At 42.6% G+C, this 72,089-nt stretch overlaps 1 protein-coding gene across 2 annotated transcripts; it reads right to left on the bottom strand.

Moving 5' to 3' along the window:
* Positions 1-15,902: 15,902 nt before the first annotated feature.
* GATA5 (GATA binding protein 5) lies at positions 15,903-44,338 on the bottom strand. Of its 2 annotated transcripts, none has more exons than XM_036748352.1 (7): positions 44,255-44,338; positions 42,090-42,860; positions 37,183-37,358; positions 21,037-21,162; positions 18,562-18,649; positions 17,573-17,694; positions 15,903-16,706 (listed from the first exon to the last, which is right to left on the bottom strand). In XM_036748352.1, exons 2-7 carry the CDS (start codon positions 42,616-42,618, stop codon positions 16,551-16,553), a joined length of 1,197 nt encoding a protein of 398 aa, XP_036604247.1. In that variant the 5' UTR covers positions 42,619-42,860; positions 44,255-44,338; the 3' UTR covers positions 15,903-16,550. The 2 variants fall into 2 exon arrangements, with proteins under 2 accessions (XP_036604247.1, XP_036604248.1); XM_036748353.1 differs by having other exon boundaries at positions 15,903-16,703.
* Between the last annotated feature and the right edge of the window lie 27,751 nt (positions 44,339-72,089).

Here is a 72,089-nt window from a genome sequence, read left to right as displayed (position 1 = left end):
AATCCCATGATCATATAATTTTTCTACCAGACCATGAGGTTAGGGAAATTTGTGCCATAGAATACCAGGAGAAAGTCCACACAGAATCAAAAGTCCTCACTAGGGTATCCTGAAGATGCAGCCCTGTATTTGCACGTGACTAGCACAAGCCTCTGGATTTCTTCTGTAATTGTACTATTGTGCTATACTTACCCATTTCCCCATTCCTCAGGGATGTTGCTAGCTTTGCAAGGTATGGTAGGAAAAGGGTAGAACTCAGAATAAGACAAGACCCGGATTTGAATCTTGCCTCCGACACTTACTGTGTGACCTCGGACAAATAATTGAACCTCATTTAGCCTCAGTTTCATCATCTGTAAAATGGAGTTAATGACAGTTGTAGTACTCACTCTGAAGGGTTGTTGTGAGGATCAAAGGAGATGGACTGAGATAATGTATAGAGTGCCCTGGAAGCCTTCGAGCACCTACAAGTAGCAGTTCTTTATAACAATAATAATAACTATGACTCTCTTCCGTCCTCTGCCCTAGATCTCACAGGTGAGAAAGAACATTCAGGTTTCTTTGCAACATCTGCCTTTTGCTTCCACTTCTGCCCTCTAAGCCAAGCAGACATAGATTCAAATCCTAGTTCTGAAATTTGTTATCTGTGTAGCTTTTGGCTAGAGAGTTTAGGTCTCTGGGTCTCAACTTTCCCATTTGCAAAATGGGGGGATTGTACCAGATCGGTGGTATCAAACTCAAATAGAAACGGGGGGCCACTAAACGCTCTAAAAGGATCCCTGTGGGTCGCATATTTATTTAGCTTTAAAACGCATTATCTATGATCTATGGTTTCTATTATTTTGTTAAATATTGCCCAATTACACTTTAATCTGGTTTGGAATGCTGTGGGCCATAGGCAGCCCATGTCTGACACTTTTGTACTGGGGTCCATAACCCAACCCCCCCTGGGGATCTATTGATCAGGGGGTCTGTGAATTGAATGGTGAAAATTTTGCATCTTTATCTTTATTAACATCTCACTAATCTTTAGCACTTTCTGTAGTCGGGAATTTAGGCAACAAACCGTTATTCTGAGAAGAGATGCAAAGATACCACCAAACTGCCAAGAGTCCACGATGGAAAAAGGTGAAAAATCTCTGATCTAAGGTCTCCCCCACATCCAAATCCTGTTATCCTCAATATTATGCTTCCAAACAGATTTAAAGCTCGTAGGGTCATAGAAAAGTAGATGTGAAGCTTTCAGTGCAGAATGAATCCTTGTCCATTCTAGCCTGTGGTTCTTTGACTCTGCCTACAATTTCCTTGCCCCAGCAGCACTCCCATGGTCCCCTCTCTTGGCCTCCACATTTGCCAGGCCTCAGAAGAACTATTTGCTTTGGAGGCTCTGAGCTTGGGAGGTGGAAGATGAGTCTGGGAATTGTGAGAGGAGGTGGATACGTGGTGAATGGGTCGCTGGTTCATTTGCCATACTTGCTGTATTTGGCTTGACCTATTAGGTGGCAGGGGAGCAAAACTGTTATTTTAGAAAAGAACAATGGGAAAAAATGTGAAAAGAAGGAAGTCTGATTTGATTTTTTTATAACTCAGTTTTGCATTTAATATATTGGAGTCATCAGCAAGGTTCTTAGAAATGCATGAGTAGTTAATTCACCTCTTAAATAATCAATACAGAGATAGCAAGGAGAATGCTGTCAAAAGTGGAGGGGATAGGTGGGGTGGAGGGGCAGGCTAGAGGCCACAAGGCTCTCCAGCTTGGCTCTGCTTGGATTCCTATATTTATCACATAGAGGTTGATATCAAGCAATCAGTTGATGTCAAGCAATCAATGGGAGTGAGGAGAGCTAATATGATAGAGTTTAAAGCTAGAAGGGAATCTAAGAGATGATCTAGTCCCACTTCCCTAGGTAGAGGAAGTGACTAACCTAAGGTCACACAGATAGAAGCAGAGTCAGTTTTTAACCCAAGTCTTTTGCCTCTGTATCTAGAGGTACATTTAGACAGCACCTATTGGGTGCCTGGTACTGTACTAAGTGCTTCTTTTGAATGTTATCTCATTTAATCCTCACAACTTAAGAGATAGAGACTATTATTATTCCCATTTCACATTTGTGGAAACTGAGGCAGAGAATGACTTCCCCATGGTCGCATAACTACTAAGAAGCTGAGGTTGAATTTGAGTTCAGGTTCTCCTACCTCCCCCCCCCCCCCCGCCCCTGACTCCAGACTCCGTGCTTTATCTACTGCATCAGCAGCTGCCTCTCTCTTGCTATTCTACCACACAGCCAAGGCCTGGGATCCAGTGGTCAATAGGTTGCTTTTCTCTCTCCCATGCCCAGGATAGAGTCCAGAGTAGATTAGGCACAAGAATAGTCCCATTGCACTTATATGTGAATTCATTAAGAAATGGAGTGGGGATAGGGAGGGGATTTCCAGTGGCACGGTATGCATTTAAATCATGAATTCAAAGAAGGATATGAACAGTAAAACCATCTTCCAAATAATAACTAAAGGGGAGAGTCTGATATTCAAGGCTCTTCTCATTTCTACCCCTCACGACCTCTCACTTGTCTCATTCCTTATTCAGTCCCCACCCATAAGACCTTGTCTCTCCTAGTTAGAGGTATGTCTTCACTATTTGTGCACCCTCTAGGCTCATCTCTGCCTCTGATTTTGTTCATTATAGGTAGTCTTTTCTTCTCTCTTTTCTTAGTAGTCAAATACTATTTCATCCTTCAAGGCTCAGCTCAGCTCCCACCTTCTCCATGGAGCCTGCCCTGATTTCTCTAGTCTACACTGCTCTCTTCTGAACTCCCGCTACCCTTATAGTCTATAACTTCCAGTCTAGTGCTTGATTCTATCCCATCTTGCATTGCTCTCTGAAAAGGACTACTTCCATATTTTTCACAGTGTGGCACAATCAGGATAAGCAGCAGTCACTTGATTACATGTGTTGGGCAATTGATTGAGAGGGGGAAATAAAGTATTTGCTTCTCCATCAGTTCAAATATGGTTGTCTCTTCAGAATCTAAATAAACTGATTTGATAGCTAATTTGTATGTAGCACTTAATGAATATAGACTCCTTGAGATCAGGGACACTCAAATTTTTGCCTTTGTATCTCCAGCACCAATGCCTACCAACACATGGCAGGCTCTTCCTACATGTTTATTGACTTGGATTGGATGGACAGTTTACAAACCACTTTCTGTGAATTACTTGTTTGAACCTCCCAATAAGTACACGAAGTGGCTAATGCAGATATTATTAGCAAAAGTAGGAGGGTTGGATTTAGAATTAGAAAATATGTGTTCAAATCCTGGCTCCATTATTTACCAGCTGTGGGACCTTGGACAAATCACTTAGCCTCTGTGAGTCTTAATTTCTTCATTTATAAAGTGTAGAGATTAGGTTACTCCCCACATATATACATACATAATACAGAAGCATACCTACATATATGTACATATGTACATACATATACACATATACGTTAGATGACCTCTGATATCGCTTCCAACCCTAAATCTAACAGTCCATTTTATTTACACACACACACACACACACACACACACACACAGACACGCACAAATCCATTGAAATGGAGACGCACAGAGAGAGAGTTTAAGTGATTTGTCCAAGGTCACACCACGATATAAGTGTCAAAGCCAGAAACAGAACCCAGGCCCTTTGATTCCAAACACAGTATTCTTTCCACTACACAATGACAATTTCTTTGTAAGGGCACTTTTGCTAGGAGTAGCTGTTAAATCTCCAAACAGAATGATACAAAAACGAGATGAAACCAGTCTATGCCTCCTAGATTAAGCCTCTCTTCTTTCCCCTCTTCTGATAAGAACCCTTTTCATTCTTGCCAGGCCTCACCAGTCATTGTATTTATCATGTTGTTTATAATAAAAACTGGGCAGAGCATTCACTCTGACAGGCGGAAGAGGCATTACAGGAAGCTTGGTACCCTGTGGCCGCTATATTAAGGTCCTATTGCTTGACAGTTTCCTGGCCATGAATAGCCGATTCATTAGGAAGACTTTAAATTTAGCTGCAAAGTGACTGTAAAGGTAATTTCTGTAGGCCTTGCTTCGCTGCTAGGCACATTCTTCAAAACTAAAATAAGAATAGAGAAAAATGAATATTTTTGGCTATTTCCCATTTGGATCAGATGATAAAACTGGAAAACAGCATGATACACTGGAAAGAGGGCTGGATTTAGAGTCAAAAGAACTTGGTTCAAATCCTGACTCTGCCGTTTGCTATACAGGCAAAACCTTGGGCTTATCATCTGATCCCTCGGTGCCTCAGTTTCCTCATCCGTAAAAATGAAGGGGTTGGACCATGACTTCTAAGGTCTCTTCTAGCTATAAATCTATGTTAGTCTAAGCCCCTCATTTCATAGATAAGAACACTACTTTAGTCCATCTACTCTCTTCACTGCCCTGCCCACATACCTTAGGCTTTCTCCACTTTTATATGCACCAGTTATTGCAAAAGAATCTTACTCATCCTTCAAGACATTGTTGAAACTTCACTTCCTCCATGAAGTTTTCTCTGACCCTCTGGGACCTCCTATTGCACTACATTGTCTTCTACTCACACAGTACTCATCATGAGTTGCCTTTTGTATCTCCCTGGCCTTTGTTTTGTATTATGATTTAATTATGCCCATTCTAAACAAGGTGTAGTACATGGAGGTAAGGGAATATTGTAGTGTTGTAAGAAATGACAGACCTGAGGCCCACAGAGAAGTGTAGAAGGATTGAAATAAGCAGAGGCAGGAATATAATGATAACATAATGATGACAGCTATGTAAATTTTAAAAATCACATCTATAAAGTGATCAAAACTGAATGTGGTGAAATTATAATGACCAAATTTGACCCCCAAGGAGAGATGTGAGATGATACTTCTCCCTGCTTCTTTGCAGAGGTTGGACAATTGTATGAAATGTCAGACTTCTTCAGTGCTCATTGGTTTTGCTGATATTTCTCTTCTTCCTCTTTTAAAATTCCTTGTTATAAAGGATGGCTATAAGGGTAGGGAGAGGGAAACAGAGAAATGTAAAAGATGGAAAAAACAAAGGATATCCATAAAATCCATTTTTAAAAACAACAAAAAACATTTCCTCCATGAGTTTTTTCTGATACCTCAACATGGAATGGAAGTGACACATTGAGCACAAACTTGGCACAAGTCCCGTCAAATTGAAAAGGCTTCAGATATGGCTCGATTGATGGTTGTCCAAGGACCAGGCAATCTAAACTAGGAGAGACTGAAATAGAGAGTTTTGCTGCAAGACGATGATATTTTTTTTTGACTACTGAAACTCATGTCTACTCAATAGTCTGCTAAGGCAGAGAGGGTCTGTGATATGCACTGGTATTAGGGTTATCTACACCAATGAAATCATCAATTTTAAAAAAATGTACTTGTCTTTTCTCCCAAGTTGTAAGCCCCTCAAGGGCAGGACCTGTGATCTATACATATAATCCTCCTTCCCCCTCTTCCACAATGCCTAGAACAGGATTGAGCCCATAGTACATCCTCAAAAAATGTTTTCCTGTGTTTTGCTCTCTAAAATTAGGAATGTCTTATTTCTAAATCAAACTAAGGTTCAATTTGACTCCTTCTCATTGCAAGTTAAGCCCATTTCTTTTTGTATTTTTTTTAAGAGGAAATGAAGAGTAGGTACCTCACTGAAGATGTATTTACAGCTTCAAGTGTCTATTTGTCCGGTTACTCATAAAGGCAGTCAGCTTATGTTCCTTCAGACACTTCTAATTGGTAATTTCAAGAAGTTGGAACGGGCTAGCCTGACATTTATCTTTATACAAACATGTGGATTGGAACCCTGTAAGGGATACAATATACCTTGGTAAGCTTGCTTCTGAGCATAGAGGGGACTTTCCCCATTACATTTGTAAGCAAGTGGAGAGTGAGATAATAATTGTATAGGGTATGTTTAGCCTCTCCCTTCTCTGCCTGTTGAATTCCTACCCCTCCTTTAAAATCCAACTTGTATCTTAACCCAAAATACCCTATTTCCCCATGAATAAGATGCACGCTTTTCCAAAAAATTTGGGGTCTAAAAACTGGGTGCGTCTTACACAGTGGTTGTAGTTTTTTTACTGGCATTTATTTATTATTTATTGTTGTAGATTTTTTTTTATTTGCATTTCCCGCTTTTTTGCACTTGTCTTTGCGCTTGTTGTTTCGCATTTGCTACTGGTATGATAGGTTATGTTTTGCCACGTTCTGCCCAGAAATGGCTCAGAAAAGATTTTCATACAGTGCTGAATTCAAGTTAAAAGTGATCCAGTTTGCAAAAGCGAATGGAAATCATGCTGCTGAATGTAAGTTTGGTAGTCCTCCAACTGAGAAAACAGTCCAAGACTGGCTACAGGAAGAAGAAACCCTACAGAAAACACTATGGCAGAAGAAGGCCATGAGAGGCAAGTCAGCAAAATGGCCTGATTTAGAGAGGGAATTGACGATATGGATTGAAGAGCAAAGGGCAATTGGAATTCCTGTGTCCACAAAGATGGTTCAGCATGAGAGAAGAAGAATTGGTGATGAAGAAGTTACTGATTTCAAGGGAGGACACAATTGGTACTTCAGGTTCATGAAACAGAATGGACTAAGCAAGCGCACACGCACCAGACTTGCCCAAAAGATGCCTGAAAGCTATGAGCAGATGAATAAGACTTGAGTTCAATAACTTTATGTAATACTTTTTTTTTTTGAAATTTCAGGCCCCAAAATTAAGGTGCATCTTATACATGGGGAAATACGGTACTCGTAGGAAACCTTTCCTGATTCTCTTCCGACTCCCATAAATGACCTTTCTCCTCTCGGACCTGGCATACAGCATTGCTGCCACCTCTCTAATGCACTCACTTGCATATTTATGTCTAATCCAAGGTTTGATAATATTTCTAGGATGTGCACAGTGCTCACAGACAGTTGGACTTAATAAAAACATTTGCTGGATTGAATTGAATCAAATGGAATTGAACTAAGAGAGTGAACAGTTTCCATGCCCTTCAGGAGGAACCATTCACAGAGAAACAGTTGATAGCTTATTTACAAATCCTCATTAAGCAGGTTCCCAGAGGACTCTGTTATAGCCCGAGCATTGCTGTATTAGCTCAGTTTGTGTGTAGTTCTTGAAGGAAACATGACTTCATCTCTGAGAATAGTGTGCAGCTCTGACTAGTCGCCGAATTAGTCTCACCTTCCCCTAAATTAATCCAAATGAGTGAGGCCCAGTAGGAGTCATATCCATCTTTATCTTGCAGACAGGAGAAGGGAAGTACTTCCTGAGAGTCAGTGTGGGAATTCAGAAGAGAGTGTGTCTAGAAGGAAGAGTGTTGAATTTAATATCAGAGCTTCTGGGTTTAAACTTCAGCCTTTTGACTTACTAGCTTTGTTACCACCAGCAGTTTGACTCATGGGAACCTATAAAAGGTGGGGGATGGAATGGATTTGAATTCAGGGGTGGGGAACCTGCAGCCTCGAGGTCGCATGTAGCCCTCCAGGTCCTCAAGTGTGGCCCTTTGACTGAATCCAAACTTTACAGAATAAATCCCCTTAATAAAAGGATTTGTTCTGTAAAATTTGGACTCAGTCAAAAGGCTGCACCCAAGGACCTAGAAGGCCACAAGTCTCCTTGAGGGAGGCCTCACATTCCCTACTCTTGGATTAGAGATTCTCTAAAATCCCCTACTAATCCACATCTCAGATTCAGATATGATTAGGTCCCTTCCTAAACTGAATCCCTAATTCCAGTTACTTCTCTAATCAAGCCTCTCATTTTAAATGATCCACTTTTCCTTTCACCTTATTTATGAATTTCTCTCTGTGAGTCCGTTAATTCATCTTCAATCCATGGTGGCCTGGAGATGGACCATGATCTGGGCCCAAGGCTGAATGGGAAATGGAGAGTGGGCTGGATTACATTCAAGAAACATTACTGTGCTGTCAATGCTCCCAGCTCTTCTGTTTTTAACATTAATGTTGTCCCTGTGATGCTCTATGGCTGAAAATCACTCATTACCATTATCTCAGAAGAATCACAATATCAAATGACCCAAAGGGCGATGGAAAGATTTGTGGTCATAGAATCACAGGATTAGTGCTGTAATTCATTAATTTTATATACAACAAAGGTTTAAGGACTGATTGACATCTTGAGATTTATATTTCAGAGGGACGGGTATTTCCTCCTCAGCCTCTAGTGCAATGGAGAATTGTTGCTGTCTTTGAATCAGAAGGTGAAATTGAGTCACACCCTGGAGTTCTTGAAGAGACACGCAGTCTTTGAGTGGCACATTGGAGGAAGATCTCCACACCTGAGCAGCACTGGGCCAACAAGCAAAGAGAGAAAGGAAAAGTAGAGCTGAGTTTTGGTAGTGAAGAGAGAGAATGAGGAGGACCAACAGCCCCTAAAGGGTATCTTGGAGCAGACTACTGCATCAGAAGCTACTAGCTGTACTTATCTCTTCAAGGATTAAGGAAAGTTCCAAGAAAAGATCTGTTCTTCTCAAACTTTCCTTCTTGATGCCTATCCATTAAAAGACATGGTAAAATACTAAATTCATTTCTTTATCCTGGTGTTTCTGGTAAGCTGATTTTTTGCCTCAACCATAAAGAGGCCAGAGGTAGCTAAATATAAATTTAAATCAAGGCAGAGAGCCAAACATCTCTGAATTTATGTTTAGCCTCTTTAAAGTCTAAATATTAGGAATTATCCTAACTGGGGGCTCTGAGCTATGGTGATTGTACTTTAAGCATTTTGTTTAATATAAATTCCATAAAGAAACAGAGGAGGGAACCCCTTGAACCTGAGGGGCCTTTATATTATTCCTAACTTAAAGAAAAGGAGCTAATTGTTATAAGATGGTTTGGGAGACAAAGGGAGTATGGAGGCAAGATGATAAATATTTGCTGGCCGATCACACTCTCTCCATCAATATTCACAACTATCTTTGTTACAGATACATGAAGGAAGCTGAAGCCCAGAGAGATTAAGTGACTTACCCAAGGTAGCTCACACAATTAATAATTTAAATAATTTGAATTTGAACTGAGATCCTTTGACTCCAAATCCAGCAGGGTTCCTTGATTCTTCTCAATTGCACCATGTTTCTTCCCAACAATAACTTTGGCGTGCACAAGAAGTGTTATAAAGGATATGTTTTAGTATGCGCATATCAAGAAAATTAAATGGGACAGTCAAGAAGCAAGAATGAGGGATGGCAGACATACAGGGGTAGGGAGAGGAGGAAGAAAAGGGGAAGGGAGAGATAAGCACCTACTATGTGCCAGGCCATACTAAGCACTTTACAAACACCATCTCATTTCATCCTTTCAACAAGCCTTCAAGGTAGGTGCTGTTATTATTCCCACTTTATAGTTGAGGCAAACAGAAATTAAGTGATTTGCCCAGGGTCACATAGCTAGCAAGTATTTGAGGCTAAATTTGAACTCAGATTTTCCTGGTTCCAGGCCCAGTGCTCTGTCCACTCTTCCATATAGCTGCTTTGATAGTACAGGCATTGCACTGGTATCCCTGAAATATAAAGCATGACACATAGGAGGGCTTTTATGAATAAGGTGGATACTTTATACAGGATTTATAAAAATAAATGGGCAAGAATCACACAGGATGAGAAGACATGTTTGGGTTGTGCTTTGTATAAGCAGAAAGAATGAGACCATACTGAAGGGATCATGGAATCCAGTGAAATTTAGAATTTAGTATGAATGTCACATCTATGGACTGCTATGACCTTCTATGACTGTCTGTGAGTTCCTGGGATCCCCAAAGGGCTACAGGAAAAGTGCATTGACCTTTTCCATTACTTGGAGGGAGGAACACACTTTGGTTTTTCTTCATTGCTAACTCGACCATTTGAGCTTCAGCCTTCTCGAGTGTCTCTATTGAAAGGGTTTTCTATCCCCCAAAGCAAAGCAACGAAAAGGGAACTTTGCCATTTAGGCTGGTGATTACAATTTAAAGGATCAAAAATCAAAAAATCAAAATAATAAAAAAAAGTAATCCATATAACTGAGTTACCTTTTTGACCTTGTAGCAGCACCCAAAAGCAAAGGTTTAAAACAAACCAAAAACCAACACAAAGACTTCTTTTTTAAGTTGTAAACGATTACATTACCCTCAGCTGACTTGTGCCTCCTTATAGATTCCAGCCTTTCTTGTCCTTCTGCCAGGATGTCCTGGTGCCATTCCCTATTCCTGCAGATTCCCACAACCTTCATCCCATTTTTGCTTGCTGAAATTGTAGCAGACTGTCAAAGTCTAATTGAAATGTCACTTCCTCTCTGAAGCCATCCTTAATCCTCCTAGCTGGGGATTATCTTTCCCTTCTCAGACTTCACATAGCACTTTTTATTACTTCTTTTATACTTTTATCACCATCTATTTTAAAATTATAACTGTTTACATTTCAATTCCATAATCTTAAGTGCCTTGTATGTGCCAGGCAAGGGGATTTAAAGATAAAAACAAATCAGTCCCTGTCCTCAAGAAGCTTCTATTTTGGGAGGTGGGGGAGGAGAAGAGGGTGGAATATAAAACATACATGTCAGTAAAACAAGGTAATTTTTGGAGGGAGATAGCACCTACATCTAAAAGGGATCAGAAAAGCCTGCCTGTAGGAAGTAGACTATGATCCGAGCCTTGAAAGAAGTTAAGGATTCTAAGAAACAAGAGGTAGAGGTGGGGGGTACTAATGTATTTCTGTGAGACATTATGAATGGCTGTGACCCATAAGCAGATTTACTTATAGCATAGAAGGAATGCCGACTTCAGAGTTCAGGGAACAGCTAATAGTTCAATTTGTTATGGGCTGATTTGGTGGGGGCACAAATTCTGGAATGCAGAGTTTGTGAAGGAGAATATTACAAGATAAATCCAAAAAAGTAGCTAGAATTAGACTGTAGAGGACTTTAAATATCAGACTGAGGAGTTTGTATTCTATCATGGTAGCAATGGAGTGATAACATACATCTAGATTGTAAATTCCGTGAGATCAGGGCCAGTATCTTCTTTAATCTTAAATGGACCACAAACCTTGCCCTCATGGAGTTTATAGTTTAGCAGAAGGATATAACTATCCTATAAAATGATATATGATAAATGTGTAAAAGAAATATAAACAAAGCCCTTGGCACAAAGCTTAAAAATACTTGTTGAATTTTATTGAAAGCCTTTTTTATTTACACCTTAGAAGGAATTGCATTCCTGGTTACCTGTCAGCCAATAAGAAAGAGATAGGGCACTTTATGATACAGATCAGCCCCAATATTGTTTAATCAAATGACAATGATTACTGAACCTACCTCTCTATCTGGCCAAATCATGGGAAATCTTCCCTCTGGTGGTTCTTATGGGGAGAAGAGGGAAAATAAGAGTAAAACTTTCCATCCTTGCCTAAACCAACAAAGTTTTTCTTCTAACTGGGTCTGTCAGTCACAACATTTATCAAGCATTATCCTGACATTTATCAACATGTCAGGAGCTGCTAAGTTTGGGGGATACAAAGAAAGGCAAAAGACAGACCTGTACTAGAATCTAATGGGATGGGGGAGTGCGGAGAGACAATGTGCAAGCAACTATGTACAAATAAATTATATAGAGGATACACTGGAGATAAACAACAGAGGGAAGGTATTAGAATTAAGGGGGAATGGGAAAGGCTTCCTGTAGAAGGTGGCACTTTAGTTGGGCTGGAAGAACATAAGGGAAGCCAAGAGGTAGGCATAAGAAGGCAGAGCAATCCAGGCTTAGGGGCACAGCCTATGAAAATACCTGGAGTTGGGAGATTGCGGTGCTGTGTTCAAGGTCTTCCTTGAAGGAAGTCATTGTCATTGAATCCCTGAGTACATGGGGAGCAGGGGGTGAGGTATAAGAAGAAGATGAGGAATAGGGGTGGGGGGGCAGATTATTAAGGGCTTCGAATACCGAAGTGTTCTATATTTTGATTCTGGATGAGACAAGGAGACACTGGAGTTTATTGAGTGTGTGTGGAGGGGGAGGGGAGAAGAGGATATGGTCCAACCTGCACTTGAGGAAGAGAACGAGGGCTGAATTTGGGGCCAGAGGATCAAGATTCAAATCCTGGCTCTACCACTTACTAGCTATTGGACCTTGAATTAGCCTGAACTTCTTCATTAGTATAATGAAAGGTTTGGACTAGATTTCTTATGAATTCCTTCCAACTCAAACATTTTATGATCCCATAATCATACAGGAACCCCTTGCCCAGTTGGAATTAAGCTATAACAGAAAATACTCTAAGGAGCCAAAACAAATGCACAAAACTCATGCACTAATGCTCTAATCACAGAAAATCCTCCTTCTCCTTTACTTCACAGATAAACTAAGAAGTGATTTATTCTTACTTTATATGTTTTTTTTAAAGTGAAATTGGCTATCTGGTTAACCCACCCCCAGCAGATTAGAAGCAACAAATCAGAAGGGGGAAAGAAGCTGTTATGGGTAGTGACAATGAAAAATTGAAAGGGGGGACACAGAAAAAAGTATAAAAAGCAGGCAGAAGAACTAAAAAGCCAAGAAGGCAAGAAACATTTAGTGTGAGGGAAAGCAGTTCACATATATTAATAGACTCTGAGGGCATTATCACATAGTGCAATAATTTATATTTATAATGATAACCCTAATTCATCAAGAAAAGATTAAATTCTTTTTGGTGTCCTCTGGTTAAGAAGTCAAGAAAAGGTGGGTGACATCTTAGAAAAAAAATCCATCACAACTGTGCAAAGAGCTCTGGACTTGGAATCTGAAGATTTGGTTTTAGTTCTTGGCTTTACCTTTACCTTGTGACCTTTATCAAGCCACTTCCCTTCTTGAGTTCTCAGTTTTCTCATTCATGAAATGGGGATGGGAGATGAGGGGCTGGAGTAGATTATTCATGTCAAACTCATATAGAAATGGGAGCTACTAGTCCTGATATAATGTGGGCAGCATACTGACAATTTTAAAATGTAATGTTAAAATGTTATGTTTTCTTGTATTTCTATTTAATTTGTTAAATGTTGCCCAGTTACATTTTAATCTGGTTTGTGCCACACTCAGAAGTGTTGCAAGCTGCACAAGGCCCTCAGTCTGTGTGTTCCAAGGTTAAAAAAGAAAACAAAACAAAGCAAAACAAAACAACCCCCTCTTCCCCCAACACACACCATCAACTATCTATAAGTTATCTAGAAAGCTCATTGTTCAAGAATATACTGCTCCAGGGTTCCAGATCCTGGAGTTGATGATGTAATAACAAATCGTCACTTCATGGAATACTTTGTACTTTCCAAAGTACTTCCACATGTACTATCTGCTTTGATCCTTTTACTATCCCAGTGAGGAAGACAAAGTAGGTTTATTGTCCTCACGTTACAGATAGGAAAAAAAGACAAAATTCAAGTGACTTGTCCAAGGTCCCACACTGAATAAATGACAAGGACTAAACGAGAAGACACGTATCTTGGCAGCTGGCGAAGTGCTCTTATACCAGGCTGCCTCTTGGCCTCCAAACTGGACTCACTGGGAGTAATAGCAATAATTATTGTGAGACGGGGGAGTATTTCTAACATTGTATAACCTGAAATACATGGATTGGTTATCTAAACTGACAAGTCAGTCTTAAATTAGTGAGTACCATACAGTTATCTGTTGCACATCATGACTTTGCCCATCATGGTTTGGTTTTGCTATATCGCTGGTTGGCATAAGAAATTAAATAGGAAATTTTGGGGAGTTTTATAGAAGCTGCAGATAACACATGATGGCCAGCAGATGATGCAGAAAAAGTTTAGAAACTCAGAAATGCATAAAATATATAGATAGTATTGTATGATATTAACATATTTATATCTTTCAATGCCATAATAATTCAGACTTCTCTGATATGAAGGGAAGGCTAAAAAATTTTACATGGATTTTCCTTTCCTAGGGGCACTGCACCCCTAAACCCTTCGATGTGGAAGGGATAACTGTACTTATAAGGCACTAGATTCTGAGGAGCCAGGAATAGAAACAAAGATTTAGAGCTGGAAGGGACCTTGGTTTGACTGCCTCATTTTACAGAACTAGTCAATAAACACCTTAGGAATTGAGAGATGGGGAGCTCAGTGTGGCTGATAGTGGACAGGGAAGGATGCTCATAGGCAGAGCTTGAGCTGAATATTCTTGGAGGTTGGGTAGACTTTGTATAGGGTGAAGGGAAGTAGGCAGGGGTAGGCTGTAAACAAATATTACATTTTCATTGTGAATGTAGATACTCCAGAAATCAGCAAAAGCTGCAAATTAGGGCTACATTTGTTGTTTTGTTGATTGTTTAGACTTAAAATGTATTAATAATGCAGATTAAACCTTAAAATGTATCACGTGGTGACTAATATGGAAAAATGTTTTACATGATTGCACATATATTACCTATATAAAATCGCTTACCATTTTAGGGAGGGGGTGGAGAGGGGGAGAGGAAGGAGAGAGGAAGGAAGGGAGAAAAATTTGAAACTCAAAATTAAAAAAAAATGTTAAAAACTGTCTTTACGTGTAATTGGAAAAAAATAAATAAAAATAAAATACCATTAAAATGTGTCATGTGCACAATTCCCCACCCCGCCAAGGGCTAATTATTAAACATTTACCAGCACATCCCTAGAAGAAGCACAAAATGAACATATTAAACATTAGATTAACCCTCCAAATCTCCACTTAACTTACAGGCTATTAAAGCTGGAAGAATGAGAGAGAGAGAGAGAGAGAGAGAGAGAGAGAGAGAGAGAGAGAGGGAGAGGGAGAGAGAGAGGACAACTTCTTCATTGTATAGATGAATGAGTTCTAGAGAGGGGTCATTGACCTAATCAAGGCTACAAAGCTGGCAGGTAACAGAGCTGACACGAGTCTCCTGATTCCCTAGGCCAGTGCTTTTCCTTTTCTGTCTCTCAGGGCTACCTAAGGTCAGGGAATCTTTAAAAAATATTTTCTAGGTGGACTAGTAATGGGGCACTGGAGTTAGAATCAAGAACACCCGGGTTCAAATCCTGTTCCAGACACTTACTAGCTGTATGTCTCTGGCTTAACCTCAGTTTTCTTATCTGAAAAATGGGGATAATAATAGGACCTACTTCATAAGGTTGTTGTGAAGACTAAGTTAATTTGTGTAAAGTCATTTAAAAACCTTAAAGCAATAGATAAATGTTAGCTATCATTCTTGCACTCTACATTCTACAGAGTGCCCTTTATATGATTTTTAATGCTCTATAAATGTTTATTGAATTGACCTGAATTTGTTGTATTGAAGGAGATAAAATGTGCTTTGAAGACACAGGAGGAACTCATTTTGGGAATTAGCAGCCACAAAGCTTAGAGAGAGACGGGAAAAGCCGTGTGTGGCTCCAGCTCTTGTTACTTTTCCCTCCACCTTATCTTTACTCCCCACCATCGAAGTTCTGCATCTTCCAACTGCACCTGAATTCCGGCTCCACTGTTGACCTTCCAGCCACGTTCATTTTTGTTTCCTCATAAATAATAGTTTCTTCACCTAGAACACCTTGATGTTAAGAGTAACCTTGCATGGAACCAGAGAAGAATTAATCTTGTTGTTCTTTGGTCCCTTCTCAAGGAGAATCTTGGCCTGGAAAAATGCCTCTCTCCCTATCCTATGTCTATTCCTCACAACTGGACTCCATCTCATTTACACTGAAACAATGAAATCTGTTGGGGAATGATTTCTGAATGTAGAGGGTAGAATGAAAGGGAAAGATGAATGAACCTCTTTATTGTGGAAGCACCAAAGGATAGAAACTGTCCCAGAAAATTCTCATGGTTCAATGAAGCAAAGAAGACTGGATTTCAAAGTTTTTATTTCTCCAAATTCTTTAGGCGTGTTTGGCTGTGTTGCTCAACATTTTTATAAAAATTCTTTGGAAGTAGGGTAGGAAGAGCATCTCCAGTGACTTTTCAGGGTGAGCATAAACATGCTTCAGAAGCTAACACTCTAGAGATGATTGTTTTCAATATAATACAGTAAAGTTTTAAAGTAACAGGTTGTGTTTTTAGATGAACTGATGGCTATTCTGTTTACAAAAATATTAAATTAGGTCGTGCCACATAATCAGTCTTTATTGAGAAGTGGGACAAATTGCACTCCATGTAGTCAGAGGAGGAAAAAATCATCAGGAATAAACATATGATTTAGGGACTTTTGTGCCAGTATTGGGGGACAGAATGGGGTCTTCTCAAACAAACCTATCTCTCCTGCTCCCAAGAGGTATGTCCAATTTGCTCCTGCTGAGTTAAAGTTGATAGAACCAAGCAGGGTGGGTGGTGAAGGCAGAAATCAGCCAAGAATCCCCAAGGTCTCTCAGTCTCTCACTGGTCTGGCGCATAAGCAAATTGTCAGGTCATTGGCTGTCTTTCGGCCTCTCGGTCATCCATCAGAGGGACAGGTAGGAAGGTTGGTCCAAAAAGAATGTTTCCAGGGAGCCTGGGGATTTAAGCCAAGGCTAGAGCACACCATGAGTCCTGGCGGAGAGGCCCGCTGAGTCCTGACTGGGAGGTCACAGAGGAAGGGAAAGTATAATCCTCAGGCTCGAACTTGAACTCTGAGTGGCTGGAGCCCATGGGGTCTTCTGCTGGGCTAGGACCCTGCTGTGGGGATAAGAAGTGCACATGGGAGGCCAAGGTACATTTGTTCCGGAAATAGGCCTATGTTCTCTTTGACCTAGGATTCTGATTTGGTGTCACACATAAGCTCTAAAGGTTGGATCATGCATAGCCCTGGTTAGCCTCTATGACTCAGTCTTAATGGGCAGGTAGACTTCTGCCTTCCTTTGGGCCAATGGTTTCATCATACATAAATTTGCTACTACTTATGGTGAAGGTTCCAGAGTTGCTTTACAACTGGGTGAAGTAGGACAGGGCCATAGTGGGGACAAACTAAGAGTTTGAGATTTTAAACCTGTAAAGGTGAAGGAAGACTAAAGAGATAAGGGTACAGGAATCTACAAAATCATGACAGTGAATTAGCATTGGGGTCCTCTTTGAGAGGGGGTGGGTGGGAGAGAAATCTGTGGATGAGCCACATAGGGTTAATAGAGATAATGAGTTCAGAGTTGTGTCCACTTCTCACTCCATCCTCACCCTGTCTCCTACCACTCCCACACCCTTACGGGGGGGAGCATGACCTGGGCTGGGTTTGAAGCTGGAGAGGTGCAGAAGGCACTGTGCTTACTTCAAGTTTATGCCCATACCGGACAAGCCAACCTGTGGCTGAGGAGGGTTATTTGCTAATTACTTTTGCCCACTTCTAAGTAGGCATGACTCTCCTTAAAGAGCCCATGTTGGAGAGGTCCTCTCTGTGAAAGTTACCCTCACTCTTCCCCTATAACTCACTTCAGACAGAGCTCTTGGGGAGCTCCTGCCTAGATTCCCTGACCTGGCTGAACTGTGAGAGTTTTTATCCCTGTATGCTCTGCTCTAGTCTCTCTGAACCCCTTATTCCCTCCTGGTCTTACCTGAGAAACGATAGTCTGCCCTGGGTACTGAGGGGATGTCAGGGTTGGCTCAGACTTTAAAGTGGCAGTGCTGTCAGAGTTGGTGATGGAAGATGGGGAGTTTGTGGCTGAGGCTGTTGACCCTGGAGAGAGATAATTATGAATTTCCTGAAGATATGTATGCCTGGGAAAGTATTTGTATGAGGGCCAATGGATCTAAGGTCCAAACAATATTTTCTTCCTCTAGGATAAACTGGGCCATAGAGAGATTAAGTGACTTGTCCAAGATCATAGTAAATCCTGTATTTTTTCTATTAGACATTCAACTCTCATACAATCTTCTCTGAGCTCTAGATTACGGGTCCTTGCATAATGCAAAAGCCTTATCCAACTCCTCTCCACCTTGCTTCATTTCTCCTCTACCTTTTCTACTTCTACTGTTCCAGGACAGGATTGTGATGCTTTTCTCTGGGGCCCCTCCACTTCCTCCTTTGGGAACCTTTCCTGGCTTTAAACTTCTTTGTCCGAAGAGTCTGTATCTGGCTCTGGATTCTGAAAAACCTCATTTCTACTCCAGTTTTGGAGATTAAGTGGGTTACCCTTCCCAGGAGTATGTGCATTTTAAGAGAAAGACACTTGTCTCAAAAATAAACAAACAAACAAACAAATAAAATAAACAATGCAACTCTAATGATGGGACTTTGGGTAGTTCAGGCAATATTTTGGATCATGGCTCTTGATGCTACTCCCATCACTTTGGGCAGGCAGTCACATACTCTGAATAACCAGAAGTCCCTCCCTAATTGGAAAAACGTACTATCTAAAGAACTCTAATGTGGAATGGGCATAAGAGATTTGGCCTGGAGTTCAGCCTCCTTCCTGCACACTGAGCCTATTCTCACTGCTAGGTATTCCCCTCAACCCAGCCCCCACAGTGCAGGAAGTTTCCTCCCCACAGTATTGGAGATAGCCCATCCCACCTCCATTGATTCAACTCAAGCCTTGGATACCTGTGGAGCTCTTGGCTTTGGCAATGTTTTTGGGCTTCCGTTTCCGTGTCTGGATGCTCTCCTTCTTCATGGCAAGGGGACGAGGCACCTTAACAGGGACACAGAGGCATCGGTAACAGTCAGTAATGATAAGCCTTTATTGAGCACTGTGCTAAGTCCTTTGTGGATACAAGTAAAGGTAAAAAACCCCAGTTCCTCTTCTCAAGCAGCTCACGGTCTAATGGGGAAGACAGTATACAAGCAACTCTTCTCAAAAAAAGATATAGACAGGATTAATTGGGAGGGGGGATAATCTTGGAGGAAAGGCACTAAGAATAAGGAGTTCTGGGAAAGGTGTCTTGTAAAAGATGGGACCTTAGGTGAGACATGAAGGAAGCAGGGAGGTTAGGAGGCAAAGATGAGAAGGGAGATGTTTTCAGGCATCAGGGATACCCAATGAAAATGTCTAGAGTCAGGCGAAGAAGTGTTGTGTTTGAGGGACAGCAAGGAGGTCAGTGTCTCTGGATTGAAGAGTATGGGAAATAAGAGATAAGAAGACTTTGGAAAGGTATGAGGGATCCAGGCTTGGCTTTAAAAGCTAACGAGGGAAATTATATTTGATCTTAGAGGTAATAGGGAGCCATTAGAGTTTATTGAATGGAGGGTGGCAACATGGTTGAACTTGCACTTTAGGAAGATCAGTTTGACAGCTGAGTGGAGAATGGATCAAACTGGGGAGAGACTTGAAGTAGGGAGACCAATGGGCAGGCTATTTCAATAGTCTAGATGTGAAATGATGAGGACATGAATCGAGGTGGTGGGCAGTGTGGGGGGAGCATTATGAGGTGGGGGGAGCATTATGAGAAATGTTACAAAGGTAGAAATGACAAGACTTGACAACTGATAATTTATATGGGAGGGGTGAAGAAGAGTGAGGAGTTGAGGATGACTTTGAGGCTGTGAGCCTAGGTGACTGGGAGGATAGTGGTACCCTCAAAAGTAAAGGGGAGTGAGAAAGAAGAGAGGTTTTGGGAGAAGAGATCATGAGTTCTGTTTTGCTTTGAGGTCCCTAGCACTCTGTTTTTAGACCCCATGGGGGCTTCTTTGCCTCAGGTCTAGCTTTTTAGTCCTGGCCCATTGTCATCACTCCAGGCAAGGGTTGGGAGAAACCTGAGGCTTGAGCATGTCCTGCAACAGTGGTGGTTCCTCTCAATTTCTCTTTCCTCACAGGCCTCTTTTCATCATTTAAAATCAGGATTTACTCCCTCCTTCATTTCCCCAAGAAGGTTTCTCTGACCACTCCCCTTCCTCTGTTGCTACACTGTTCTCTGGTGTCACGTAATTCAGCACTCAGTCATACACACTGAGTCTTAGTATAGGCTGCTCAGTATGTGAAGCTTAAAATGTGAGATTCCCGAGGGCACACACTTGTATCTTTTTTTAATGAAAAATCATTAAATATCATGTATCAGGCCCAGTGCTAAGCACTGGGCATATAAACATAAAATCAAGTCCCTGCCCTCATCAAGCTAATACACTTTTCTAAAAGGTTTTTCTTGTTTTATCATGAAACTATGTCTTCTCTTTGACATGTTTCTCTCATAATTGGGCACCCAGTATGAGACTGGCAAATATTTGTTAATGATTCACAGATTTATGGACTAACTCTAAAGGGCAGCAACTCCTTTTTCCTATCTGGGTCTCAGTTTCCCCATTTGTTGGACTAGATTGGCAGTTCTCAAACTTTTTGGTCTCAGGAATCCTTTCCACTTTTGAAAATTATTAAGAACGCCAAAGAACTTTTTAAAAATGTAGGATATATCTATCTATATTTATCATATTATAATTATAACAGATAAATGTTAAAAATACTCATTTATTAATTCATTAAAAACACACAATAACCCTATTGCGCAATAACAGAAATAACATGTTTTTATGAAAATCTCTGTATTTTCCCAAAAAACCCAAATTTAGTGAGAAGTGGAGTTGTTTTACATATTTCATTTTCTAATATCTAGCTAAATAGAAGCTGGATTCTCACATCTGCTTATGTGTTCAGTCTGTTTCAATATATTGTTTGGTTAAAGTATGTGAAGAAAATCTGGCCTCATGTAGATATGCAGATGGAAAATGGAAGAAGATTTTAAAAGGCAATTAACATAGTGTTATAGGAAAAATAGTTTTTAGCCCAGGGAACCTCAGACTAGGCTTTGGAAAGTGCTGGAGGAGATGGTGTCTGAAGTCCTGTTCAGACCTGATAGTCTATGATTATTGAGGGACCAGAACCGTCCTTTTACCAGCTCCTTTGAAGGTTGTGATGGAGTCTTTCTGAAATGACTGGAAAGGTCTTAAAGAGGGTGTTGGTTTTGGAGAGTCATTAGATAGGAACCGAAGACTCAGCAGGGCATGGAATACTTAGTTCACCCCTCTGGCTATATGACCCCCTTTTCACAGTCGCCCATAGCCAAGTTCTGGCCCCAAGGTCCCACTTACCCCATGAAGTTTCATATAGAGCCCACAGGCATTACACACGGGCTCCCCTTCTGCATTTCTCCTCCACAGGGTGGTGTTGGTTGTGTGGCAATTAGTGCAGCAAAGTCCAGCCCGACGAGTTGAGGACTAACAGGGGAAAGAGAGATAGAGAGGGTGAGCTTGATTATAGCAAGAGGGATTTCTTTGCCCATTGGACTTCAGTGCCCCATGACTTTCTCCTAGGAGAAGAAAACGTTGGAAAGGGGTCAGGGGATAGATAAGGGGCCGATGAAAGGCATAGCCCGCATCTGAGATCACCCTCATCCCTGGAGCGCTTTCATTAAAGCTGATAAACCTGGCCAGATTCCTAATGCCTCTCTGCCTGAGAATGGATGGGCTCTGGCTGTCACATTCATATTTCATAATGGAGAGAAGAGGGGTGGGGAGGGCTCTTAAGTGCCTGGAACTGGCTGGAACCAGAGACATTCAAGTGAGTGTTAGGGTCCAAACCCCACTCCCTTTCCAAAGGTTCCTCTGTTGATTTCCTAGCAAATGTAGAAGTAGAGAACCAGGCTAGAATTTGGGCTATATTTTCTAGCAAAAATATTTTGAGACCAAGAAAGGTGTGTGTGTGTGTGTGTGTGTGTGTGTGTGTGTGTGTGTGTGTGTGTAATATCTCCTTCTCTGGGGTGGGGGGGGGATGGAGGGGAAGGATTTGAAGAGTTGACAGCTTTCTTCAAGGACAGTCTCAACAGGAAAACTTCAGTCTAGCCTGGTGACCTGGTGATGTGGCCTGATTCTAGGTGGGTTGTCTCCAGAACTGGTCAGACCTGTCTTCCATGACCAGACCACCTGATATAGTATTAGGAGCTCAGGGTACTTCAGTTCATTCTTGGGAAAAGTTTCCACACTTTGCCCCCCACCTTAGAAATACTAAAATAATAAGAAAACTAATAATAATAAGAGCTAATCTTAATATATTAGCTTTAAGGTTTGCAAAGCATTTTACATATATTATTGTATTTGATTCTCACAACAATCCTATGAGACAGGTGCTATATTATCTTCATTTTACAGAAAACAAAACGAAGGCTGAGGAAGGTTAAGTGACTTGTCCAGAGTCATACAGCTAGTAAGTAACTGAGTCAGAATTAAACACAGGCATTCTTGACCCTATGCCATCAAATCACTTAAGAGTGATATCAAAAGACAAATTAATAATTCAAGAATTTGAAATTCTTCTCCCTGCCAGTGCCTATCCTTCAGGAAGTTTTTCCTGGGTTCTACTTCCTGCTGTATCCCTCTAGTCCAGTGACATTGGGTGAGTCACTCCCTGGGCCTTGGTTTTCTGACAAGGGTGAGACTATATGATCTCTAGAAGTTCTCTCAGCTCTGACTCTTTCTGATTCTAATAAGATCAACAAAATTCTGCTTGGTCTATCCTGCTGTGAATTTCTTCTTGGAGAAGAGGCTTCCCCCCACCCCTTACTCCCCTCCCCTATTCCTGCAGTGATAGGGTTGCCAGCTCTTTCTGTAGCCTTCACCTGTCAACTCCAGCACTTGGGGTGTTTCCTATTAATGCCTGGGGACCAAAGGCATCTGAGCAATGTTAATGGGAGCCTGGAATGAGTGTCCGTGTATCTCTGAGTCACACTGCAGAGTGTGAGCTATCTTTCCACTTAGGTGTTGGAGTGATATGCTTCAGTCTCTATGAAAAAAAAATCCATAAAACCCTAAAACCCATCCCAGAATGCCTCCTCCTCTTGGGCTCCCCAGGCCTATCCCAGTGACTGGGAGAGAAATGAGACATGCTTATAAGAATTCCATCCCTGTTTACTTTTCCAGACTGACGCCACATCATCCCAGCCCCCAGGGCCAAATGATAAATGAACTGAAGGGGAAGGAAATAGGAAGGCCAGGAGCCTGGTAAAGATGAGAGTACTTTGCAAAGGCAGATAGAAGGTCTCATTCTAGTTAACTGCACCTAGGGCAATTTCAGATCTCAAAAATAACACGAAAAGGAGAGTGAGGGAAGGTTTTAATCCCTTTGAGATTTAGGTTTAAGTTTGAGAGAAGGAAGGTAGAACATATCTACTTTCCTCAGAAGAGGATTTTAATTTCATTTCTTGTCAAAAACCAAAACCAAAACAATATGCAGTAATATGCCTAGGAGAGAACATTGGGCAGATAATCAAGAGAAGTGAGGTCCAATCCCTGTTCTGTCACTTCCTGTTTCTGAACTTCAGCTTTCTGTAAAATAAGGTGGTTGGACCAGATGATGCTTTAGGAAACCCCTTCTAACTTCTTCTGGATAGTAGGCCTTTGGTTTTAATATCACCTCATTTCAATAGTTATTTTTCCTTTACAAAGCACTTTCAGTTTATTTTAGTAGAACATAAGCTCCCCGAGGGCAGAGATGATGTCTTTTTTTATTTGCAGAGATCCAGAACAGAGCTAATCTTGTATGTGGTCTGTACCTGTGATTTCATACATGAAATGTAGGAAATTCTTGGAGAGGAAACTTCCTCTATCAATGCTGATCAATTCAGGCTTTGCAATTTATAGTTTTTATAGACTTGCCTTGGGAGCACTGAGAGCTTCAGAGACATGCTTCTGGCTACCCAATCAGTCCAAGAAAGGATCAGACCCCAGGTCTTACTCACTGAAGCCTGCTCTCTAACCACTATTCCATGCTACCACGCACATTAGTACACACTTGTTGAAATAAATTAAATGTGCATTTATCCTCTACCTTTACAATAGCCTTGTGAAGTAGGTGGGTGGTACTTGCTCTCGGCAGTCATTGAATTAAATTAAGCAATGCAACAAACATTTATTAAACTATGTGCAAGATGCTGTGCTTGTGGTTGGAGACACAATGACAAAAAATGAAAATGATTCCTGCCCTCCAGGAGATTACATGCTACTGGTGGAGGGAGAGTACAATATATGAACAAATTCATAAAAAGCACATACAAAGTTGTGCGAAGTAATTTCAAGAGGAAAAGAACACATTATCATCATCAGTAGCAGCAACAGTAGTGGGCAGAGTGCTGCAGTAGTATCCCCATTTTATGGATAAAGAATGAAGTGACTTTCCTAGTGACACAGCAGAGCTAGAACTAGAAACCAGCTCTCCTGACTCCCGGTTCAGGGAGATTTCCATTTTATTTTGCTATAACAGCTATTAAAAAGACAAATAAACAAAAAACACACGGAAGGTTTCTGTGTGTGTGCATGTGAGAGAGATAGAGATAGACAGAGAGAGAGAGGGAGAGAGAGGGAGAGAGGAGAGAGGGAGAGAAAATGAGAGGGAAGGAGAGAGAGACAGAGACAGTGAGAGTGTATGTGTGTGTGTATGAGAGAGAGAGAGAGAGAGAGAGAGAGAGAGAGAGAGAGAGAGAGAGAGAGAGAGACATGAGAGGGAAGGAGAGAGACAGAGACAGTGAGAGTGTATGTGTGTGTGTATGAGAGAGAGAGAGAGAGAGAGAGAGAGAGAGAGAGAGAGAGAGAGAGAGAGAGAGAGAGAGAGAGAGAGAAACAGCTGAGGGATATGTTGCTAAATATATTTTAGATCCAAGGATAGTCACCCCAATGAGTCAGCTAGGTGGTACAGTGGATGGAATGATGGACCTGGAATTGGTAAGATGAGTTCAAACCCAGCCTCAGACAGTTCTTCTCTGTATGACCCTGGACAAGACACTTAACTTCTGTTTGCCTCAGTTGCCTCAGCTGTAAATGAATATAATAATAGCACCTATCTCACAGGGTTGTTGTTAGGATAGTAATTGTAAAAAGTGCTTAGCAAAGTACCTGGCAACACAGAAGGCATAATAAATACTTGTTCCCTTCCCTTCCCCCACAAAGAGAGTAAATTAATAAATATAATTATCCTGGCTCTCTTTCATAACATTTTACATTTTTCATCCCTTTCTTCACCTCTACCTTAGCCCCTGTGGGAGAAAAGGAAGTGACTGATGAGGAAACTGAGGTACAGGGAAGTGGAATATTTTGCGCAAAGTTCCTGGAATACAACTCCAAATCCCCTTTCCACTATACCTATAAAATGAGCATAATCATATACACTGCTAACTTATCTCACAGCGTTGTTGTGAAGACGCTGAAAATAAATATGAATGTGTTTTTCTATCACATTATGCTCCCAGTTAGGGGAAATTTTCTTTTAAAAAGAGAAATGATATTCTGTTGCTCTAAAGTAGTGTATCATTGCTTGAGATACAATGAACATTACTAAGTTAAAAATTTTTAAAAATAACAAGTCAGAATCCAAAATGGGCCTGTGTTGTATGATACCGAAGTGTATGAAATCACTAGACCGAAAAATTGAAAGTGTTCTGCGTTTCTTGGTTCTTTCTATTTGAAATAGCTGTGAATTTCTAATGGGAATCCTCTTAGTTATAAAGACTGAGTGAGAAATGTTCTTTCAACTTTGAATTCAATGAAAATCTGGGAGTCTCATTTGTCACGAAAGCTGAATTTGCAGAGTCTGAAGAAATTCAGGAGGTATCATCACCCTTGGACTAAAAGGCCTAGTTCCAACCTATTTTTGTTTTCTCTGCTGGGATTCATCATCCTGAGGGAGGCGGGAACTACTGCCAAGGCTACAATTTTGCTCACTGAAGGACAAATAGCATGATATGTTATTTTGAATTTACCAGCAGCTTTCTCCAAAGGCAGGGCCCCTGGGCCAACTTCCCCTCCTTTGGAGCCCCTCTTTCACAGGATGACCTTGTCTAAGAAGCTGTTGCCTTCAACATTGTACTCAAATGTTTATTTTTTTTTAATGTAGCTAGCAATCAGTATCCCTCCTCCTTCTCTCCCCCGCCCCTCCTCCAACACTATGTGTAACTGATAAACCACCAAAATCTCATTAAAGTTTAGCATGTGCAGTACTAAAGACAGCCTTCTGTGATACTGCCTTGAGAGGCAATGGGTCAATGCATTGGAAAACATCTGCGTGTAGCTGTTTGTGGCAGTGTTAGGTGAGGAGATTCTATCTTTGAGAGCTCTCACATCAGAGCACTGGTGAAGGAAGGGGCCTTGGTTAAGAATGACTTCACATAGCATGTCTCAATAATGCAGTTATTGTAGGAGGGTCTCTTCTTCATTCCTGGGATCTGAGGCTTTGGGATAACAAGACTCTGGAAGTAAAACTCCAGCAAGACCAGCTGTAAGGGGAGTTGGGACATCTGCTTCTCAGATCTCTCCTCCAGAGGCTCCTTCTTTGATGGGGGAAATATCATCACAACCACAAACAAGTGATAAACTAGGAGCCTTTGGAGGGAGGGACTATACATTATAGCATTTCTCTCAAACCCCAATTCCTAGTATAGGACATTGCACATTGTGAATGGCAAAGTATGATGTGAACCCAACACAATAGTGTTACTCAATTCCACAAACATGGAATTACTCTCTAAATGGCTATGTCTTCATCTGAACCTCATAACAATTCTGTGAGGTAGACAGGGCAGGTATTATTCCCATTTTAGGGTGAGGAAACTGAGGCACAGATTGGTGAAGGAATCTACCAAAGGTCTTGTAGGTAAAAGAAGAGTCAGGACTCAGATTCAAGTCCAGAGCTCTCTTTTCTATATCACCTACATGGTGAATGTCTAGGTTTCATAAATAGGTCAGAGCCTTATATAAAACTTATTGTCATTGATTTTCCGTGGGCAGTTGCCTTAGGGAAGGACTTCATTTGTTTGTTCATCCATCCATCCATCCATCCATCCATCCATCCATCCATCCATCCAGCAGCTGGTGGATCAGTGGATAGAGAACTGGGCCTGGAGTCAGGAATACCCAAGTTTGAATTGGCCTCAGGTACTTACTACATGTGTGACCCTGGGCTAGTCAATTAACCTTTGCTTACCTCACTTTCCTCAACTGTAAAATAGGGATAATAATAGCACCTACAGTTGTTATGAGGATAATAATAGCACATAGTATTGTTATGAGGATTAGATAATATTTGTAAAAAGTGCCAGCACAGTGCCTGACATATTTGCTGCTGTTCAGTTGTTTCAGTCACGCTGGACTCTTTGTGACCCCCATTGGGGTTTACTTGGCAAAGACACTGGAGTGGTTTGCCATTTCCTTCTCCAGCTCATTTTACTGATAAGGAAATTGAGGCAAACAGGTTTAAGTGACTTGTCCAGGGTCACATACCTAGTAAATGTATGAGGCCAGATTTGAATTCAGGTCTTCTTGTCTCCAGACCCTGCCTTTACTCTATCTACCATATCCACTAATTGCTATATAAATGCTTATTTTCTCCCTCCTTTCCCTTCACCTCTCCCCTACCACTTTCCTATTCATTTGATAAACATAAATTTAGCACTCACTCTGTGCAAGGCACTGGATCTCAGTGATAGGATACTGTTGGAAATTTTTAAGTAGAAGTTTTTATAAGATCTAGGTGATAGAAATGTGGTTGTGTCCATACAGGTAAGATGAGGTAGAGAATTGAAATAATTATCCATATAACTAAGGGAAAACTTATTTAAGTTGTTTATTTGTTGGGAGGTAGAAATTAGGCTAGGGGTGGAGTTGTTGGATTAATAGGATAATGCTAAATTAACCAGGTTGGATGTTATGGGATCATGGTATTTGGGTGTTTGAAGGGATATTAGAAATCCTCTTGTCCAACTTCTTCATTTTATAAATGTGGAAACTGAGGCTCAATATAATTTAGATTGATACAAAATTCCTAAGATAGTGAGTAATTCAAGCCTCCACAGCTCAGGTTAGGGGACCTTCCACAATGCAGATGCAGTAAAGAGAATCAGGAGATGTTTTCTGATGTCTAGTACCAGCCCAATTTGAGCTAGGATGGAGGCCTGTTTGAATAACTAACCATTTTGCTAACAGACTTTTGCCATGGACATTGTGATTTAGGGACTGCGGATGTTCCCTCCATCTCTGGATAAATACCTGTAACTGAGCAATTATGTGTAATAGGATACTACTATAATTCAGGCTGGCTTTCCCTGAGTTCCTGTGATTACTTAAGCACAAGTGTATTGCTGGAGAAATGAGAGGGCTCAGGCTCACTTCACTTAGCTGAGGCAAAACCATAACTAGGGTGTGGCCATGGGGACTTTGCCTATTGACACTAAAATTTAGAGGGCTCATAACATACATCTAAAAACACCTGACCTTAAGCTCTAACTAATAAAAACAAGCCATTAAAAAAAAGGAAGCTACCAGATATATCAATCAGTGAGCATTTAATTCCCCTTCTAATTCGGCTGAATGCATCTGAATTACTTCCTGTATTCTTTTCACATTATGAAAGATGATTTTAGGGCATGTCTGGTGCTATGGGGTACTGCTTGCCCCCAATGCCAGAAGTGCCCAAGGATAATGACCATAGGTCTCTCCTAAACTGGGCTTCCATGGCCTGAGCGGGTCATAAGTCCCAGTCCCAGTGTCTTCTATACCCTCTATTTTATTGGCATCAACTAGGGTGATCCTCTGTTCTTACCACGTTGCTCAGCAGTAGCACCATAAAAAGAAATATCAGCTTGTATCAGGGCCATTTCAATAGTTACCATATAGCACTATAAAGTTTGCAAAGTGTTTTACAAACATAACCTCATTTGATCCTCACAATAATACTGGGATTTAGGTGCTATTATTATCCCCATTTTACAGATGCGGACACTGAGGCAGAGAGAGGTTAAGAGATTTGCCTTGTATCACATGGTTAGTAAGTGTCTAAGCTTGGATTTGAACTCAGGTCTTCCTGACTCCAGGCCCAGTGCTCTCTTTACCGTGCCAGTAGCTGCCTCATGAATTAATGAAGAAATGAAGTCTTTCCCCAATGAAATACTCTTGGAGAACAGAAGAGAAAATGGTTTGTGTTTACAGAATGGTGAACATGCCCCCTGTGAGTCAGTGGGACAGGTCTTTGAGGACTATGACCTTTGACTGCTTTTCTTTTAACAACACTTGCAAAGATAGTAAAGAAGTCAACAGAACTTTAATTATAAGCAATGACAGAAATGAGCCTCTTTAACTTGGAGGGTGAGGAACTTGTTTATCATTTAAAAATATGACTAGTATAGTCAAAGCAGGGTAGAGAAACCTGGGGCCCTTTTCCCTCTACAAAGTGATAGTTTGATCCCAGGAACACATCTGAAGACATCCTTGTTAGGTGAGGAGATCAGTTCCATAGTCTGGGGGTTTCCGCCTCAGCACCCCAGTGAAGCAGCCCTGGTCCTTTGGACATCACAGAGCACTTGGTACTGCGCCCTCTCTATGGCACTTACCACAATAGGGTATATCATAGCTATCTGCACCAGAGCCTCCTGCTGGAGGATGAGCTTAATAAGACCAGGGACCCTGTCTTATTTAAACTTTGTCTTTTCTCCAATAATTAGCACAGGGCTCTGCATACAACAAGTAATGAATGAATGTTTGATGGGAGGAGTAAGTAAACTCATACATGCATGCATGAATGAGTGAATGAATGAGTGAGGTGTTCACACCAGGAGGTTTGCCTTTGGAGCTGCTGTTGGGTTTGTCAGGCTGCAGAAGTCGAGGACTGGAAGACTCCAATAATTGTATGAGGCAGGACAATTATTGCAGATATCCCCAGTGCTTAGAACAGTGCCCGGCACATAGTTGGAGCTTAATAAACGTTTACCGATTGACTGTTTGATGGCCACCATCATCATAGATGTGATCTAGTTTTTTCTTGACTTTAACTTGTCAGTGTGGTTGGGATGTACCTGGCTCAGAGCTATGCAATTCCAAACTAAGTCCCAAAGCTTAGAGATATTAAAAAACAATGTGGATGTCAAGAAGAAGTCTCCTAGCTTTCAATGCCATTTCTAGTAATGTCCTCTGGGTGCTTTGAGCATAACCTTGAGAGGACACTCCTTATTTGAACCAAAAGTTCCTATCCTCATATACAGAATTGAGTGATTTCTCGCCCAGAGATCCACTGAAGTGTGTTTGAGCTTAAAAATGTAACTATAACACCAACATTACCCTTTACTATTTCCCCTGCCTCCATTTACCCCAAACCTGTTTGAGAGATTGTGAGACTTGAATCATGGTGCTTGACTAGGAAATGCTAATTTTGATTGATGGTCTCTCCCTTTGCCTCTTTTATTGTGGATTTTTAAATTCTAGTATTGAGGATCATCTTACTAACTCCCTAATTGGAAGATATAACGTATTAAATGCAGCTTGTGGCTTCTCAGTCAGGAAAGTCTGGGACCTAAAGTGACAGCCTTGTAAGAATGGACATGAAAAATCAAGTTGAACTCCTGCTGTTCCACAACAGGTCAGAGGTGAGACCTCAGGGTCTTAGAAAGGAAGACTGGGAAGATGCTGAGTGAGAAAGAAGAGAGAAACATGAAGCTACCATGGTGTGGAGGAGGGGGAGTCCCTTTCCTTGTGTTCTTGAAGGGTGGCATAAGATGGGATGAGAGAGGAGGAAAAGATGCAGTATTCTCTTGCCATCCATGGAGAAGGAAGCTAGTAACAATCAGGCTACACTATACCATATTACAGTAAACACTTAAGTTCTTGGGCTCAATCATAAATAAAACAAACATTCCTTCACATTATCAGATAATATAAAACAGAAAACTATTCTACCTTAGAAGTTGTCCCTACCTCATTTGCTTCTAAGTAATACCAAAACTTTCCTCCATATTATTAAATATTGACTACTGGGTTTTTTTTCTTTTTGCTGGTCAGAAGCGTTAGGCAGAATCTCTGCATCTAGGTCAGGATCTTTAAAAGTAGGTTGTCAAGTGGAAATTTTTGTTTACCATGCAAGATGACAAATGGCCCCATCAGTCATATCCATTCTTCCAAAAGTAGTAGGTAAATCGTGGTGGTACATGTCTATAATACCTGCTACTGGGGAGCCTTGAGGCTAATGAATCATCTGAATTCAGGAGTTCTGAGCTAAAGTTGATCATGTAGGGCCAAAGTTGACTGAGTTGTCACACTAACTGTGGCACAAATACAGTGAGCCCCCTGGAGCAGAGTCCCCACCTTCCCTCCCTCCAAAAGTAGTACTACAGAAAATTCAAATGCATTGGCAATCATGATACCTAGGTTTTAGGGGATGGTTTTTTTTTGTCTTTGTGTGTATGTGTGACTTACTGTGTGACATAGGTATGTCAATTACTCTCTCTGAACTTTCTCCAGAAAATAAGGTTAGACTACTTGACCTCTTCCAAATCTGATATCTTATAGTGACATGACTAGTTCTCTAATGATTTTTTTTTTCCATCTTTAAGATCCTCATTCTGAAAATACAATTAAAAAAAAAAGCTTTTCTGCAGGACAATGACCCTTTCCCCCCACCAAAGGAAAGACTTTACTGAGGGATTTCAGTAGATTTAGATGAGTAATAGTTGATACCTATATATCTATCCATACACGTGTGTGTGTGTATATATATGCATATATACATACATATATATATATACATATATATATATACACATATACCTCAATGGACATAATTCAGATAAAGGGTTTTGTAATACACACATACATACACATTTACACACACACACACACACACACACACACACACATGACCTCTAGGTCCTCGAGCTCGGCCCTTTGACTGAATCCAAACTAGAAGTTTGAGGACCTAGAGGGCCACATGTGGCCTCGAAGCTTCAGGTTCCCCATCCCTGGCCTAGGTCTTCTTGACTCTAAGCCTAGCTAGTTATTCTCTACATCAAGCCCCCCATGCCTCCCGCCCTGGCCCAGCTCCCCAGTCAGAATTCCCCTATTCCCTGAAATTATTTTAATGGGAAAGTCTATAGAATTCCAGAACAAACACTGGATTCAGTTTTCAAAAACCAGTAACTGGGCCAAATTGGCTGGCAGATTCAGTCAAATGGCTAATCTGGAAACCCTGTATAGACACTATCTGAATGTTTCATCTGAGAGCACTTATGGTGTACCTAAATTTAACTATGCTGAGCCCCATCTAGGGCTTCCCTATTTCTAGTCCTGTTCTGAATCTTCTCACCTTATTCTTGACCCAGAACATTGGACTGGTTTATTTTTCTTCAGGGTGATGAGTGAAAATTCCCCTTAGGTGAGTTGCTCAACAGCCTTAATTTCAAGCCTGATACTACTATAGCCTTGGTGTTCAATAAAACTTCATCAAAGAATTACTAGCTTAGTGATCATGGGTAAGTCATTTAACCTCTCTGAGCTTCAGTTTCATCATCTGAAAAGTGGGAATAATAACACCTTTAGTACCCTATTCATGGAGTTTTGTGAGACTTGATGATACATGCTTTAAAAAAATTTTAAAGGTGGGGGCAGCTAGGTGGCGCAGTGAGTAGAGCACCAGCCCTGGAGTCAGGAGGACCTGAGTTCAAATCCGGCCTCAGACACTTGACACATGTACTAGCTGTGTGACCTTGGGCAAGTCACTTAACCCCAATTGCCCTGCAAAAAGAAAAAAAAAAACCACCACCACCAACAACAAAACTTTAAAGGTCTATATAAGGGAGAATATCTCTAAAGGCTTGAGACAGTTAAGTGGCACAGTTGATGGAGTACTGGACTCAGAGTCAGGAACATTTGAGTTCAAATTCAGCTTTAGATACTCCCTACCTGTGTGACTCTGGCCAAGTTACTTAACCTCTCTCTGCCTCAGTTTCCTTAACTATAAAGTGGGGATAATAATAACACCCATTTCCTAGGGTTGTTGTAAGAAAAAAAATAAGCTAATATTTGTAAAGATCTTATAGCATAGTGTCTGGCACAGAGTAGCACTTGGCAAATGCTTATTCCCTTCCCTTAGCAAAGTTTTAAGCTATTAAAGCTGAAAACAAGTAAGATTTTTGGAACACCCTGTATAAATGTCAGTTATTATTACTAAAGCAAAATTTAAAAATACAAGAAATAACAAAACATAAAAAGGCTTGGAACTAACTGGATTTTAAAATTTAATTATTTTCAAACAAAATCAGCTTGTGGAGAGATGATATTTCAAAACAGATTTTCTTTTAATCAAACCAAATTTGGTTTAATGGTATTCTCCTATAGAGTGTCCCAAAAGTCTCAGTGCAGCTTTAAGCTCTTAAAGCTTAAGTTTAATGTTTAGTATTAAACTGTCAAGGCACTAAGACTTTGGGGACACTCTAATTTAGTACATTAAGACATTAAGAATCTGTAATTTAGTCAGTGTGAGTACTCCCTCTACCAACAGAGGTTCCAATCCTTCTATAATTTAGGAGGTATAATTGAACTTTCTTTAAGGGTTGCTGCAGCCAAGTACTATTGAGTATTACTGAAGTACCATTATCACTAAAGATCATTAAATATTAGTAAATCATGATCAATACCACTATCACTACCACCAATACTAGGTAGTCAAGTAACAAACATTGGAGGTGCTATCATTACTACAAGCTTGGTTTAAAAATATACCATAAAATAATATTACTTCATTCAGCTCATGACTTGGCTTCTGACTCTGTAGACTTTGACACAATGCCTTGGTTCCCTTCTCACCTTGGAATTTCCCTTAGTCCTTATGGCCTTCTGACCCTGGAATACCCCTCTCTCCCTAGGTGAGGAAGGCCTCCATTTTGGCGAGGGGCCCAGATCTATCTTCCATCACACTCTCCTGACTCTGCTTCTGAGCACCATACCTCCAGGGTACCACCCCATCCCTGGTTTTCAGTCTTCCTCCATTAGAATTAGGCTCCTTGGGGGCCTGTACTATCTTTCCCCTTGTAACTTACACCCCAGCATTTAATACAATGCCTGACATATAGTAAGGACTTGATAATCAGTCAACAAGTATTTATTAATACTAGAAGGACCAGGACCAGGCTCATCAACTGACACAGACATTTTTATTCCAATCGTACTCTGAAATAAACATTTTTATCTTTTTGCCTTATGGATTAAAAAATGCACTGGGTCAATTGATATAGCTTGGTCCTTTTCAAGGCATTCTTGAATTCTGGTCCTTCTTGTTTAAGTGCCAACACTGTGCAAACAGCAACAACAAACAACAACAACAACAACCCAGATCTTGCCCTCAAGAAGCTCACGGTCTAATGGGGGTGAAAACAGTATGCAAAAAGAAGATATATACAGGGTAAATTGGAGATGAACATCAGCAGCAAGGGGGATTAGGAAAGGGTTCTTGTAGAACTTGATAGTTTAGTTGGGGCTTGAAGGAAGGCAGGAAAGCTAGGGGACAAAGAAGAAGATGGAGAGAATTCCAGGCCTAGGGGAAAGCCAGTGCAAATGCCAGGAGTCTGGAGATGGAGTATCTCATTTGAGAAATAGCAAGGAGACCTGTGTCACTGAATCACAGAGTATGGGAGAAATGGGCAAGGGAAGAGGGGTGTAAGGTGTAAGAAAATTAGAAAGATAGGAGAAGACCAAGTTAAGGAGGCCTTTGAATCCTAAAAGGGGGTTTTGTTTTTGATAATGGAGCTGGTAGGGAACCACCGGGGTGTGTGTGTGTGTGTGTGTGTGTGTGTGTGAGAGAGAGAGAGAGAGAGAGAGAGAGAGAGAGAGAGAGAGAAAGAGAGAGTGAGAGAGAGAGAGAAAGAGAGAGAAATGGTCAGATCTGCACTTTAGGAAGTCAATTAGGTTTGCAAAGTACTTCATATATATTTTCTCAATTGATCCTCATGATAGTGACAAAGACCAAAATAAATATTTTTAAGTTGAATATTAATTTTTATACTCCACTCCATATTTACTGTTATTATGTAAAATATGTAAATATAAATGTATTCAACTCTTCGTGTATGGGAGCAAGCATTAAACCTGGTTATTTGATCTTAGCTGAAGACTTAAGTACATTGGACTCAGCACCCTGTAAGGAAAAGTGAACACAAACCTGATTGAATTGTGGAAATGTCTAAAATCTATTCTAAAGATGAAGTAGATATATGCCTACTCCCAAACCATATAGCCAACTTACAAACTGCCACAAAAAGAGGATCTAGTCCCAAGTCCTACACAAGAGAAACTACTTCTGACTCAGCCCAGCCCAATTCCAAAGGTAACCACATCTTAGGTTGTAGAAAACTCAAAAAGTCAAACAGCTTCCTTATCCCTCTGAAGACAGTAGTCTCTGATCAATGTCAACCAACCAGAGGTTTAGGACAATTCCTATTCTCTCTCCCCAGATCTCTAAGGCTCTCCACACTCTCAGGAGGGGCTAAATGTTTCAAAACAAATGGAAAGCCCAGAGAGAAACCAACATAAATAATCCACTCCAAATTAAGAAAAGAAAATTCAACCACTTGCCCTGGAGCTTCTGTTTAAAGGCACATACTCCTAGAAAACACACTAAATGATTAGGGAAAAAAAAAGCAGAGATCCAATACCATTAAAATGGCTAATTACTAAAGAATTTAGAAAGGCACCTCATTTAGGCTTCTTCTTTGAGGGGGGGGGAGAGAGGGAGGGTTCCTTCCAGTAGCATAAACTCTGAAGGAGGAATTGGAGGATTTTTTTAGTTTGGCTGAAACATTTTAATTCTGTTTCTGTGAATATTTCCCCCCTTTCTTGGGAAGAATAATTTTACGTTTTTCTACAAGGTCCTAAACAGTAGCCTTTTGGCAGGTGTGAGTCAAACTGAGAAGTGCTCCTTGGGGAACCTTAGCTGTTACACTCAGAGAGTATAGAACTTGTCAACATGTGTCAAGAACTCCCAATTTTACTTTTTGTTTTTGCACCATACTAACTAGCTTCTTAGTTTCAGAGAAGGATGTTAATATCTTAATTAGAACATTAAATGTGATTTCTAACTCACTCTGGGGATATAGTATTTCCGGAATGTACACTTTTCTCCCGTATGGACAGCCCCAGGTTGCTCAACCTCTTTGCTCAGTGATCACGGAGGATTTGCTTTTGGAGCAAGCCTATACTGGCATGTTTAGAACCCCTCACCAAGTCACAATCCCAGCTGGGAGCCTCCTCCCAGAGCTTTATGCATTTTGTTTAAATATATTTCTTAACAGGACAAATTCTTATGGTCTGCAGCCAAAATCCAGAAAGACCAACTTCATATGGGTGGGAAAAGTCTTTTTAAAATACTTTATTTATCATTTTTTCCTTCCAAAGGGCAAAGTGGGTGAATCCTTAATCAGCCAAACCGAGAAATTCTCTAAAAAGCTATGAATTACCCATTGGCTGGGGCAGGCTCGAAGGTGCTGGCAGCTGTGAGCATCCTGTCTCAGGCTCAGCCTCTCTCTAAAAGCCCTGGACTATACTCCCTGAAAACAGCTCTATTGGTTACTTTATCCTGAACTGGTCAACTCAAAAGTGCAAGGCGTCAAATAAAAGGGGGAAGAAACCCTCTCAATTAGGCTTTAGTCTGAAAACGCAGGAGACATGAGGGAGGAGGCACTGACAGGTTAAGTCTCACGCCCATTTGCCCTAAATTGAGTGGGAAAGACTCAAGCAAAAGTTCCCTGTTTTATTCCAGAGCTCTGTAATAGGCAGGCACTCCCTCGCCCTGAGCAGAAACCAACCTTTGGGCAGCAGAAAGCGGAGTAAGGGGACCTGAGTTCAAATACCGCCTCTGATGCTTATTCTCTGTGTGACCTCGGGCAAGTTACTTAACCTCGGGAGTTGGACTCTTACATCCCATCCAGCTCTGTGGTGGTTCACTTCCCTTGAACATAGGCCTCTGTCCAGCTGCTTTACCAAGGTGGTGGTGGTGGTGGGGTGGTGGTGGGGCGGTGGGGCAGGAGAAGAGATACTCTAACACCAACTGCACAGGCCACCTCTCCCATCCCAAGAGATTGACCCTCTAGCTCACCACTTCTGCCTCTGGTTCTGTGGGGTTGGACAGAAAGCTCACCTAGCGGGCCTCGCTTTGCAGATGCAGCACCTTTCCTGTACCTCCTCTCCGCCTCCCCCCCCCACCCCCCACCTCTTCCACTCCTCTCCCTGGCGACTTCTCTTTCCGATTAAATGCTCAGGGTCTCTAAGTCAGAACAGACTCCGGAGTGAATTTTCCAGGTACTTCAAGGACATAGAAAAATGCTGCTTATGTTAGCCACTCTCGTATAATCCCTCAGCTCCTAGCCTCAGGGTGAAGAAAGACCTACTCCGTCTCCCAGGCCGCAAAACCCGGACGCGTCGCCTTCCCAAGTTCTGACTTACCAGCCTCTTCTGCGGCTTGATGAGCGGCCGGTTGATGCCATTCATTTTGTGGTAGAGGCCACAGGCGTTGCAAAGGTAGTGGCCTGTGCCGTCTCGCCTCCACAGCGGCGTGGACATAGCCCCACAATTAACGCACTCGCGGCCCTCACCCGGGAATTCTTCCAGGAATTCTGAAACTGAGCGAAGACGAAAGGGTTTCAGGATCCATCTGCGGAGAAAGGGGGAGCCCTGCCTGTGCAGAGTCGAGGAGGCTCTGCCCACCATATCAGAGTGCTGAGGGCTAGATATAACTTCTGAGACCATCTAGTTCAAGCTCATTGCTTTGCAGATGGGGAAACTGAGGACAGAACGTTAAAGTGACTCATCTAAAATTACTCAGCTTACTGCAGAGCCAGGATTCAATATTAAATCCATCTTCCGACTTAAAAAAATCCCGGGCTCTTTGCTCTCGCTCAATGTCTCCCCCTACTTCTAGGTCCCCGATCCCTGGGAAGACTGACCCTATTACCAGACTTTTGAATTTGTTAATTGGGGGGGGGTGCGGTGGGGATGTAGGTAGGGAAGAGTATAGGGGATGATGTGTTTTGGCGTTTCTCATTGGAAAAGCAGAAAGAAAAGTTGAATGTATTTTGTGTTAACAATTGCACCAAACACCTAGGATTCTAAGGGCCCGAAGCTTCGGCTTTTATAAGCCTTGGCCCCAGGTTTGTGAATTCAGGTTCAAACACAAGGAACAGGGAAGTTCGACATAGAATTCAGTGCCATCATGCCCACCTTCTTCATGGTGGAATCCCACACCAATTTCCCAAAGTACGGAATTCAGAGGAAGGAACGGAGAGATCATGTAGTGCCTTTATCTGCCCATGTATCTGCCTTTATAATCTCGGGAAGTTGAGATCTCAAGAAGGACGAGTGACTTGTCCAAGGTCTTACCACTACATTTTGGTTATCGGGGTCTAGCAGTGAGTATCAAAATGGGGATTCGAAAATAGAACTCTCAGAAACTCGGGTTCTGGGTTGTCCATAAAGTCCTGACAAATATCTCCCCTATCTGCTTTCTTCCATTCCAGAGCCGCTTAGGGAAGGAATGTCTACAGCAGCGAAGAACCACTGGGACAGATATCTTTCCTTGCTTTTTACTAGGCTAGTCTTTTTTCCCCTAATTCATATTGCTAAGCATCCTTGCCCCTCCCTCTAGGTCGAGGTTTTAGGTAATCCAGAAAGCTCCCGGGAAGCCATGCGGCCACAGGAGTGCGGGACGATGACTGGGGGGGTGTGGAGTGGAAGTTCGAACCGATCTGTTAACCAAAGCCTAGCCAGGTCTCCCTGTTTTCGTTTCTACTTAACCTTCCTGGGCCTCGAGCTAAGAAGTTTGATTTTATTCCTTACACCCACGCATCCTCTCCCTCCGGACTTTCTGTCCTTCCTCACTCTACCCCCGCTGTGCCCCCCACCCCTAGCTTGGGGTGTTAATGTAGCGGTTTTTGCCTTCTTTTCTCCCAAGGCCGGAGCCCCGGCAGTCTAAGCCCAGCCCTTGGCCTCTGCGCGTCCCACGGGCCGGCTGGGCTTTGAGGCCGGCACCGCCGACAAACTAGCCCACTGGCCGGGTTGTCTAAACAGGGCTCAGAAGCGATGTTATTGTAAGGCGATTAAAGGCGGGGGTGGGTGAGTGGGTGGGTGTGGGAGGGGCTGGGGGCCGACTCGGGGGCTTCCCTGATTTCCATCAAACCTTTGGGGGCTTTGACTGGTGGCGACGCGCAGGCTGGGCCAAGACGGATGGAATGTGTGTGGGGGCCGCGGGCTCTAGAGCTGTTGGGGGGGGGGGTAAGCAGGGGGGGAGGTGACGCAGGATCAATCACACCTCGAGTCGGGCTGCCACGGACAGACAGGGGAGCCGCGCCAGGGTGGGGGCGGGGGGTGGTGGTGGAGGCGGGACTGGACCTGGGACCAGAGACCCTAGACTTAGGACCAGGACAGAGCTGAGAATGAGGAAGCCCGAGGGTTAGCCCGCTCCATTTTGTCTTCTTGCTAGTAGCAGCTAGAGGCCACAAGCATACATTCTTGGAGCTGGATTACTTCCTTTCGAAAAATTGAAACTCTCAGCTCTCCTTGTGCCATTTAGCTCCGAAGCATCTCCAGTAAACGCCACCCAAGGAAGATGATGGATAAACCTCGAGAAACTCAAACTCGCTGCTGACCTAATTATTCAAGAGCATGGTATGCTGTAGTCTTCAATTCTGGCCATTTTGGCTACTTACTACACATGTGACCTTGAACAAGTCACTTCCCAAAGTCTGCGTCTGCTTCTCCATTTCTCCGTATGTACAACTAAGGGTTTTGACTAAGATATCATAGGTCCCTCCTTCCTTTTTTCCAGCTCTAACAGTAAATGTTCTAACGTCCCTTCCAATTCTGCCGTTCTATGTTCCTAAGCCCATTCCAGCACTTGACATTTTATATTCTAATATCCCCTCCAACTCTAGACCTTATGGCTGTGTAAAGAAAGCAGCAGGCATCCAAAGGGCATGGAGGAGTCTAGAAGTCGGCTAGTTCTTGACTGATATTCCCCCAGATAAACGGGATCGGGAATGTCCCAGGCTAATTGTTCCCTTTCCGCTGTAGCTGACTGAGAGCCTTTCCAGTTCTTGGGCAGTTCATTCCTGGAGCAGAGGAGAGGCACTGGGAATCTGTGGTGGGAAGTAACCAAATGAATGGGTGAACCATTATGGAAAGTCAGACTCAACTGGGGAAGCCAGTGCTGGTTAGTGAGTGAAAAAGGCTCCACTTTTCAGCTTCTGGATCTTAAACCAAAAGTGTCTCCACTATTATGCTCCTTCACCCCAAAACTCCCCTTTTCTTCTACCCCGAGGTGATCTTCAGAGTAGCCTACACAGCACAAACTAGAAGGGAAACTGCAAGGTATATGGGCTTTCAGGCAATCATTGTCGATTTAGATGACACTTTGGGTCTTGGAAGTGAGTTGGTGCATCTAAATTATCCATTGATTCGAGATGTGTAGAGCTGGTCTATTACTGGAGGAGAGGGGACAGAATATTTTCCCAACTTAGGTTGGGAGTCCTGCAATTGTAGGGGAGGAGGGGTAGAGAAGGCGGAGGCCTCACACCCTCTTCTCTGGGTGACTTTGTTCTCTGCAGAGATAAGCTCCCCGGAGCCCAGGCATGAAGTTGATGGGGGTGGGGAGGGGAGGGTGGCAGGGAAGGAGATAACTCTGCTGAGGGCTTGAAGTGCTTTTCAAAACAAAACATAAAGTTTGGAGGCGGGTGGAATTGGGGATTTCATATAGGAAAGGGCTGGAAGAGACAGGATGGTGGAGGGGAGGGGTGGAGAAAAAGGAGAGATGGGAGAGGACCGAAGATGAGAGGAAAGGACTGGAGAGGAGAGGAGAAAAGAGGAAAGAAGAGGAGAGAAGAGGAGAGGAGAAGAGAGGAGAGGAGAAGAGAGGAGAGGAAGGAGGAAAAGAATCAGAGGGGAGAGGAGAATGAGGAACTTGGGTGATTACAGAAAGGGTCTTGAGCACTACAGGGAAGGAAGAAGCAGCTTAGTCCTGGAAAGGGCTGCCTAGCAAAAGAGTGACAGGGGAGTATCTGTGAGTGTGTATAAGTGTGTGTGTGTGTGTGTGTGTGTGTGTGTGTGTGAGTGTGAAGAGGGGTGGCTTAAAGAATGGGATAAAATGGCCCTCAACCCAAGTGGCTTTTATTGACCACTGCCTGATTGAGTTTCACTATTTCCTTGGAAGGAGGAGAACAAGGCAACTTGGGAATTGTTTGGAAGAAGCTGAATTAGGAGACCAAAAGTCTGTTCAGATATAAACTAATTTACCTCAATAAATTACTTAAATGTTAAAGCCTTGTAAATATGTTCCTCTGGCTTAAACACTGGGCTTTCAAGTCACTGGATAGGGGTCACTGAGTCCAGGTGAGGGCAAAGAAAAAGATCCTGGAGAGGCTGGCTTTGGTTGAAGGGCTCATATGGAAAGCTTGGCGCTTACAGACTGTTTCAAAGGAGTTTTCCTCCACTGAGCTAGGGCAGAGTTCTACCTAGACTAAAAACCCCCTTCCCAGTCCTCAGACTCATGAGAGGGTATGGGATGGCCTGTAGGTTATGCCTGGCATGACTATAAAGGATTCTCAGAATAATTATGAGGATAATTCATCCCCAAATTCCTCTTACTGATGGAAAGGGAGTTTTTAGGGGGAAAGTTTTTGCTATTTTTTTTGCATGAGTTTTTTTTTTTTTTAAATTGGGGTGAGAGTGTTTCAATTGATCTAAATAACCTAATAATGAATCTTTCAATTTAACAACTCCACTCTTCCATTGTATAGGCAAGGCTAACAGCTGAGAATCTGTGCCACCCTTTCAGAAACCTGTGAGATTTCAAGATTAGAGTAGAAAGGGTAAAGTGCCTGTCCCTGAAAGAAATGATCTTTATTCTAATCCTCCCTCTCTTGTGAAGGGCAAAGATTCAAGGGAAGCCTCAATCTCAAAGACACTGGGACCTAATCCCCTAGAGACTGGGGGTGAAGGGTGGGGATGGGAACTCCTCTAGACTAATTGTGAGCTTCTGAACCTGACCTCAGGCAGTAAGACATTTCAGAAAAGGGGGGCAGGTGACCAGGACTTACCTCTTTGGAAAAATAAAAATATAATTTGCTCCAAAATAAGGATAAAGAAGAGAAGCAAGTTTTTCCCTTCTACCCGCTCAACTACTCACTCCCCACCCTCCCATTCTGCTCTTCCCATCCTCCCCACTTCAACCCAGGAGCAACGGAGACGAGTTCTGGTTGGGTCTCCAAGACGTGGATAGATAGAACGATTAGGAGTACGGACTCGAGTCACAAGAAAAATTGGTGAGGGTCACTGGCTGGCTGAAGGAGAAAAGAACTCACCAAAGGTGGACCTCCGGCCGGGAAGGCCAGCTTGGCGACTCTGTAGGCTGTGTAGAACGCTGCTTTCGAAGTGGCCTGCGGTCCAGGAGGGGGCCATGTCCGGACTTACATAGGCTGGGTAGGCGTTGGAATAGGATCCGCTGACTGAGCGCACCAAAGGGTTGGTGTACTGCTCCCTGGTGCCACTGCCAAGGATCAAGGGGCTCTGGTAGGTCCCGTCTCGTCCCCCGCCGCTGCCCCCAGGAGGGCTGTGAGAGTAGGAGAAACCAGACGAGGGGTGGGGGCTGCCGGGGTTAAAGGCTGAGGCCTCGCCGCTTGCCTGGGCCCAACTTGGGTGACTACCCAGCGGATGGCTCTGATGTGCAGCCTCACAACCCGCCAGGTAGGGCATCGTGGGTAGCATGGAGGGCACCCGAGTCGTGGGCACATATACGGGGGAACTGGCTGCCGGCGAGTGTAGGAAGCTACTGGAGTCGTGGGCATAGGGAGCCTGGCCGGGGTTCGAAGCGAGGGCCAAACTTTGGTACATCTCTAAGTAGGCCTCGTCGTTCTTGGCCCAGAAAGGGGCGGCCGGAGGTGTGATTAAAACTGGAAGCTCAGCTGGAGGGGCACAGCAGGAACCAGGTGCAGAGACCAAAGGAACAAAGCGTTAGGATTCGGTTATATTTTCCCCCAGTGTCTGATTTGGGTGCTTTTCTCTCCCTTATCCGGCTGGCTATCTGGGTCGATTTAGGGGACTGGTATCCAGATGTTGCCAGGAAAGGACGTTACCTGGAGGGAGATGGAAAAGAGAAACAGGACCATCAGCTTGGTCTTTTTTGCTTATAGACTCAGAACTTTTCTCTGAACCCCCAAACCCTCCTCCTCCCCCAAACGCTCCTCCAGCTTTCGGGATTACACCTGCCCTCTGCGTTTGAGTCGTCTCCCTGTTTCCTTCCTCAACCTCTGGTAAATCCATCCTGCTTTATCCCGGAAAAGCCCCAACCAGATCTGGAACACCAGTGGAAGATTCGCTTCCCATTTAGCTCGGCTGGTTCGATATATTATCCCCTCCACACTTCCCAGAGTGCTTGGGTGAGACTAGAGGCAGAATACCCGGCTCCCTCGAAACGTGAAATAGGCTCAGAGATTGGGGGACTGAAAGGCCTGGCGGAAGACAGCTCTCAACGTAGCTAATTTTCAATACTCCTTCATCTCTCACCCCACTACCTATTACCTAGGAACTCCATGCCCCAAGAAAAGCAAGAGTCACTGATCGGGTGGTTATTATAACCCGGATACTACGTTTTCGGACTCGCTTCTAATTAAAACTCCGGCAAATGTCTTAGACCAAAGACAAGTTCTTTTTTCAATACTTTTTTTTTTTTCCTTTTCCGGAGAAGGGGGACCGAGAAGCAAAGACGAGAGAGAGAATCAACCTTAGGTAACTATTCCACTTCCACGCATCTACTCCCATCCAGGTTACAGGGATCCGGTTCCCTCCAGAGAAGGAAAGTTGAGCTAAGATCTTCCGAGGTTGGGGACCCTGAAGTGGATTAGATTGGTGAAAATTTGAACCACCAAATCATCACTAATCTTAGAAACCCTCTGCACTGAGCCGACTCCAGGAAGCTTAATTTCTAGGATTAGGACACGATGGAGAATAAGTGAAGAACCGGCGGAGGAGAGTGTCTCCAGGGACCTGGACTCCCCAGGAGAGGAGAAGGGAGGAGAAAGAGAAAACGGCGAGGGCGGGGGGGTAGTCTTTGGGTTCACCCATTAGACCCAGTTCCTCAGCTTGTCGCAGGACAGCATTTGAGGACTCGGGAGGTGAGGGGAGTCTCTGGTTCTCCTAGGCGCGCCCAAGGATCAGTAGGGCCCCCGGGGGCTAAGTGAAGGCCCACGGGAAGTGCCTAGGTTGGCACCATCAAGGCCTAACGGGATGACAAAAAGTCTTGCCTTGAAATAGACCAGCAGGGCCAGCTGCAGCTCAGAGACCCCTGCAGCGGCCCGAAGGGCCCAGGGCTCAGGCAGGGAGAGGGAGGCGGGAACCGGGCTGGGGTGGGAGGGGGGCTCGGGGAGAGTTGTTTCCACGGGGAGCCCGCATTCACACGGGCGCAGGGTGGCCCAAGTACCAGATAAGGCCCGGCGGGCAGATAAAAGGTGGGCAGAGACATCATACTCACTGTGGCGTGGAGGGGAGGGGGCAGCGGCCGAAGCGGACGAGCAACTGGGAGCCAGAGGCTGCGCCGCAGGGAATCCCGCCGAGGGCCGGGCCGGCCCCAGCCCCTCCCCTCCCCTCCCCTCGAACCCACCCCCTGTCGCTAAGCTTCTCCAAAGGTCAGCGCCGGCCCCGCCCGACTCGGCCCGCCCCATCTCCCGGCGCCCTCCTGGGGGGCTCCAGGCAGCTCTGAGCCCCCAGCCCGGGTCAGCGCCGGGGCTCTGGCCCGAGGGACCACGTGACCCTGCACGGTTTTCTCTGGGAATTTGGCTTCAGGCTGGAGCGAAGCAGGAGAAATCCCAGGCTCCTTTGGCAGGGGCCTGAATAGTCTGGTGGGCAAAGCTCTCATTTTCCAGGACTGGGTCCTCTGGCCCAGTCTCCCAGTGTTGGAACGGAGAGCAAGTAGGAGAGGAACTGGTTGATTATTTATTCTAGATTCAAGCCAGAGGTGTGTCCCCTTGGGTCTTGTCCGCCTCCAAGCCCCGCACGCAGCCCCCACAGTGGGCCAAGCAGTGGCTTTGAGAGCCAAAGCGAGATTTCGAACCCCTCGGCCTGTCTGACCCGGAAACCAGCCGAAGCCTGGAGGGGCGGCTGGAACCTAAGGGTGAGTCCAAGTCCGATATTTGTTCCCCCCAACAAACAACACGCACACACTCGAAAGCTTGAGGACACCTGGCGCAAGGAAGTTGGAATTATGTGCCCCAGGACAGTATGGACTTACGTGTTCTTGTCTACACTAGGGTGGGTTTTTTCGAACTATAAAACAAATTAAAAACTCGCGAATCTGGCGCCTAGTAAAAGCCTTGGGGTGGGAGGTGGGAGTGGATATTAGAGGTGGGTTTTTAGAGGAAGAGGTGCCGGGTGTACCCGTCTCAGTTTTGAAGAGGAAACCTATAGAGCCCTCAGCCCCTAGGCAAAAGTTTCGTGCTCTGGTTCTCAAACTCAAAGAAGAATCATCTCGTAAGCCCAGGTTGCTCCTCGGGGCTGGGACCCAGCTGTCGGAGAAGGGCCTGGCCAGTTTCCTGAAGTGTCTCTCCAGCGGTTGAATTCCCTACCCCTAGCGCCGTCCAGCAGCAGCGCCAGGTCTAGTGAAGACATTTTAAAGTCAACGAAAGGAATCAAATGTCAAGTCTGATGGTTGAGTCTCCACTTCACCCACGAGCTACTGGAGGTTCAGAAGCCCAAAGCAGCCTTCTCTACTGCAGGAACACCGCGCTCGGCTTCCTGCAGCTGACACAGGCTTAATACGAATAGCAACACTTTAAGCTTTGCAAAGCACTTTCTTCACAATTGTTAAGAACTACCTGTGAAGTAGTTAGTACAAACATTATTCTCCTATATCCCTCACCTCATTTTACAAACGATCAAACAGCCTTAGCTAACTGTCTTGTACAAGGTCTCTAAGTAAGTGTACAAGCCAGGAATCGAAAGGTTTTCTTCCACCTCCAAGTTCAGCTGTCTTTGTATTGTGAGGCAATGCCTTTATGTCTATCCGACCCCCAACCCAATTCTAGAACTCCCGGCTCCCCACTTCCTTTATTGTTCCTCGCAAGCCTTTTTCAAATTCACTCAAAAGCGCCCCTGGCTCAACTGCCAAAACTTCTTTTGGGGTAGGGAGAATTCGGCTCAAATTGGTCCTAAAACATAAAGGGGCAAAGTGGCTCCTGTAACTGCGCGGGAGGTGGAGGAGAAGGTTCAACTTGGTAAAGCTCGCAGCCCTGTCCTGACAACTACCTGGAGCCGGGATACCCCAGAAACCAACTGGTTTAAAGATCGAATGATGGGGTCATACATCTCCGGGACAGAAGCGTATGCATGGCATAACACAATGTACTGGTGTCCTGTAGTAGACATAAAGTATGGAGCATAATGCTAGTCCGTGTCATAAAATGTTATGCATAAGGATAATATATTTTTGTGTGTGTGTTCTGGAAGCTGGCATGATTTGTAATACATTCTGCTCTCTTGCTTTATGAAGCATGGTACACATAAGGCATAATATATATATATGTACACACACACACACACACATACATGTGTAGATACATAAACATGATATTTTACTATCTTTTACCCTAAGAGATATATTATTTTATAGAGCTGGTGGATATTCTACTATAAGGTACCCCATTACTTGCTTCAGTAATTTATCAGATGCTCTGTCTTTAATAAAAAAAAAATAGCTCACACAATCTTCCCTACAAAAAACCTGTTACAGTTTTACAAACTAAAAAAAAAGGAGACTCAGATTTGAAATGACTTGACCAGTCACGCATAGAAGGAGGAAGTGAGAAAATAGCACTCCAAACCCATCAAGCATCCATAGATGGATGTGTGTGTATTTCTGTTTTATTCCAATAAGACACAACAAAATAGGCGTATATGTACATATCTGTGTAAATGCGTGTGTATACTCGTGTAAATGGATGTATGGAAAATGGATACATGAATGTACAAATCTATCATCATCATCATCATCATCAAAAACATCAACTATCAAACTATCTATACTAAAGTTAAGTGACTTGTTCAATGTCATACTGCCAGGATGTGTCAGAGACTGACCCAGGTCATCTGGACTCCAAAGTTTGCTTCCAATTCAGGCTGCCCTCTGCATATGTGTGTTTGTGATTTCAACCATGTGGATACACACATATGTGATTATATATGGGATCACATATCTCTTACGTGCATGATTATAATGAGGTTATCCACAAAATATGTTATGCGCACATGTGAAATACAAGACTATCACAGGTATATAAATATAGATTGTATTTATACAATCTATATCTCCCTATATTTTCGTCCAGAAAAGTCCTAACCCAAGTTCTCATCAAGGCAGGGAGGGGACCCTGGATTCTCAACCGCTACAAGGAACGCATGAGGTTGTACCCAGTCAGCGGAGAGTTTTTAGTGTGACTCAATGAAAGCCTGTTAAGTCTGTTGTCCAAGGACCAGGCTAGCTAGGTTTGGAGAGACTTGTCCCTAGGTTGGTTGCAAGGAGAGGAATTTTTTAGTCGCGGAGATTTTTGAGAACCATCTTCTAAATGTAGAACAATTGTGAACTGCTTTGGTGGAAGGAATACTCCATATCGATGAAATCACAGACCTTTGAAATAGTGAGGTGTTACACTCTTTTGTGATGGGGCTCTAAGGAGGGGAGCATATTAATGTTTTGTTATTCCTCCCTCATCCACGCAATAGTGCGTGTTCCTACTCGGGAGACCAGGGTACATTTCCCAGGTACTGTGCTGGGCACGTACTATCCAATACGTCTCAGCCGTGGCAGATTCACCGTTTCCTTCCCGGGCTTTAGGATACTGTTCTGAATGTAGTCTACTAACTGATTGTCGGGGAAATTTAGGAGTCAGGAGGAGAGCAGAGGATAACCCCGCACATCTTCCCACTCTCTGGCTCTCCCGGTCAGTTCCTTCGGCCAATGGAGCCCTGTTTGGGTGGGGACACTTGTTTCGACTACTTTCTTGGCCATCTTGCAAAGTAAGCAGACTGGCTTGGCCCATCCCATCTCGTCCCATCCCGTCCCATCCGGATGCGACCACTCTCTTCGAACCCCACCTCTCAAGTTTACGTTGTCCAGTCTCCTCCGGCCTCGGAACTCCACAGTCATCCACAAAATTTGGGGTCAGGGAGAAGGTCCTGCAGGAGACTGAGGGAGCAGGGGCCCAGGCCCGTTTCAAGGGATTGGAACCAGGGCTGGAAAATAAGATCAACTTCGACCTGGAGGTTGGGTACTTGGACCAGGTCCGATCTGGGGGTGTGCAGGTGTGGGTTCCAAACAAGATCTGAGGGCCTGGGCCAGTGAAGATGCCTAAAGTACGGGGTTTATGTGAGCTTGCTAGCAGGGCCAGGCATTAAAATAGTTTTAAGGAATGAATCCTAGATTAGGAGGTATAGCAGGAGGTGGAGCTGTGGGTGAGCCGTTCGCTGGGACCCACTTTGAGGTTTTCCACAGCCCTTTGCTGGAAGCCAAGGGAGATGCTTCAGTGACTGAAACCATAGCTTGGTTTCGTTCGGGGAACAGAAATTTAAGTGAATTCGCGGCCAATGCAAGGCTATAGATTCTAGAGTTGGAGAAGAGGACGTTGGAAAGTGGAGGACGAAGAGGAAGATGAGGGAGAGACTGCGTGTGGAGAAAGGCTCGTGTACACCTCCGCTCAGCCAGTCGTTCGCTCTGCGCGGGTTTGGCGTCAGCCAGAGCTTAGGTTGGGAATGGTGTGAGTTTCATGACTCTGAGTCTCTAAGGTTACTGAATACATTGTGAGTGGGACGGGAAGCATAGTAAAGAAAACTCGAAGAAGGTTTACAAGGTATTTATGCAGTTTTTTGGTCTCAACTGCCAAAGCAAACAGATAATTGAGGCAAATTCCCTAATGATATCTGTAAACACCAGCACTGGGAGATGTTTATGAGTTCTGGAATATCTAGATAAAAGTCTGAATTCTCGATTTTGGCGGTAGAGACCGAGCCTTCCAGGATCACCAGAAAGGGCAGAGGGAAAGAGAATGGGTTTGACAGCCTGGTCCTGAACCGCGGAACATTGGGCTGACACTTGGAGTCATCTCGGATTTCACACAGCTTTGGTGATCTCGGGTCGGGGTTCCCCAATAAGCATTTGCGCTGGGTAAAACCCAAGTTCAAGTGAGTTTACAGGGTCACCAGACAGGCCAGAGTTTCTTGCTTGGAGACTTGGACTCCTTCCCCACCCCTTTCCTACTAGAGGAAGCTTCTGTTTCTCCTTGCTCCCCAAATAATTTCCAAGGTGGAAACAGCTCCTTTCCTCTAATATTCCCAGACCTTGGCTTGGATCTTTTTTGGAGAGCAGTGCCATCCAATCCCTGCCCGCACTCCCCGCCCGCCCCGGATTTCCCCTGCCCCCACCTGCTTGTTTCGTTCTGCAGCCATCCTGCATCCCAGCGGGTCCCTGCCCCAGCTCCGGGAAGGGAGGGATTGCCCCCGTACAGTTAGACGCAGGCGGGGAGAGGCGGTCGGGGAAGGTTCAGCTACCTGTGTACACACACACTCTCATACACACACACACACACACACACACACACACACACACACACACACACACAGAGACAGAGAGAGACAGAAAGACAGAGAGACAGAGAGACAGAGAGAGAGAGACAGAGAGAGACAGAGAGACAGACAGAGAGACAGATAGAGAGACAGAGAGAGTCACACAGTTATCACGGCTTTGGAACTGTGAAGCCCCAAGACTTGTCTGGGAGAGGAGCGCAAACAAGTGCGAATGCCCTTAAGTCTTAAGACTACCTCCAGAGGAAGAAAAACAAACCCCTCTCCCTCCTGCCTGATTCCCTGTATAGTGGAAAGAGTTGACAAATTGGAGTCAGCGAAGAGCTCCCTTCAAATTTCTCCTCTGACAACTGCGTATGACATTTAGTGGTGTCACAGAAGTTGCCCTCTATGAGCCTCAGTTTCCTTCTCTGTAAAACCAGGATAAGAATACCTGCATTATCTGCCTTACAGGGTCGTTGTGGGAGTCAAATTAGAAGATCCACCTAAAGTGCTTTGCAAAATTTAAAGCTCTAAGTAAACAATGATTTTTAAATATGGTCTATTACATTTACAATTTTCTTTCTCTTGAACCAAACTTTTATTCTTGGTAGAAATCCAACTTGGTCATAATGTATCTATTACTTTTTTAGTATGCTGCTGTAGTGTCCATATCCTCTCCCCAAATCTCTTCATCTCTTTTAAACAGAAAATGAAAATATTCCCCTAAACCAAGGGGATAGGTAGCACATAGGAACCCCAGCCTTTGCACCAAACTTGATAAATTTCAACAATAACAGCCATCACAGGTGTTATGTATGATGAACTAATTACACACACCCCTCACAAGTACCCAGTTTCATAATAAAAGCTAGCAGTTACACAGGCGTCATAAAGTATTTCACATACACCACTTCATTACATAAATCAGCTGTTAACTATATCATTATTTCATGGAGGAGAAACTGGCTCAGAGATGTAAAAATGACTTGCTCAAAGTGACCAAGCTAGCAAATGTGGGGGAAAGGAAAATGGATACATCCGGAGAGTGGCTCACTACCCCAATCTGCTCTCATAGAAACAGACGATAGTCAGTCATATGTGCATAGTCATATCACAGACTTGCACACAAATACACTCAGCTTGCTCACTTACCAATTGATTTGGTTTCACTTCAGCTGTAGCAGGTCCCATATCCCACTGTGAGTTGGAGTGGGACAAGGACAAAAAGAAGTGGGATATAATTTGAACTTTTCCTTTCTTTGTAGTTTCCACCAAGGCATATGGCCTGGAATTTGTGTGCTTAGAGGGTCATTTGGAGGCATGGAGAGGTTATAATTTGCTCACTTAGCGGCTAAGGCATGTATGTGTTCAAGGCATTACTTGAATCTGGGTCTTCTTGATTTCAAGGCCAGCCTTTCACCCAGCAAGTCATGCCTTACTGACTCTCTTCAGATTTGGTATATGACTGAAGAGCCAAATGCTCCTGCAGGGAGCATTTCTGCAGGGGGACTGAACTGGAAGTTTTCTACTGACCTGAAGTTTCAAAGTTCTCCCAGACAGGAAGGTCAAAGGATAGACCAATAAGGGTGGGGTGGGGGGTCTTGGGTGGGGAAGAGGGAGTGGAGGAACCCCTAAAAGAATAATCATTGAGAATTAGATGTTCTGGACTGGGTGGAGCTGTGCTAACCACTTGAGCAGAACAGAATGACCAGGTGAGACAAAGCAAGGCAAAGACATGGTTCCTGACCTCAAGCACTGAGAAGAGAAACTCCTACTCTAACTTGGGGTTCCACGTTCCAGGGGTTGTAGAGGAAGTTGCAGTGGAGGGAGGCTCTGACTTTTCATGGATTTCCCCTTTGTCCTAGTGGAGAGCTCACTAGATCTGATGACTGAAGAACTAGCTTTGAACCTAGGCTCAGTCATTTGCCACCTGTGTGACCTTGGGCAAGTTGCACCTCTCTGGACTTTTGTTTCCTTATCTGAAAAAAGAGGGGGTTGCAAAGTCTCAGGTATTTTTCAGGTCTAAAATCCTATGATTCTTTACTTCTCCCTTATCCAGCCTGCCCAAACTGGCTCCAGTCTCAGCTTGCTTTTGTCTCCCTAGATAGACACTTTGGTCTCCTTCCTTTCTTTTCTGCTGGGGCAGTGACTCTGAAAGGGTCAAACCTTGGCTGAGGGACATATACCCTAGTTAATAGGGGTAAGGGTGATGGGAGGCAGTGTCCTTACGAAAGGAGATCGGGGTGGGATGAATTGAGAACTCAGAAGCCAAAGGGAATCTTGTAACTGGAGGATCAGAGTCAATATACTTGCCTTTATTCTTTGTCCAATTGTCCGAAATAGATATCAATGAGGAATTTAGTAGACAGAATTCTAGGCAGTCTGTATAGACTGAGTTCAAGTGTTACTGTTGACACAATCTGTGTTTCTCTGTCACTACCTCTATGTGCTTCAATCAACTCCTCACAATTTAGATGAGAAGTCAGAGCCAAGCTTCTGTGTACCTCTGTGGAGGGACCTCCTTCCATCAGCATGAAAATTAATTTTATATTCACTGCCCTGCCCGACCATGATAGAAAGTGATCTCTGCAGCAAAGTGGTGCCTGGAGAGAAACCATGACTGTAAGGTGAGATCTGAGTTCAAATTCAGTCTCTGACACATACCCCAGAACATGATATAAATATGCTTCCTCTTTCCCTCTTTGCAGAGCTGGGAGGTCTGTAAGTGTGGAATATTTTATATGCTATTATATACTGTATTATATACTAATATACAATATTACATGCTAATAGTATATAGTATTATATACATCCATATAGTGATTGGTTTCGCTGAAATGATACACTTTCTCCTTTAATTTTTTTTTGTTACAAAGAAAAGGGAAGGGATATATTAGCAAAAGAAGGTAATGCAAAAAGAGAAGATATCAATAAAAATAAAATAAAAAACCAATATGATACTTTCTACTTGACGTGATTTCTCTTCCCCTGCCTACCCCCAGCAGAATATAGATTGCTGGAGCTGTTTCATCTGTCTTTCTATTCCAAGCACATAGCAGATTGCTCTGTTTATAAAAATTTAATAATAGATATAGGAACTGGACCTATAAATTCATTGATGTAGGGACTCCCTGATGAAGAAATTCCTTCTAGCTATGCATTTTGGCATCTTCTCTGCAACTTATAGTCTTAGGAAGTATCCTAGTGCACTTAGAAGTTAAATGAGTTGTCCAAAGTCACACAGACAATATGTATCATAGGTAAGACTCGAACCTGAATTTTTCTGGCTCCAAGGCTAGAAATAAGACCTTTCATAATTTAATACATTTTTATTAAATTAAACTAAATTAAATTAGATAATATCAGTAATATTTTTCAATTAATTTAAATCACAAAACTGGAAGCCTATACTAAAGCTGCATGATTACTATCCCCCAAAAGATGAGAATAATCATTATGAGTTATGATTAGATTCATCTTTGGCAAACAACAACCCAATTATTAAATAGCACCAGAACCTTAGAAGTAGTGGTGTGTAGTGAATAAATTACTGTGATTAGAGTCAGAAAGCACTGGGTCCAAATACCTCCTCTGACTCTCACTAGCTCTGTGACCCTGGGTAAGGCATTTTAACATCTTTGTGCCTCAAGCAACTCCCCAGGGCTTGTTGAAATCGTACCTGAGTCTGTGTTGGTGGAGGGTGTCCCTAATCTGGTAAACGTCCCACAGGATGAAATCCTAGCTTCTTTTGTTATGTGGATAACATCTGGATGATCATAATAAAGAACATGAATCTTGAGAGGACTGGAGATTGCTTCAAGGAACTGGAGATATTTAATTTAGATACTTAAGGGACTATGTAAGTGCCATGTTTGAAGGACTGTTAATGCTAAAGGTGAGTCAGTTTTGTTCTGTTTGGTCTCAGAGAAGAGCGATGGAATTTGTAGAAGGAGAGGTTTCATCTTGATATGCAGAAAAACTTCCTAATCATTGGAGATACCTCTAAGTTGAATGGGCTGTCTCTGGAGATAGTGAGTTACCCATCACTGGAATTCTTAAGGTGGAGACTGGATGAGCACTTGGCAGAGACAACTTAGGAGAGCTGTGAGTTGGGCTAAAGTATAGCTATGTCTTTGAAGATAACAGTTATCCTGGCCAGTGTCTCCATTTGGACTTTTCGGGTCATAACAATATCCCAATGCAGAGTATTCCTATATGAACCTGATTCTTTTGACTTTGGGCCTTCAACCAACTACTGCTGGGGCTGCAAGAAGAGAGAGAAGAGGGTGAGAGAGAAAGAGAAGGAATCTGAGGGAAGTAGGGGGGTGAGTAGGGGACACCTGTGATGAAAGATAATAACAACCAACATTTATTTAGCTAGAGCTTTAAGGTGTGAAAATACTTAACTTATAATATCTTATTTTATTTGGTACTTGCAACAGTCTTGTGAGGTAAGTTCTAGCATTATTCCTATTTTATACTTCATTCCCCTATGAAAAAATTAATGTTGAAAGAGATTAAGTGATTTGCCTACTGTCACACAGCTAGTAAATATTGGAGACAGGATTTGAACTCAGGTCTTCCCAAACGCACATCAATCAATCAATAAACATTTAGTAAATATCTACTATGTGCCAGGTAAGGCAGCTTAGTGGCTTAGTGGATGTAGCACTGAGTATGGAGTCAGGAAGACTTGAATTCAAATCTGACCTCAGACACTTACTAGCTATGTGACCCTGGACAAATCACTTAACCTCTATTTGCCTTAATCCACTAGAGAAGGAAATGGCAAACCACTTCAATATCTTTGCTAAGAAAACCCTATGGACAACATTGGAGTGCTATGTTCCAGGGGGGTCAGGAGAGTCAGACATAACAGCAAACATGTGCCAGATACTGCGCTTAGTGTTGGGGATATTAAGAGAGGCAAAAGACAGTTCCTGCCCTCAAGGAGCTTACACTTTTATACTCTTTGGACTGTGCCAACTAACCACCCCATGATACATGAAAAGGAGGAGAGGATGGTGTGTGGCTAAGAATTAAGGCCCTGCTATGCACACATTTTCTAGGGGGGCACTTCACTGTCTCTCTCTGTGTAATTTTGCCGTCATGGGCAGCACCATTTCAGGAAGGTTTTCCAGACTGGGTGTAAAGGGAAATGCTAATCACTGAGCAGACAGATTGGGAGCTAGGCCAGGCAGGGGACCCCAAGGAGATGGGTGGGCCTGAGTTTGGAGTGTGTGTGTGTGTGTGTGTGTGTGTGTGTGTGTGTGTGTGTGTGTGTGTATTTCAGAGGCTAGCCTCTACTTAGCATGCTCAAAGGCACCACTCCCCCCCACCCCCATCCCCACCCTACACAGAGGCAATAAATAAAGACATCTATTTTGCTGAATTAACCTTCTGGTGGCCAGGTGAAAAGGTTACATTCACATGATTCATGGCAGACTGAGCGACAGCACTTTGTTGCTAGGATTTTGGGGAATGTGAGGGCCTGAGCAGCTGGAGTCTGAGTAATCTCGAAGGGAGAAGGCCAGGCTCCGGTCTGCCTGCCTCCCCTGCCTGTTGGCTCTGCGTTTCTTTTCAGATTGTCACTTTTCTATCGGCAGCAGCAGTAAGTTCTCTCTCAGCCCCAGCCTGGGGCTCTTAGAGCTTGGGAGCCGTTAACTCAGGCAAATTTATAGGTGAGAAAAAAAGGAACGGTTTTTCATTGTTTTGGGTTTGTGAGGATTTCAACCATTATGTAACCTCTTTAGGATAGGCTCTGATGAGGGATTGTTAATGATTTGGGCAGGGAGGGCGGTGCATTGGAAAGGGCACTAAACCTGAGGCAGGAGCATGTTGGGGCCCAAATCCCCTCTCCTGCAGTGTTCAGGGATGTAACCTTAGGCAAGTTACTTAACCTTCATGACTTTCCCTACCATATCTGGAAAATGGGAAGAATAAATCTCACCTCACAGAATTTCTAGAGGAGTAAATAAGCATGTGCTCTAAATGTTAGTAATTCTTGTTGCTTACACACTCTTGGATGTGCCTTCATGATCATATTTGAGGACTTGGTCCAACCACCTGGAGTGGGGGGAGAGGGGAGGGGCAGATTATTGGCTGACAGTTCACAGGCTCAGGTTCTGAATGTTCTCCCCTGTATTATCCCCCACTCACCCACCCAATTTCTGTAGTTAGGGATCTTCTTTCTAGATTACCACCAAAGCCAGTTCTTTTGAGCAAAGCAGAGAACTGGGACAATCAGTGTAGTATTTTGGCAAAAGCCTGGGAATTATTCCCAGGGTAATGGCTCTATCTATCTATCTATCTGCACACACACACACATATACAGACACACACACATATATGTATGTATGTATGTGTATGTATATGTATGTATATATGTATATGTATATGCTTGGCATGAGAAAAGCCAGTCTGAAGAGGCTTGAGTTTCTAGTTTCAATTCCTAACTCAGATACTAGCCATTGGAGTATGAACAATTCACTTAAGTCTTCAAAGCCTTAGGCCTATCCTCTGTAAAATAATAACATAAAATTTTTATATTTTTTTCACTACTGTATTACAGGCTTCTTGGGAGGGAATGCTATGGAAATAAATGGGAGTTAATTTTTTCCTAGCTGAGAGTGACCCCTTAGCCTTAATCTAAGGTTCTGAGATCAATAGAACTAATATCATTGTAGTCAACTCTTAATTTCCCATGAAGTGGAGAGGAAGGAAGAAGAGAGATAGGGATGAAAAGAGAAAGGAAGAATGAGAAAAGGAAAGAGAGAGGAGGAGGAAAGAGAAGAGAAAGTAGAGAAGGAAGAAGAGGGGAGGATGGCAGAAGGCAGGAAAAGATTAGAGAGCAAAGAGAGACAGGAAGACAAGGAAGACAAGGAAGAGAAAAAAGAGGAGAAGTAGGAAGGGAAAGGGGGAAGAAGAATGAGAAGAGAGAGGGAGGGACGGAGGGAGGGAGGGAGAAAGGGAGAGAGAGAGAGAGAGAGAGACAGAGAGAGAGAGAGAGAGAGAGAGAGCGAGAGAGAGAGAGACTTTATTAGTCTTCTCTTTGGCTTTTTTCCCCATGTAAATACTTTTTTCCAACATGCCTGACAGTGTACTCTGGAGCAGTAAATCAACCACATCTGTTGCAATCTGTGTTCATATTCATTATTTCTTATATTTTTTCCCCCTAAAGGTAGACATTTCTCTAGCACACAGTACTAGACTAAGTGTAACAGGCTAAGTTTCAGAAAGCTACCTCAATCAGTGTCTAATCTAAATTATCATGACTCACTTAAAGTGAAAAATATAATCCATAAAATGTTGTTTGCCCGTCTATACCATACCAGTTGACTTTTGTGATGCCAGTTCCCCTCCAAAGACTTCCCCAAAGTTCTCTAGTGATTAATGCACTCTCTCCCCTCAAATTATCTTGTACTTACTTGTATGTGTATGTTATGTTGATCCATTAGGATGCAAGCTCCTTAAAGGAATTGACTTATTTATTTTCTTTTTATTCCCAATGCCTAGCACAATGCCTGACACAAAATAGGTACTTAATAAATGCTTGTGCATGAAACTGAATGACAGCTGAAGTCCAGGTGGCAAAACTAACCACTCACAACTTCTGGGGGCCTCCACTAGCAAGGATCTTAATTGCTGAGAGAATGTAGATGTTATTGTCAAAACTGTTGCTATCATTCTGTTGTTTGTCCTGTTTCTCATCTCAAATCTTAGTCAGTTGCCTTGAAAATAGTGCCACAGCACCTGGGGCTTAATAAATGCTTGTTGGTTGATTGAAAACATACATTTTCTTTCACATTTAAGACTGGAAGGCAAAGCACGTGTGACTCAGTTCAGCTCATCTGCATTGCCAGAGATGCAAAATGCATACTCTGCTATTGATGGGAGGTCAGGGGGAGAAACATTTTTGTATCTGGGATACAAAGGCTATGGAACCAGATCTATATGTTGAGACAGGGGAGATTATGCTCCTTGACATCATGCCCAAGGAGCCTAGAACATTAGAAACTGATGAGTGATCAGTGAACAGCCAGCAGGGCAGTCAATTAAGTAGTATTTTGGGAATGTTTATTATGGCCCAGCACTGTGGTAATTGATAGGGAGGATTTAGAAAGAGAAGACAATCTCTGCTCTGGAAGACCTAACAACCTAGCATCATAGGAGCATAGATTTAGAACAAGAAGGTTTTAAAAGTTTTTAGCCTGAGTCCCTCATTTCACATATGAGGAAACTAAAATCCAAAGAGATTAAATTGTTTGCTCGACGTCACATAGGGAACAAGCTGCAGAGTGGGAACCTGGGTCTTAATCACTCTTAATTCAGAGCTCTTTCAATTGTATAGCCTCTTGACTTCAGCTATATGAAAACTCACCCACCAACCCATCATCATTTATTAACGATCTCTATTTCATATTTGCTCCTCTGCCTGGTATCAATTCCATGGAACAAAATGCTCCTCTCAAGTTAAGCTCATCACTTTTAAACTCAGCATTATGCATCTAACTCAAGTGTTTATTGACACCACCTCTCTCTCTTCTGTTTGGAGAGCTGGAGGGTGGAGTACCAAAGTCCTCCCAATGCCTTCCTTTATAGAAGACAGAGACTGGACTCAGCTCACTGCACTTCACATCTACTGCTCTGCCTCGTTTCAACTTTGAGGAAGAAGATGCCCCTATGCCAGTTCTCCCTTGTGTCTGTACCCCAAACCCTGCCACACGACTGCTTTCCTGCCTTCTTTTGTGTATTGTCTCTTCCTTTAGATTGTAAGCTCCTTGAGGGCAAGGGACTGCCTCTTGTTTTATTTATTGTATCCCCAGCACTTATCACAGTGCCTGGCACATAGTAGGTACTTAATAAATTTATTGGATTGGACCTACAATTCACTGGGCACTATATTAGGCATGGAGGATACAGATTCACAAATGAGAAATTTCTTACCTTCAAGATGCTTACATTCTAACTGGAGGATACAACATATACAGGGGACTGGTGGCCAGGGAAAAGAGCTGGTGTAGGCAATCAGGGATTGTGAGTGGAGCCATAGACCAGTCCATTGTTGTGTCTTTTCCGGTAGCAATGGTATTTGATTATTGTTGCCAGAGTCAGAGGAAAATATGGAAATCAGATGCCAGGGGCAGCCCAGTCTTCGTATGAAGAGCACATGGCAGATGAATGGATTGGCCAGGCTGTGTCATCCGGGTGGATAGTTGAATGGTGTGTAAAGCACACGAATGCTGCAATAATTTAGCAGAGGCAAAGACCAGCCTAAGCTTGACTAGTTCCAGAACTGAGCTGAATTCTAGGTGGGATTAGGAGGGATGGAGAGGTGAACACTAGTACGAGTGATGATTCTACAGAATTCCCAAGAGATGGGAATGGGAGGCTATCAGAAGGGAGGGAATAGAGGAGAAAGCTGCTGGAATTAGGAAGAATGAGAAAATAAGGAAACAGTGATTCTGGGGTTGAGACTGGACCATAGGAAACAAAAGGGCACGCAGGATGGCCAGGAGTTAATCAAGTATCTAGGATGAACAATTTCAGTAGCTGGGGGCATGCAGGCATTCCCTAGCAGAGGGGATCACAGAGAGAAACACAGAGTGTCATAGTAGAAATGAAATCAATTGGCATTTACTAAAGGTCTGCTATACAGGCAGAGTGCTAGGACTTGAGCATACAATCTTACCTTCTTTTGGAGTGGGGGGGGGAGATAACATGTATACATATACTTATACATATACACACATACATATAGACATAATTACATAATGAGATTATTTTAGAAAGTAGGGCTCTAGGACCTGGGGAGGGGGAATCAGAAAAAGTTTCATCAGGAAGGTGTCACTCAAGTTAAGTTCTGAAGGAAACAAGGAGTTCTAAGATGCAGAGGGAAGGTACCAAGAAGACACAGCTGCAGGATATGGATCATCATGTGTGAGGAACAGCAAGGACAGTTTGGCTAGACTGTAGAGTGCAGAAAGTAGAAGAAGGTACTATTACTTGAAAGGAAGTAACTGAGGCAGCTAGGTGACAAAGTGTATAAACTCTGGCACTGCAGTCAGATGAATTCAAGTCCAACGTCAGACACTTAGCTATGTGAACCTGGGCAAGTCACACAACTTCTGTTTGCCTCAGTTTCCCCAAAATGCAAAATGGGGATAATAACAGCACCTACCTCATAGGGTTGTTGTGAGGATTAAATGAGATAATATTTGTAAAGTGCTTAGCACAGTACATGGTACATAGCAGGTGATATACACGTTTATTCTCTTCCCTTTCCCTCCCTCCTAAACTAACTAGTTGGAGAAGACATTTGAATCCATCCAGTCCAATCCTCTAATTATACTGATTGGAGGTTTTCAAGCATAGATTGGATGACTAATAGTATGGATGCTAAGGAGAGAATTCCTGCCCAGCTGTACACCGAGCGTGATAGTGTTTGGGGTTTCGTGATTCCAGTACTTCTTATGCCAGTAACTTTGGGAAATCATAGAACCATAGAACATTCATTAGAGGTGGAAAGAACCTCAGCAGAATTGTTGTACGGCTCCCTTATTTTATGGATGGGGAAACTGAGGCCCAGAAAGTGGAAGTGGCTTGCCCAGAGTCAAAACGACTAGTACATGGCAGGACTATGGCTTAAATCCAGGTCTTTGGATTTCCCACTACTTCCCAAAGCCGGGCTCCCAGAGTGTGGGGTTTAGTTTTCTGTGGCTCTGAATGCAGTTGGAGGCCACTACTGAAGCTGAGGAATTATTCTCTGCCTTGGTTGGTGATGGGCACTTTCTGAGCTAATGCAATGTTTTTCAGGGAAGGTTATCTGAGACTAAAACTGTCCCCGTAGTTACATTGTAACCCTTTCAGACTTCTGCTCTGCCTAGTTACGTGGGGATAGGGAAGGAATGGTATGTTAGAAAATGGGGCATAACGAACTGTACCTTGTTATTACTTTTTCTAAAGCTGAAAAACTGCTAGAAAAGTGTTCAGGGGATGCCTAAGTTTGCAAAGTGAATTTCTAAAGGCAGTCCATCTCATATGTTCAGAGTGTAACTCTTCACGAGAAACTACTTGTGGTTTCTGCCACATTGTCTGAGCTCTCTGGGTCTGGGGTAATCCAATGGACCTTAGTTGATTCCAGTTCACTTCTGCCCAGATGAATCTGGCTCAGCCCAGCCCAATCCAGCCTAACTCAGTCCTGCCTGACCCTTTTCAAACTATTCTAAATCATCCCAGGTCAACCCAGTCTAAGATCCTATCTTAGGACAAACTAGATCATTCTGTGCTGAAGCCCAGCCTTGGCTTTGATTATTGTTGTTCAGTCATTTCAGTCGTGTCTGTCTCTTTGTGACTCCAAAGATACTGGAGTGGTTTGCCATTTCCTTTTCCAGCTCATTTTTATGGATGAGGAAACTGAGGCAAATATGGTTAAGTGACTTGCCTAGGATCACACAGCTACTAAGTGTCTGAGGCTGGATTTGAACTCAGGTCTTCCTAACTAAAGGCCTGGTTTTCTATCCACTGGGCCACCTAGCATTTGAGTCTAGCCTTGATCAATCTAGTCTAGCCCAGCCTAGCCCAGTCAAGTTCAATTTAAACTGTCCTATCCCAGTCTACTCTTCCAATTCAAATTAGCTCAGTAAAGCTCAGCTCAGTTAAATCCAACCCAGCTCAACTGAGTTTAGGTCATCCTAGTCCAATTCATCCCCAGGGCAGTTTAGTATGGCCTGGCCCATTTCAGTATAACCCAGCCCATTTCAATGCAGTCCAGTCTAGATCAATCCAGTTTAGGTCAGCCAATTTTAGTCCAATCTATTATAGCCCAAGTTTATTCAATCTAGCACAGTCTAATTCAAGCCCAATCTAGTCTAACCTGGACTAGCCTAGCCCAGTACCAGTAAAGCATGGCTATGCCAACTCATGTAAGCCTAGAGCAGTCCAGATAATCCCAGCCTTGATCATCCAATTCATTTTTAGCCCAGACTAGCCCTGCCTAGGACATAACAAGTAGTCAGCAACGGGATTTCATTAGAAGAGACAGCAAGTGCTCACGAATGGGAAATGCATCCTCTCATAAACCCAGGCTGCACTATGGATGACCCAGCCATTGCATAGAATTGGCGAGAGAGAAAAGGAAAAGTGGAAATGAAAACAAAGTTCCAAATGCAGCTGAAGCATTTCTTGTAACCAAATCTATTTTCAAAGGCCCTCTGTCACCCTCTACAGCATTACAAATGGCCAGAAATCTTGGGCCAGATCGTCCAATTCTCTTTTAAAAAGTGTTTTTCAGGAGCGAATCAAAGCAAGTTTGTTTTGGGGGAGTAAGTAATCATAGTCGACATTGGATTTTATCGTCCCAATTTGCAGAAGTGTGCTACATGACTGGAGCATTAACAAATTTCCTGTCACATGTGGAGGAAGATTTATGGCTTGTCTCCTAGGGCCTGTGAGTGATTTCAGTGCACAGCATTCCCTGAGAGAAAAAGAAAGAGACAGAGACACACATGGTGTTAGAGAGAGACACACACAGACAGAGACAGGGAAGAGAGAGAGCAGGGTAGAGAATGAGTGTGTGTGTATGTGTGGGGGGTGGTGGTTAAGAATCAGTGAGATAAGAGAAGAGAGGGAAACAAACAGAAAAATGAAGAGAGAGCGATGTATAGAAGGGGGAAAAGAAGAGCGGGAGGAGGGAGATGGGGAACCTGGTGGGGGGGGGAGAACAGAACAGGAGAAAGAGAGAAGGGGAAGCAGGAAGGAAGCAAACAGGAGAGAAGAAGAAATAGGAAGAGGGAAAGGGGAGAGAGAGAGAAAGAGAGAGAGAGAGAGAGAGAGAGAGAGAGAGAGAGAGAGAGAGAGAGAGAGAGAAAACATGAGAAAGAAACAATAGGAAGAGATAGACAAGGAAGGAATGTAGAGAGTGTAGAGAGAAGAGAGACACAAATTGGGGAGAAGTAAATGGAGGAGGAGAGAAAAAAAGAGAAAGACCAATATTAATGTTATGAGTATAGCTAAAAGAACCATGAGGAATTTTTCATCGTTTGGAAAGAAGGGATCAGGAAGGGAGTGGGCTCTATGCCTTGTCTAAGCCTTTAATATTATCTCTTTAGCCTTCTAGAGAAAATAAGTAGAGTTTCTAACATCTCCAACCTGAAAAGAAAGCCTAGACTCCTACCCCAAATCAATTAGCTGTGAATTACTCCAACGTGAGTGACATCACACTTGACTCTTAGTAAAACAGCGTTAAGTTGGTGGGCAATAAAACAGCTTGACACTAATGATGGGTTGTGTGTGATAAATTACTGTCCGAGATCAGATAAGCCTTCTTGAGACTAACCTTGAACTAAATCTGCTTGGTTACTGAGTCTTCTATAGCTGTGGTTCCCCCCTCCTTTCCAGAGCAGATTAAAAATGCAAACCATATGTCATCTCATGAAATTACAATCCTTTATTTTTAAAAATGAGATCCAAAATTACTCCCCAGGCTGGCTGGCACTTAAAAATTATGGGGGAACCTTGCTCTCTGAAGTTCACTCAGACCACACTCCCTCCCAACCTCTTTAGCTCTGGTATATGTTGTTCAGTTCAGCTAGTCAAGAAGAAAAAAAAAAAACTCCAATACTTCAAAAGATCCATGCTTTCATGGATGTGAGTGTGCCTGGTTTTCTCCCCATTCCCATCATCATTACTTCTTCATATGGTGGCAGACAAGTCTTCATAGGATCATAGATTTAGAGTCAGAAGGAAACTTAGAGGTCATGGAGTACAACCATGTCATTTTTACAATTAAGGAAACTGAGACCCAAAGGAGTAGAGTGACCTACCCAAGGTCATAAGACAGTCCTCTCACTATAACTCCTTGACTCTTTTCAGTGTAGCATGAGTTGCTGTGATTTTTAAAAAAAATTCCATTGCTCATGTCATTAACTTCTTGTGGATGAGTCTTTTAGCTCTATTCCTTGGTGTATAAATATACAGCCTACTTTGAAACCTCCTACTCAAAGTCTTTTCTGGTTAATTGGACCTTCTAGAGATTGTATTCCATTGGCATAACTTTTGAAAATCTAGGGTCACTTTCATTCAGTCACGAGGCATCCAAGGAATAGTTGGAAAAGTGACTTCCCTGCAAACTCCCTGCTCCTTCTGCCTAAGTGTTTGCCTCTTTCTGATCAATTGGTCCAAAGGCACTGGCAAACTGATTTTCCTTTAAAACAGTTGCTCAGGTGCATCTCATGCCTAATTTCATGTTTCAAGTCAGACCTTTCTGTATTTAGTGGCAGGCGAGATACAGGAAGATTACAAGTGAATGGAAGTTGTAAAGGAGAAAAATACTTGATACAGAAACTAAACAATGTTGTTCTTGTCTCACTCCCTCTGGGCTCACTTTCCCAACCTTTCTCCCCCTAATGAACTAGCAGGCTGTATCCTGAGGAGGGCAGTTTACTACTAATCTCCACTGGGTTCTATAGATAACCTTGAGGGGACTGGGTTTTCTAACATTGCAATTCTTAAGCCCTCATCCAGGTCTCCATTACTAAGCAACCACTAAAACTTTGTATGCTTTTAGGAAAGGGATTGACTTAGAAGCTATAGCAAGAAGCAAGAGTAGAAGTTGCAAAAACACCATGGCACAACCCCCGCCCCCTGCCCCCATGCCATACCAGGGAATACTTTCTCTTTGCACATACAGAGCCTCTAGGGAGGATGGGCTCAAACTTAAAGTATGAGAGTAGTCAAGCATACAGGTACACACAACGTGGGACCAACCGGTAGCTTAAAACTCCTGGCCCTTGGGACCCCATTCTTGCTTTGTGATGTCCTCATGAAATTCCCCTTCAGTATTATTTCCTGCTAGACTCTGTGTATTGATGCCTTTCTTGAGTCAGCTTCAAATTTCTCTTCATCATGAGGAGTCATGATCCCTGAAGTGGTCCGTATACTCAGATGATTATCTTTCTACGTCTGTCTGCAGTCATTTCCACTGTTGTTAGATATGACTACTAAGTGGACTTTGTTACCAGCTCTGGTTGAAGGTAGGATCTCTGATGACTTTTCGCCCTTTTAAAGTTCAAAAGGTAGAAACCTGTTCCTTTCTTCCTCTGGATTGCCTAAAATCAGTGAAAAACAGATAGGACAAAAAATGGAGTTGCCATGTGCTCACAGAAAGATGTTAGTTGGATAAGGAAATGCAACTTACTGCTGGTCTCTCACCTGTCAAGTCACAACAATTCTGCCTCATTAGCTGTGGGGAAGGAAAAATGACCTTTGTATTTAAGCTCTATTCTAGCTTAGGATCTCCTGAATCATTGGGTCTTCTGGCTTTAAAGCCAATTAGAAGACTTTTTGTCATCATATTGTACTAACTCCTCAATCACTTGTGTTTGGAAACCAGATCCCCAAAGTTCTACATTTGCACTCTGTATAACTTACCAGGGCTGGCAAATATGTGGATGTTCCGGGGATTGAGCTTTCATTGGCCATCATTAATTCTTCCAGACTTCTTGATTGTGTCAAGAAATTTAGAAGTGGGCTGGATTGTTGTTATGACTTTGGAATAAATTTAATGGTAATTACATTTATGTAGTACTTGATGAATTTTAAAGAACTTTACCTACATTATTGTGTAATTCGATCCCCACAACAACTCAATGAGGTAAATAGGACAAGAATAATCATTCTCGTTTTATAGATGAGCAAACTGAGACCTGGATGGCTGAGGAGGCTACACATGGAAAATTATACTTTGTGCTGGTTATTACATTAATAATTGTAATATTTTGTTTTTACATCACCTTCATTTCCAAATATATCTTTTCTTTTCAACTGCCAAGTAAGCCATTTCTATAACAAAGATTTGAAAAAAAGCAGTTTGACAAATATAACCAACACTTTAAAGGAATCTTATCCTATATATAATAAGACACACCCGTAATCTCCCACCTTTGCAAAGTGTATCAGTAAGGCAAGATTCATGACCTCAAGGATGACCATGAACATGCCTGTAGGGTTCAGAATCAAAAAGTATGAACAACTCTCTAGGTAGAAGGCAGAAGTAGTATAACATTTATTTAGACTCCAGAGGATAAAATCCTAAGACCGATAACTCCAATTAGATATAGTAGTAATTATATTCCAAAACCAGTAAGCCCACCTCATTGTAGTAACAAGGAAATTATAACACAGTATTATAGCAAGGAACTAAGTCATCCAGTAACCTTCCCCCTTGCTAGGGCCTTCCTATAAACAATCACTCACAAATCTTAACTGTCTTGCTTTCCTGCATCCCCTCCCGAAGTTCTGAAAGCCCTTGCAGTTCTCAGAGTCCTCGCAGTCTCCTGGATTTTCTGGATTCTCAGTTCTCCAATCTTTCGATGTTGTAGATTCTCAGCTCTCTAATCTCTGCAACTCTCTTGTCTGCACTCTCAGCTCTGCAGTATGTCTCAATGCTGGCTGCCTCAATGTCTTCTTGATGTCCACTTCCCAATTCTGCCGCTCTCAGTTTTGCTTCTCTCACACCCTGGGCTCTCCTTATATACAGTCCTAGCTGGCATCTGATTGGCTAGAACTCAGTGCACATACAATTGGCTCTGGTCTTAGCACCTCTCCTTAGGGCCCTGAGGATTTCACATCTCTCACAACCTAAACAGCAAAAGGGTGTGGGCCTGGGCCCTCACACGAAGTAAGTAAAGGGTGTAAGCCTGCCTAAAATTAAGTCTCTCTAATCAAGTTTCCCTTAACTGGCTCCACCTGGGAAACTTCCCTTAACTAGCTCCACCTGAGGCCTATTGAATGGGTGGGAAAGATCTTTATCCACACAAAGAAAGGAGAAGGTTCATTTTCTCATCTCTTCTCTGGGGTCAAACCTGGTTATTATAATTACAAAGTGCTCAGTATTTGTTGTTGTTCTATCTTTTAGTTTGTTGTGGTCATTGTGTATGTTATTCTCCAGGTTCTCTTTACCTCACTCTGTATCACTTCATACAAATCTTCCCATGGTTTTCTCAACTTCTCATATTCATTATTTTTAAATTTAAAATTAAAAACATTTTTGAATTTAATGAACCCTCCCAAAAGAGAGAACATTTCTATTTATAAAGTAGAACGCAAAAAGATGATTTTATGTATGATACTGAGAATATTATGTATAGCATACTTTTAGGGGGGATATATAATAAATTCAATATGTTATTGTCAAAGGTCTGCTTCTTGCCTCTATTTCACTCTGAACTTCTTTTTTTTAGTTTTAAAAATATCTATTAAATTTAATAAAAGTCTCAAAGACATAATAGAAAGAGGAAAGGGACCTATATTAAAAGAAATAGCATTTTTTGGTTCTTTTTTTGGATTATCTATCCATCTATCTATCTATCTGTCTATCTATCTATCGATTTATTTAGTATTTTTAGTTTTCAGCATTGATTTTCACAAGATTTTGAATTATAAATTTTCTCCCCATTTCTACCCTCCTCCCACCCCAAGATGGCATATATTCTGGTTGTCCCATTCCCCAGCCAGCCCTCCCTTCTGTCACCCCACTCCCTCCATCACCCTTTCCCTTACTTTCTTGTAGGGCAAGATAGATTTCTATGCCACATTGCCTGTATATCTTATTTCCTAGTTGCATGTAAAACCTTTTTTAAATTTTTTTTTAAACATCTGTTTTTAAAACTTTGAGTTCCAAATTCTCTCCCCTCTTCCCTCCCCACCCACCCTCCCTAAGAAGGAAAGCAATTCCACATAGGCCACATGCATATCATTATGTAAAACCTTTCCACAATACTCATGTTGTGAAAGACTAAATATATTTTGCTCCTTCCTATCCTGTCCTCCTTTATTCAGTTTTCTCCCTTGACCCTGTCCCTTTTCCAAAGTGTTTGTTTTTGATTACCGCCTCCCCCTATCTGCCCTCCCTTCTATTGTGCCCCCTTTTTTATCTCCTTCCTTCTTTCCTGTGGGGTAAGATATCAAATTGAGTGTGTATGTTATTCCCTCCTCAGGTCAATTCTGATGAGAGCAAGGTTCACTCATTCCCCCTTACCTGCCCCCTCTTCCCTTCCTACAGAACTGCTTTTTCTTGCCACTTTTATGCAAGATAATTTACCCCATCCTATCTCTCCCTTTCTCCCTCTCTCAATATATTCCTCTCTCATCCCTTAATTTGATTTTATTTTTTTAGATATCATCCCTTTATATTCAACTCACCCTATGCCCACTGTCTCTCTCTCTCTCTCTCTCTCTCTCTCTCTCTCTCTCTCTCTCTCTCTCCATATATATATATATATATATATATATATATATATATATATATGTATATACACGTGTGTGTGTGTGTGTGTGTGTGTGTGTGTATTCCCTTCAGCTACCCTAATACTGAGGTCTCATGAATTATATGCATCATCTTTCCATGTAGAAATGTAAACAAAACAGTTCAACTTTAGTAAGTCCCTTATACTTTCTCTTTCTTGTTTACCTTTTCATGCTTCTCTTGATTCTTGTGTTTGAAAGTCAAATTTTCTATTCAGCTCTGGTCTTTTCACTGAGAAAGCTTGAAAGTCCTCTATTTATTGAAAATCCATATTTTGCCTTAGAGCATGATACTCAGTTTTGCTGGGTAGGTGATTCTTGGTTTTAATCCTAGCTCCATTGACCTCCGGAATATCATATTCCAAGCCCTTTGATCCCTTAACGTAGAAGCTGCTAGATCTTGTGTTATCCTGATTGTGTTCCCATAACACTCAAATTGTTTCTTTCTGGCTGCTTGCAGTATTTTCTCCTTGATCTGGGAGCTCTGGAATTTGGCAACAATATTCCTAGGAGTTTTCTTTTTGGGATCTTTTTCAGGAGGCGATCAATGGATTCTTTTAATTTCTATTTTACCCTCTGGCTCTAGAATATCAGGGCAGTTCTCCTTGATAATTTCTTGAAAGATCGTATCTAGGCTCTTTTTTTGATCATGGCTTTTGGGTAGTCCAATAATTTTTAAATTATCTCTCCTGGATCTATTTTCCAGGTCAGTGGTTTTTCCAATGAGATATTTCACATTGTCTTCCATTTTTTTCATTCCTTTGGTTCTGTTTGATAATATCTTGATTTCTCATAAAGTCACTAGCTTCCACTTGCTCCAATCTCATTTTTAAGGTAGTATTTTCTTCGGTGGTCTTTTGGACCTCCTTTTCCATTTGGGTAATTCTGCCTTTCAAGGCATTCTTTTCCTCATTGGCTTTTTGGAGCTCTTGTGCCATTTGAGTTAATCTATTTTTTAAGGTGTTGTTTTCTTCAGTGTATTTTTCAGTATTTTTTTGGGTCTCCTTTAGCAAGTCATTGACTTGTTTTTCATGGTTTTCTTGCATCACTCTCATTTCTCATTCCAATTTTTCCTCTACTTCTCTAACTTGCTTTTCCAAATCCTTTTTGAGCTCTTCCATGGCCTGAGACCAGTTCATGTTTTTCTTGGAGGCTTTTGATGTAGGCTCTTTGTTGACTTCTTCTGGCTGTATGTTTTGGTCTTCTTTGTCACCAAAGAAAGATTCCAGAGTCTGAGACTGAATTTGAGTCCATTTTCGCTGTCTGGCCATGTTCCCAGCCAACTTACTTGACCCTTGAGTTTTTTGTCAGGGTATGACTGCTTGTAGAGTACAGAGTACTTTGTTCCAAGCTTGAGGAGATGCGCTGTTGTTTTCAGAGCTATTTCTATACAGCCAGCTCTGCCACAGCAGCACTCCCCTTTCCCAAGAACTGCCAACCTGGACCTGACTCAGATGTTAAGCAGGCCCTTCACTCCTGCTCTGATCCATCACTTAATTCCTCCCACCAGGTGGACCAGGGGCCAGAAGCAACTGCAGCTGTAGTTCTGTAGCTGCACCACCACTAACCTTCTCTGTTGTCTTTGGTTTTTGTGGGTTGAGAAATCTGGTAACAGCCATAGCTCACCGATTCAGGGTGCTAGGGCCTGTTCTGCCCGGCTCCTGGTCTGGTTGGTCCTGCCGCCACCCACGCTGGGCTCCGCTCCCCTCCATTCCCAGCTCTGTGCGCCATAGACCTCATCCAGTGACCATCCAGGCTGTCCTTGGTTGGAGCCCTGCTTCTCTCTGCTATTTTTGTGGGTTCTGCAGTTCTAGAATTTCTTCAGAGCCATTTTTTATAGGTTTTTGGAGGGACTTGGTGGGGAGCTCACGCAAGTCCCTGCTTTCCAGCTGCCATCTTGGCTCCGCCCCTGTTCTTCTTTTTTTAAATTAAGATTTTTTATTTTTAGTTTACAGCACTCAGTTCCGCATGATTTTGAGTTCCAGATTTTCTTCCTCCCCCTTCCCCTCCTCCCCCAGACAGCATGGAATCCTATATATCTTCTACATATAACTTCACATTAAACTTATTTACACAATAGTCAAGTTGTAAAGAAGAATTATGACTGATGGAGTGAATCATGAGAAAGAAGAAACAAAACAAAAAAAACCCCCAAAAACAAAAGAGAAAAAAAAAACAAAAGAAAAAAAGGAGAGCAAATAGTTTGCCTCAATCTGTATTCAGACTCCATAGTTCTTTCTTTGGCTATGGATAGCATTTTCCATCATGAGTCTTTTGGAATTGTCTTGGATCACTGTATTGCTGAGAAGAGCTAAGTCTATCATAGTTGATCACTGCACAATGTTGCTGTTAGCTGTGTACAATATTCTCCCGGTTCTGCTCACTTCACTCAGCATCAGTTCATGTAAGTCCTTCCAGATTTTTCTGAAATCCACCTGCTCACCATTTTTTTATAGCACCGTAGTATTCCATCACATTCATATACCACAACTTGTTCAGCCATTCCCCAATTCATGGGACATTCCCTCAGTTTCTAATTCTTTGCCACCACAAAAAGAATTGCTATAAATGTTTTTATATATGTAGGTCCTTTTCCTTTTTTATGATCTCTTTGAGATGCAGACCTAGAAATGGTATGGCTGGATCAAGTGATGCACAGTTTTACAGCCCTTTGGGCATAGTTCTAAATTGTTCTCCAGAAAATAGGTCAGTTCACAACTCCACCAACAGTGTATTAGCGTCCCAATTTTCCCACATCTTCTCCAATATATATCATTTCCTTTTTCTGTCATATTAGCTGATCTGATAGGTGTGAGGTAGTACCTCAGAACAACACAATAGTATTCTATTACATTCATATAACACAATTTGTTTAGTCATTTACCAAACGAACGATACCTACTTTGGTTCCAGTTCTTTGCTATTCAAAAAAGAGATGCTGTGAACATTTTTTGGCCACCATATCTTCAGATGATAACCAACAAATTATAGTGTTTCCAAGAAAGTGCTGAGAGGAGCAATTTAGCAGGTCCATAGTACCTATTCTCTAATATTTAAAGGATTGACATGCATCACAGAGATTCAACTTATTGGGCATAGCCTAAGAGGTCAAAGAACAGGATTACGACCAATGGGTGGAAATTCTAAGGAAGTAGATTTTAGTTCAACAGAAAGAAGAGCTTTTTTTTTTTTTAACAAACTAGAGAGATCTAACGGTAGAATGAACTATCTAGCAAGGTAGTGAGTTTCTTGTCACTGGAGGTAATTTTAGAGCTGAAAAAGAACTTATAGATCAATTAGTCCAATCTCCTCATTTTACAGATGAGGAAATTAAGTCATTTGTCTGAGGTCAAACAGCCAATAAGTGTCATGGTCAAGATTTAATCTTGGTTTTCCTGACTCAGCATCCTATACTGCTTCCACTATACCAATGCTGCCTGGTCACTGATTTAGCCTTTGAATAGTGAAGGGTCTTGAAACCATACTGAGAAAACTGTTACTGTTGTTATAGGCTATATTCCGATTGTCAATATTGTCTTGCATTTAAAAACCCTCACAGCACATTCATTCAAATAATCCAGTCCCCTTTCCCACTGTGGCTGTTATCATTTAATGCAGTGAGCCTTCACAGAACTCTCACTAGGTGACATTCTCAGAATAACGCCACCCTGCCCACAAGACTTTATTATTTAATGTAAACAGCAGCAAATCTCTGTCCTTGCCAATACCCTCCCTTCATTCAGGTAGGTAACTGACCCAACATCAGTTCTATCCTTATCCCTGCCCAGTTTCTGAGTATACGTCTGAAAACGGTTGGAAATAATAGCATGCCCTTTCAAAGAGGAAGCATTAGGTCATAGAATGGTGGAACTGGGAGGAAACTTACAGATTTACTCCAACCCCCAGAGGAAGCCAAGAGGGGAAGCAAGTTGCCTAAGGCCACTGAGGTAGTAAAAGTAACAGCTAATAGCACCCATTTATGGAGTGCATTAAGGTTTGCAAAGCACTTTACATATTATGCTTTCTCATTTGGATCTGGCAAAAAACCTGTGAGGTAGGTGTTACCAAAGAATGAATTCTGAATTTGAACCCAGGCACTATATCACAGCTGCTCTGTCATCCACAACTCCACTGAAATACAATACTCTAACAATAAAGCCATAGTAATGTCTGGACAGTGAGACTCAATCAATCTTTCCATGAGTTTTTATTGGGCGTCTCCTATGTTAGGTACTGTAGGGAAAATTAAGAGATGAGGAGATTGGGATCCTTGACCCTAGAATTTATAGACTAGCCTGGGAGACACAGACTCACACTGGAGGAATAATTAGAGAACAAGCCAAGGCCATTCGTGATCAGCGCTGAATGAATAGTGGGGTGTAGTCTATGAGAGGTCAGAAAAGGGAGAAATGAATGGGCCTTAAATACTACTACTACTACAATGACCCAAAATT

This window comes from Trichosurus vulpecula, chromosome 3, assembly GCF_011100635.1.
Source record: "Trichosurus vulpecula isolate mTriVul1 chromosome 3, mTriVul1.pri, whole genome shotgun sequence".
Classification (NCBI taxonomy): Eukaryota; Metazoa; Chordata; class Mammalia; order Diprotodontia; family Phalangeridae; genus Trichosurus; species Trichosurus vulpecula.
Note: the sequence above shows the minus strand (reverse complement) of the source record. Positions and strands in the feature narration are given on the sequence as shown.

Excerpts from the sequence above, each read along its gene's own strand:
- GATA5 (XM_036748352.1), bottom strand. The coding sequence starts at position 42,618 with ATGTACCAAAGTTTGGCCCTCGCTTCGAACCCCGGCCAGGCTCCCTAT. Across the intron at positions 21,163-37,182 it reads TCAAGCCGCAGAAGAGGCTG|TCCTCAACTCGTCGGGCTGG; the intron begins GTAAGTCAGAAC and ends TTCCCCTGTTAG. Across the intron at positions 16,707-17,572 it reads GGCAGACTATCGTTTCTCAG|CAGGGTCCTAGCCCAGCAGA; the intron begins GTAAGACCAGGA and ends TTATCCCCACAG.